We start from the raw sequence: 68,910 nt of genomic DNA on the forward strand, positions 1-68,910 counted from the left end.
GGGTTTTTGGGTTGAAGAAAGAAGAGATCTCAAAAGTAGAAGTTGAAAGACAAATATTCAATCAGTTAAAAACGAGGATAATAACACTACCAATAAAAATGTACACAAACAAAAACAAAATTAAGTTATAAGGAAATTTAGTGGCAGTAAAAAAAGCAGAGATATATGTATTAAATGAATCTAGCTAAAAACAAAAGTTAATTTTGTTATTACAATAAAATCTCTATAAATTAATAATGTCCAGATCCTACAAAATCTATTAATTTAAAGAGGTATCAATTAATTGATAAATTAATAATTTATTAATTTAAAAATTTGATATACAATTCAGTGAATTTTATTCAACTAATAACTTATTGTGTTTTACCAATCTAATCAATTAAACTTGAATTAATTCACTAAATAAAATTTTTGCAATTTCAAATTCAACCCCATAACTTCTAGGAAACATAAGAAAATTAGAGATGTGATCCAATTATATTTAAATTTTAAGAAAAAAATTTAATAATTACCAGAATAATTATATTTTTAATTTTTTAAATTATTAATTTATGATGTGAATGAAACCACAAAGTTGTATAAGGGTTTTCAGAAAAAAAAAATTCTTTTACTAATTTATTGAATTTATTAACTTAGCTCTTTGGCCCAAGTCAGGACAACAAAAAATTATTATATAATGAAGATTATTAATTTATCAAATATTAAATTATAAAGGTTTAATTATATACTAAATGATTAAAAAATTATACATATAAGTGTGGCTAAGTTACAACAAGTGTTGTAACTTACAACAACCTGAAAGTCGTAACAATCAAGTTAAGTGTAGTTTAGTTGTTAAATACTTTCGAGTTATTGGATTCAACTCTTGGTTTATTATAAGTTACAACATTATATAAATTGAGTAAGGTTCATATATACACATACAATTTTTATCTAGTGCATATCCTCATATATTTTATAAAGCAGATACATTGTATATACCATATAGTTTATAAAGTGAACTTATATTTTAAAGAATGTGAGTATCTGCACTTAAGAATGTATGTATGTGTATATATATATATATGAGAACTTAACATTAATATCTTTTTAAAGAAATTTAACATTACTAATTAAATGCAGAATAGTTGAAGTTTGAGACCATTTGCTTACTGGCATCCACTTCTTGTGGGTGAGTGAGAGAGACGAATTTTAAATGCGTCAATTCATATCAATGAGGTTAATGAATGGAGTAACTTATTGCCCACCCAAGCAAGAGAACAATGTCCACCCAAAAATCCACAATTGACCATTCTTTTCGTTCACGGGTCGTCACATCATAGCAACGAAACTCGGACATTTTGATACGTGGCTGAATCTCTGTGGGGCTCCTGCATGCAGTTGACCCCAGCCACCGCCACACTTTATAATTTGTATTGACTTTAACAATTTAATTATCAAATATTATTTGATATGATTTATCTAATAATTATAAATATTTATTTAATAATTTAATTTTTTTTAATTCTTTAGTAAAGCTTTTAAAAGTTAAATAAATTAAGTTGTCTCTACAAATAAAAATTTAAATTTTGAACTTTTAAGAGTCAACGTTAAAAAGTTTATTAAAATATTTAGAATATTTTTTTATTTATTTGATAATTTTATTCTATTTATTTCATGACATCCTTTAAAAAATTTAATTATTAAAATAAATTGATAATTTTTAATAAAAATTTTCATTAACAACTAAATAACTAAAAGACCTAAATATGCTCTATTTAAAAAGTTATATCATATTTTTAAAGACAAACACTTTGACACACTTCTTCAATTTACTTTTAGTGATTTAATTAAAGCATTAATGGTCGGATCAACAGTGATTAAGCGTGGGTTTTGGGCCACTAATCTTGTTTTATTATCTTCATTAATGTTGGATTTAATTAGTGGCCTTGAAATGCTCATATATTTTGATTAAAAAAAAATTCACTTTTTCGTTAGGAATATAATGACATTAAAGATATCACACTTTCAATTTGTTTTGTTTTATTTTGAATCTGTCTTTTGTTGGAATCGGCCTTTGTCAGTAGTCATTTTCCAATTTAAATTATACTCCATCTATTTAATTAATTTGTCGATGTCAAACTTCCTAAAATCGTACTAGCAATCCATTTCTAGGATAGCTACTTGAAGTTCATGAAGCACGTTGCAGCAGCCATTTTACCGAAGCTACAGCAATCAGCTTACTAAAAATTTATTACAACAATTATTTTATTTAAAAATTTTATTTATTTATTGTGTGTCCAGCGGCACAAAGCAGTTGGCAATGGCTGTGACTCAATGGCGGAATCAGAATTTTAATTTGGATGTTAGTGAAATATATCGAAAATTAGAATTTTTGGTTAGGGAATAATTTATTAAGTAAATTTTGAAGTTCACGTTAAAAATGCTGACGATGAAAAATAAGATTTTGCCTACCTTTTCAAAACTAATTATCTTTCTCCTTACTTTTCAAAAAGTAAGTTAGAATTTGCTTGAAAACTTTTTACTTTTCATCTTATTTTTCAAAAACATTCAGAAAATTGGAGATTCAAAAGGCAATCTAGGCACAAATGCATAGAAATGCTCAACGGACAGGGATGACAATAGGGAGGGTAGGAAATGAAATCGATATTTCTATACCCATCCTCAATATTTTGTATATGTCTCTATTCCTATCAGAATTATTTGAGGAAATCTTCAGTCCCTCTTTGAATAATAGTAGGAGATCTCTAAGAGTCCCCTATCCACAAGTAACTGATACATTTTTAGTTTTCGATTTTAATATAATTATATTAAAATAAAATTTTAAATAAAAGTAGAGTTAAGGCAGCTGCTGGCTGCTGTAGAAAGTTTGAAATTAGGTTTTATGATTTTACTTTAACTTTTGTTTTATTAAATAAAAGTTTAAAATATTTAATGAATATTATATTAAAAAATTTTGGGCCAACAAGATCCTATTCGGCTTTTTTAATGTCCTGAATAGATATTTAAGATAGGGATGGCAATGGGGAGGGGAGGGGAGGAGACCGACTTCCTTGTACCTATCCTCGATATTCTGCATATATCCTCGTCCCCTTCCCATCCCCGATAAAATTGCTTTAGGGAATCCTCATCCCCTCCCCGAATAAAAATAGGGGATCCCCGAGGGTCCTCAATTCCCGAATAACCCATATGTTTTTAGTTTTCGATTTTAATTTAATCATATTAAAATAAAAAAATTTTAAAAAATAAAGTTTGACAATATATCTTACATTAACATTAATTCATTACAAAAGTCACATTATAAAGTACAAATCACCATAATAATTATCTTCATAAATCTTCATAATCCTACAATATAAAAAAATAAATTACTTTTTTATCAACAATGAGATAAATGAAATGAATATAGATACTTAATCAATATTTCTAATAAATGTATTTACCTCTTACGTCTCCTGCTCCTCTTGTTCTTCCTCGAGGAATGTGACAAATTGAGAGATAGCCTCATATTTCAAATTTAAAACAATAAAAATAATATAAGTAATGTAACTTCTAAGTGAAAATATTAATAATTATATAATATAATTACAATGTAAAATAAACTCATATTGCCATTGTAAGCTTGTAGCCAACTTTGACAACACATTAAAGCCTCCAATGTGCTTGAATGAAGCGTGTTATGGTACTCTATCACTGGTTTTAAAAGCTAATTCGGAAGCAACAGTTGTAATTGGAATTGCCAAAATATCTCTAACAATTCGTGCCAATATAGGATACCTACAGACATTTGTTTTGCACCAACACAAAATATTAAAATCTTTCATTCGTGGCATAACTTTCTTATCCAAATATTAATGTAGTCAATTAGGCCTAAAAGTTTAATATTATAATTATTTTAATTTTGTTACTTACACTAATATTTAATATTTTATAATTTATTTACAAATAATTTTAAAAAATTAAAATTAAAATCAGGAAATGGGGAAGGGATGGGGATATTCCGCCGCATCCACGTCCCTTCCCCGAATAAGAAACTGGGTAAATAATTGTCCATGTACCCTCCCTGAATGAGGAAAATCCCTGAGGGTCCCCGTTCCCATGAGAATTTCTGTCATCCCTAATTTAAAACTATAACTAGTTAAGTAGGCCCAAAAGTTTAATAATATGAACATTTTGATATTTGTTATCTATACTAATATTTACTATTTTACAATTTAAATTTTATTATTTGTTCACTAATAATTTTAAAAAATAAAATCAAAATGGGGAAATGGGGAGAGGATGGAGATTCCACTCATCCACATCCCTTCCTCGAATAAGAAGCTGAGTAAAAAATTGTCTACTTCTCTTCCTTGAATAAAAAATTGGTTATAAAATTATCCTCATACCCTATCCGAAGAGGAAAAATTTCTAAGGGTCCCCATCCCCGTGGGGATCTGTGCCATCCTTATCAATGGACCACCTAGTACAAGTTGACCTATTGAAGAGAGGTCTAACTATACTCATAGGTTGGCACAACACGGCCCACTAATTTCATGGGTCCTGTTGTGCTACGCACAACAACAACATTTAAAACTTGACCTATGGACATGGTACATGAGAGCCATGGGTCGTGTCGGCCCATCATGCCACATGTTTCGCACATGGCTGACCTGTGGGCCTCACTTTCATCTTATAGGTGTGTGTGTGTATAAATATTATTCTTTATTGTGCTTTTGTTAAATCTTAAACAATGTCACCACATAGGTAAGCTAATTGCACATGTCAATTTGCTAGATAAATTTAATAGTCCGGTGAACATAAAAACAATATATAAAAACTAAACTAAACTGTGCTTTTAATCAATTCTTTAATTTAAAACATATTAATCGCTTTTAATAGAACATATAAAAATAAAAACATACCATAACTTTAATAAGAGTAGAAAAACATAATATAATTCATTAGTAATACAAATTTAATGCTAATTTGATAACAAAATTTATAGTTTTAAAAATATAAAACACTAATTAGTTATACAAATGAAATTTCAATTGTAATTTAACAATTTTTATTAGATTTAAAACTACTAATATTGTTGGTGTAAATTTTGTCCCAACTTATTAGGTGGTAATTCCAACTGTTGTGCAAATTTTATTGAACTCGCAAGTGTACGAATCTATTGTAGAATAGATTAATGGTGACGAGTGTCGATCCCATGAGGAGGTGGACTTTAATTATGTGTAGAATTAATTTTCTAAGTGGGTGATTGGATTTGTGGTGGAAGTGATTTAAATTATCCTAAAATTTAAATTAAAATGACGGGAATAAATTAAAGCGAAATTTATTGAAATGAAGCACTTGGGTATCTAAATTTGCATCAACATGCACCATGTGCTAAATATTCATTATTAATGCCAATTAAATCGTGAGAAGGGTTTTCACTCCTCATGAACTACACTCTAATCAATATGGTGCTAAGGGCTTATTGTGCCAAATAATAATAACCTTGTACTAAGGAGCTGGTTAAACCAGTGCGATATCTAGACAAGATTATTACTATTTATCGACGAAAAGTCAAAACATCCACAATAATTATAGAGGAAGAGAAAGTAAATTTACCAAATAAAGTCCATGGCACATGTTGAGACTTCACCTTCAACCCAAGCTTGAAAGAAAATTAGCTACTCATAATTGAACTAGGGTTAAAATGGAAATTTATTAAAATACGTAGAAAATACAAGATGAAGAAAGAATTACAGAAAATGAAACTCAAAAATGAATTCAGAGGTGCCCAATTAGGTGGGGAAACCCCCTTTTTATAGATACACTGAGTAAATCATGGCCATCAGATTAAAAATATTTTGGACGCTCAGGATTGCGCCACGTCATCGGTCAACAATACGCGATTTAACCACGCGGTTTGAATAGTGATGCGGTATAAACAGTGAGGCGGCTTGAATAGTGATGCGATTTGGTTGTAAATAATTCCGTGTATATAAATGTACCGTACGCATGATTTTTGGTCCACTAACATGCTGCCACGTCACCGATCAACAGCACATAAGAATTTTAGTCCAATAGGATCGAGATGCCTCATCGATCAATGCCACGTCATCGTTCCGTATATGTGAACAGTGTCGTGAACAGTACCGTACATGTGAATATTACCGTACATGTGAACAGTGATATTTTTCCTTTTATGCTCCTCCTAAGGTCTTCGACTATCCTGAGTTCAAAAGTGATGTCCGTTTTGCTGTTTGATCTCTCGTTCATTGTGAAATAATTATGATGGCCCCTAAAATACATAAAATACTTAATTAAAATAAAACACATAATTAAATTACAAGAGACTTAAATACATAAAAGTAAGGGTGTTAGTAAGATTTGAAATGTAAAATGACAATTTTCTCCTTTATACATATACACTTTCTAACACTCAACACCAACTAATGATGATCCTCTTAGGATTGGGCTTTCTTCTTGTTGGATCAGATGATGATGAATTTTTTATTTGGGTTAGTCTTAATAAGCCTTTGAATTTCTCCTAGGAGTTTGCTTCCTTAGGTGATGAGAGCGACTTTATTAAATGATGTTCGATAAATACAAGAAAAAGATAATAGGGCTAGCTGTGCCGACGTAAATTCTCCGATGGTCAAGTTAATTAACATATTTTTGAAAATATGAATTTAGAGTTAGGAAATTTAGAGAGAGAAAATATGAATTTTGTCCCAATTTATTAGGTGGTAATTCCAACTAATGATCAAATGACCCCCTTTTTTGTGAGTTTTACTTTCCTTTAAGTGAGAAAAGAGAGCATGTATATAGGCAAAATTGATTTAACTTGAGTCCTAGTTGCCATAATAATAAGTGTCGTTCTTGTAACACCTAACAAAGTATCTGTTTATGCTCATGCTGAGTGACATATGGACATGCAACCTTGTCTTTAGATCAATGGAGGAAGTGTTTTAATCTTAGGTTGTTTTTTCTAGGATCTTGAGATTAAGAACCTTGGAACCTATGAAGTTTATCCTAGGTTGTTTGTTCTTAGAGTCTAGGGGGTTTGTCCTAAGATTTTGGAACCTTGGAACCATCGGGGATTTTTCCTAAGATTTTAGGATCTTAAGAATCTTATAACCTTGGAACTTAGGAGGTTTATCCTATGTGATTTGTTTTAAGGATCTTGAAACCTTTGGAACCTAAGAGGTTTAACCTAGGTGATTAAACCTTTGAACCTAGGAACCTTCAAGGTCAGGAATCATGGAAACAAAGAGATTTTATCCCAATTGGTTTATCCTAGAAACCTTGGAGGTAGACACCTCAAAACCTAGGAACCTCGGATGCTAGGAACTTTAGAACCTAAGAACCTTGGAATCTTGGTGTAACACTCAACCAAAATATTTATTTTAAAAAATGTTTAAAAACACTGTACTTTTAATATAAATACGAATTCTAAAAGTAGTTATACACAACAAACAAAACATTTTTACAAAAAGTAGAAGTCATACAAAGATTCCTTAGCATATTTCAAAACTTTTATTATTACATAAAACTGATTTACTTATTTTTTATTGAAAAAAACTTAATCCCATCATAAAACCCAAGGTTTGTTATGCCCATATGCACTTTGTCTCGGTTAGGACTTGGCACTAGCATGTCTCATTCATCGTTACCTGCAATGTAAGGACTTTATGAGATAATACCCTGTAAGATAACACTTTGATGCATGTATAAATTATTATGCATATGGATGATCATATTAAATTTATAAAAGAACTTAGAAAATACAAAACAACTTTATTAAGGCCCTAGATATGTTGCACTACAAGGTTGACACTTTTACTCTTTAAACAATATGCGCTTGGGCTTGATTAGTTGATCTTTTGGGCGTTATGTATCGTCGTCCCCAAAAGATTTCTTTTTTCTTAGCTTAGAGGGCTTGCCCTCCTTAGAAACTTTTCTACCTGGTAGTACAACCACCCATTTTTTATAAATTTATTTTCTGAAACATCTCATTCATAAAGTAATCCATTATATGCATGCTTCCAATGCAACTTATGTCATAATATTTGAAGTTCTTAGATGCACAACACAATCAACACACAACACTTTTAAGGACAATAATATTTAATATAGGCAGCAGTGTCGTCTATACAGAGATTAAACAAAATGAAATTATAGTATAGGCGATAGAGCCGACCATAACATAATTAAATATCATAGATTAGGCGGCATAGCCGACCATATAAGGATAAGTAAGAATTTACTATAATATAGGCGGCATAACTGTTGCAATAAATTCAATTGCTATTGGTGTCACTGTACAGGTGCACATAATAAGTAATATAATAATAAGTATTCAAAATCGTCTCCACAAGGATTGATGTTATTAGATTTGCTACAATAATCTCAACAATGCAGTTTTGCTTTAATTAAAAATAAAACAGATAATAAAACTAATAAATTAATTGAAATAAAATGCAATAAATTAAAAATGCAAATAAATAAATTCTCACGTCACACACAAGGATAAAACCAATAGGAATGGAGTAGTTGAGTGATTAAACTTACTTAATGGTTTTGATTATTTTTCTAATATTTGGCTCGGTTGCTACAACATCTACTACAGCACTGGGCAGAATCTAATATTTGGCTCAATCTCCCTTTTGAATTCTTTTTTTTTTACGGTTTGTCTCCTTGGGTGACGGCTCTCTTCCTTTTCTATATGATGCGTGCTCCTTTTATATTTGAAAATTAGGGTAAACGGAAGCCTAGGGCTCGTATCTTACAGATTAGGAAACTGCATATCACAATATTCTGAGTATCTCGCACAAAATTTTCTCTGTCGTTGTTTCAGAATTGCTACAACAACGATTGCTATAGGAACGGTTACAGCAACTGCACTGTTCCAGATTTGTTTCAATTGTTCTGTAACCAAGTTCTTTTCCACTTTTTGCAAGTCTATTACAGCAGCATTTCTTCCTTGAAATTTGAGCTTCCAATCACCTACAATTGTGCACCTAATCTAAGCACAAAAAATTATTCTAAAACAACGCAATTTATTAAAATAAACTAAAATAGATATCCATGCAAAATAAAACTAAAATGAAATAAAAATATGTCATTTACTCTCTAAGTAATAATGATTTAAGTGTAAAAGTGCCATGATATCTCATTTCATAGAGTTATCACACCCCCAAACTTAAACCATTACTTGTTCTCAAGTAATGACAACAATATTCACATGTCAATCACACAATAATGTAACAAATAACTTAGCTCTGTCATCAAATTTACAAGGATTCTTCCACCCTCAGATCACACTCTTAATCACGCATAGTGGCCATAGCAGTTCAGTTCTAGACTAAGACCTTATTATGTCTAAAGTGTGTGTATGCCACTTTGATAAAATTCCAGAGATACTGCAGTATTGCACAGGTGTTACATACATATAGCTTAAAGGTAGAACATAATTTCATTCACATAAGGGGGAGCAGAAGTCACAAATAGACTCAAATTGTGCTACAACCAATTTTTTTTTTTTTTAAGTCACTCAAACCCTTCAATGCAACATTGAGCTTTCATATGAATGCCTATCACTTGTAATGACGACACCCAATTACTCACTCAAAGTACATGTCAGAGTTGTTACAGCAAACACATCCAGGATATTATATCTAGGTCTTACTCTTGGAAGCCTTTGACTTAAGGCTGAACATGGGGCTCATGAATAGACTTGGTTACTCAGTATCCTAGGCAGCGAACTCCTTTATTTTTCATTCCTTCATCACTAATTTTTTTTAATAGTTGTTGTAGCACTGCTTATAGCTCTTATTGCCTTTTGACTCAAGACTGCATATGGGGTGCATACTCAGCCCTAGTTACTCAGCAACTTAAACCATTAGAACATAATTTATTTCATAATAGGCACAGTTCAACAAAAATTTTCCCCCAAACTTGAGATATTTTCTACCCTTTTTGGTTTTCTTGGCTCTGCTACGCATACTCATGAAACTCAACCAAAGTCTAAGTTTTAAGACAGAATTTCAACCTCCATCTATAACTATCCCTACTTGGCATTCCCAGTTACTGGATGACACTCAATTTATCTTCATTACGTTTTTAAATCCATACACAAATAGTAAATAATAGAGATTCACATAACACACAACACAAACACATGCATAATAACACAACCCCCCCCAAACTTGAGAGGTGTTGTGTCCTCACAAGCACACAAATTAAAACCAAAACAAACATGCATGCATTAATAAGCAAGAAATGCAACTTGATCAATCAAAAACAAATAAATAAAAGAAAAGTTTCATATGTTAAAGAAGATTAAAATGGCCTAGCAGGAGATACTCCCCTGGTGTTGGATGTTTTGCTGCTGCAATTGCTGTAAAAGGTTCACTTCTTTTTAGTTGCACTCCTAAGGTGTTCCCTGGGTGAACCTTGTGGTATGACAGCTAGCTACTTCTTTTTCTAGCTCGGAGTTGGACTGATTGGTGGTGTTTTAGCAGGTTCAGTAGCTTTGGGCTGAGTTGATCTTGTTCGCTTGTGCTCTGGCTCTTCTGGTACTGTAGCACCTCCAGAGGTTAGTGTCCCTTTTCATTTGCTGGATACCTTGAGAGTTTCAACAAGAGATTTTGTTGGAGTTTGTTGGGTTTCTGCTGGAGTAGATTTTGCTGCAGCAGGCTCCTCAGTAGTAATAGCAGCAATGATGTCTTGAAAACTGTTTCTCGCCTTTTAAAAGGAAAGGATAATTATCACGGTAATTAAGGGATTTCACAATCCTTCTTTATCTATAACTCTGATATGCTGACGTCGTCTTGACAAAACTCCCAACGGTAAGAAAAATTTCCACGGCTTTGTCACTGTAACGGTAAAAAAAATTGCTACTGCAGCAATCAATTTTGATGTTACAGCAACAACGATAAATTGTCCTGATGTATGAAAACCATTGCCCAACGTTCTTGTTGTATGTAATGTTACAACAACTTATGTTAATTTCTTAGCCCCTTTTTTTTATATGTGCTGTAAGAAAATAAAAAGGAAGAAAAGAAATTAAAGAACAAATTCGAAATGACAAAAACAATGAATGAAAAATATGCAAAATTAGACTTAATGTTGAAAGAAAAATCTAAAACCACTTCCCTACTCATTGGGTTGCCTCCCAATTAGCACTTGATTTTAGGCCATTTAGCATCATTGCTTACTTATGTGGGGTCATTCATCCAACAGCCTTCTTATATCTCCCTAATACATCCATTAAGCTCTTCTCTTGATCTGTTTAAGAAGTCTAAAGATTCAAAATGTTTGTCATTTCTCACGGGTTGCTTCTCCCCTGACCATGTTATGTTAGCTGCTTCATGATCTTTATAATCAAGTTCTTCAAATGTTACAACATTGATTTCTTCCTTACTACAACAACTGTTTAATATTTCTGCTACAACAAAGTCCACAACACTAATAAAATTACAATCTTCAACCTCATCAGGACTCTTCATAGCATCCAATACATTGAATGTAACTTGCTAATCATTGACCCGCATAGTCAACTCTCCTTTTTGCACATTAATTAGAGTCTTTCCTGTGGTTAAGAAAAGTCTTCCTAGAATGATTGGCATTTCCTTGTCTGCCTCAAAATCTAGCCCTAAAAAATCTAGTAGGAAAATAAATTTATCCACCTTCACCAATACATCTTCAATTTTTCCCTTCTAGATAGACATGAGATATGTCAGTAAGTTGTAAAGTCATTGTTGTTGGTCTACATTCAAAAATTCCCAATTGCTTAAACACTGATAAAGGCATGAGGTTGATGCTAGCCCCCAAGATCACAAAGTGCTTTGCCACTATACTTAGTGCTTATGGAGCATGAGATTGTGAAGCTTTTTGGATCCTTCATCTTCCGCGGTATCTAACTCTAAAGCATGTGGCTGCACTCTTATGTTAGAGCAACTGTTTCAAATTCTCCAAGTCTTCTCTTCTTTGTCAAAACGTCCTTCAAAATTTTTGCATAATTTGGCATTTGCTCTAAAGCTTCCACAAAATGGATATTAATATGCAGTTGTTTCAGCAATCCTAAGATTTTACTAAACTGTTTGTCTTGTTGCTGTCTCTGGAACCTTTGAGGAAAGGGTCGTGGATCTCTAAATTGTTGTGTTGCGGCAGGTTGTGCAAACTGCTTCTTTTTTGCTCTACTTGGGTCTATTGTTGTTGGTGCTGCAGCTTGCTTACCACCAGGTGCTGAATCATAATTTTCTGCAGATGTTATAGTAGAATTGTGTTGATTTGCATTCTGAAAAGTGCAAGACTGTGACTCCTCCTCTACTTTAATGTCTTCTTGGCCTTTGTTAAACTCAATTCTTTTTTTTTTTGGGTACACTAATTGGACTATCAACATCCTTTCCATATCTTAAGTTAATCACATTGCAGTGCTCTTTCCCTTCTCTTCTTGGGTCCTTTGTGTTGCTGAGTAAATTGACTTGAGGTCTATTGCTTAATGTTGTAGAAAGCTGTCCAATTTAATTTTTTAGGTTTCTTAAAGATGCAGCATGACTTTGGACAAACGTTTCATTCTTCACAATATAATCCTTAATTAAAGCTTCAAGGGAGCTGAGTTGATAATTGTTGATGCTTCTTTACTCTTAATTTTGTTGATAAAATCTAGATGGTTGATCTGTCCACTGGGTGCTGCAGCAGTATAGTTCTAATAACTCCACAAAAAGTTCGGGTGCTGTCTCCATCCAGGGTTATAAGTTTTTGAATATGAATTATTCTGGATCTGTCTATTGAAGCTACCCATATAGTTGATTGAGATTGGATTTCCATGACAATGATCAAATAAGTGTCCCTCTCCACAATAAACGCAAGAGACCTCGGCAACTTGGTTGACAGTTGTTGGAGCAGTAGTCATAGCCTTTACCACATTTGTTAATAAAGTTACTTAGATTGACAATGTCGTAAGTGCATCCACATTGTGTATTCCTACTGCTCCTCTCGTTGTGGCTTGTCTAGTTGATGGCCACTGATAATTGTTGTTAGCAATTCTCTCCAAAATTCCATAGGCTTCACTGTAAGATTTATACAAGAAAGCCCCATTTGCTGAAGCATCAACCATCAATCCAATGCTTGGCTTGAGACCATTGTAAAACGTTTCCAACTATATGTAATAAGGCATACCATGATGAGAACAACTTCTGAGTAGTTCCCTAAATCTTTCCCATGCATCATACAAGCTCTCATCTTCAAGTTGGTGGAAAAATGTAATCTCGTTCCTCAATTTTGCATTCTTGGTTAGAGGGAAGTATTTCATCAAAAAATTATCAGCCAAGTCATTCCATGTAGTGATAGAATTTGGTGGCAGAGAATTCAACTATGCTCTTGCTCGATCTCTCAAAGTAAATAGGAAAAGTCTGAGCCTTAATGCTTCATGCAATGCTCCAGCAATTTTGAAAGTATCATTCACTTCTAAAAATAGTTTAGATCTAGATGAGGATCTTCTGATGGTAGTCCATTAAATTGTCTCACTATTTGTAGCATCTGAAATATCACTAGTTTGATCTCAAAATTCTCAGCTTAAACATTAGGTCTAACTATTCCCGAATGTATGGCTTGAGGAGTCAACACTGCATAGTCTCGAGTGACTCTATCTCTTTCGTCCGCCATGTGAATAATGTTATTGTTCCCTAGTTGCCTGTGAACATGTTGTCCATTCAGACCTTCATGTACATTGACTGGTTGTATCGCCTCTTTAGGGTTCAAGTTTCTCATGTCTTGCAAATCATCCATTGCTACAGCAACTTGTAATTCCCGATGCTCTCTTTTTAATCGCCTTGCAGTTCTTTCAATTTCTGGATCAAACTAGAATTCAACATATTTATATTTGTGCATGAAAGGGCTGTTAAATCACCCAAGTCAACAAAGTAAACAAATTAAAATTAAATTAAAAATTAGTACTGTTAAAATTAATTTCATAAATCACAATGAACAATCAATCTCCGGCAACGGCACCAAAAACTTGTTGCAATAAATTCAATTGTCATTTGTGTCACTGTGCAAGTGCACACAACAAGTAATATAATGATGAGTATTTAAGATCGTCTCCATAGGGATTGATATTATTAAATTTGCTACAGTAATTTTAATAGTGCAGTTTTGCTTTAATTAAAAATAAAACAGGCAATAAAACTATTAAATTTATTGAAATAAAATGCAATAAATTAAAAATACAAATAAATGAATTTTCACGCCACACACAAGGATAAAACCAATTGTAATAGAGTAGTTGAGTGATTAAACTCACTTAATGGTTTTGACTATTTTTCTAATGTTTTGCTTGGTTGCTACAACATCTGCTACAGCACTAGGTAGAATCCTTATGTATCATCAGCCGTCACATGTTGGATATCTTATATTTATATGCAACCTAACAGTGATCTGTTATACCAACATAAGATATAACATTACACACTTAGGTTCTAATTACCCTACAAGGTGAATCCCTATGTCTAGTTCATCATTAATTTTAGATTAAGCATGACCCTTTTGGAATCAAGTTAAACTCAATCTAGGAAACCTAATATAAAACCAAGTATTGTTCTGATATATTCCACTAAAATAGGTCTTTTGTGGCTCTTTCTTAGCTAGTATCATTAAATGGGTGACCAGCTGAAATAATGAATAAAATAAGTTTTACCAAAACAAAATGCTATAGCAAACATGCAGCAAAGTATAAATTCAGTTAAGGTGCAATTAAGGTTATTTATCACTCAACCACAAGCAAATTTAGTTCATGGTTTGCAAAAGAAAAATAAAGAATAAAGTTTCAACCATCAAACACATCCCCATAAATAAATAGAAAACAAGAAACGAACAAGAATGACTAATTTTCAATGGATCTCTGTGTTTTCTCCTCTTGTGCAGCTCTCAATCTCTCTCTTGAATTCTCTTTTTTTTTTGTTTCTTTATGGTTTTTCTCCTTGGGTGATAGCTCTCTTCCTTTTCCTTATGATGTGTGTTCCTTTTATAGTTGAAAATTAGGGTAAACAGAAGCTTAGGGCGCGTATCTTCTAGATTACGAAATTGCAGATCGCAATATTCTGAGTATCTCGTGCAAAATTTTCTATATCGTTGTTCCAGGATTGCTACAGCAACTGCACTGTTCAAGATTTGTTTCAATTCTTCTGTATCCAAGTTGTTTTCCATATTTTGCAAGCCTATTACAGCAGCATTCATTCCTTGAAATTTGAGCTTCCAATCACCTACAATTATGCACCCAATCTAATCACACAAAATTATTCTAAAACAACGCAATTTATTAAAAATAAACTAAAATAGATATTCATGCAAAATAAAACTAAAATGCAATAAAAGCATGTCATTTACTCTCTAAGTAATAATGATTTAAGTGTAAAAGTGTCATGATAACTCTCATTTCATAGAGTTATCAATAGCCGTCCATGTAAAAATTTAGATCATAATCATTCACATCATAATAGTCATCATAAGATTAAGAATTAATTAAAGTTGAAGTTAAGTATAAAAATAATTTTGTCCTTACATTGCAGTTGAAGTGTTACTTACCTATTAACCTTGACTTTTCTAAATATTTCTAAATTGAGGATTTCTCTACTTTTGATGTTATGACTTAAAATAGAAGAGGATGAAATTTCTAGGTTGGATTGAAATTGAAAGGGGTTAGGGGTATTTATAGGATTTCTTAATTCTAATGGATGGTTAGGGCTTTGTCACTATAACTCTTGATCAATGATTGAAATTATCCTTCATTAATAGCTTACTAAATTCTAGAATTCTTAACTATCTTTATAAACTTCTCTTACATAATCACTTATGGCATTGCTTATGTCATCATTACTTATAATTAAATATTTTATATTATTATTATTATTATTATTATTTTAATACTTAATGGAAATTTATTTAAGTTAGAAAATTGTACCTCACAATTTATTTAAGTTAGAAAATTTCTTCCTCGCGTTCCCATGTTGCTTCTTCTATAGAGCTATTTCGCCATAGTATTTTAACTAAAGGGATCCTCTTGTTCTTTAACTCCTTTATCGTTTTATCAAGAATTTGAATTGGACGTTCTTCATAGGTTAAGTCTTCTTCTAATTGAAGAGGCATATAATCTAGCACATGAGAAGAAATCTCATTGATCCCTTTATTGAGGCAACTTTTAGAAATACTTTGTCACCAACTTGAAATTCTAAAGGCCTTCGTCTCTTATCCGCATAACTTTTCTGTCGACTTTGAGCTGCCTGCATTCTTTGACGTATTTTCTTGATCGCTTCAGATGAGGCAGTAATATAGTCGGGTCCAAGATACCTTTGCTCACCCCTCTTATCCCAATGAATAGGCGATCTACATTTTCTACCATATAGAGCTTCGTATGGTGCCATGCCGATTGTTGCTTGGTAGCTATTGTTGTAGGCAAATTCAACCAATGGTAAATACTTACTCCATGATCCTTGACAATCGATAGCACATGCTCGCAACATATCTTCGAGCGTTTGAATTGTTCTTTCTAACTTACCATCTGTTTGAGGGTGAAATGTTGTACTAAATTTTAATTTTGTCCCTATAGCGCTATATAACTTTTCCCAGATTGTCGAAGTAAACCTTACGTTTCAGTAAGAAATAATAGAAATGGGTACATCATGTAGTCTTACTATCTCTTTTATGTATATTTCTACAAGTTAGTGCACGGTGTACGTGATTCGAATAGGTAAGAAGTGAGCAGACTTTGTGAGTTGATCGACGATCACCTAAATAGCATCATGCAATTTTGTAGTCCTTGGAAGACTAATGACGAAGTCCATTGTGATTTCTTCCCACTTCCATTGAGGAACTTGATTGGATTCCAAAAGTCATGTTGGTCTATGGTACTCCACTTTAATTTGTTGACAAGTAAGACATTTTGCCACGAACTCAACTATATCCTTCTTCATTCTAGGCTACCAATAATGCTTTTTTAAGTCTTTGTACATTTTTGTTGTGCCAAAATGAAGTGAATATGGGGTTGTGTGAGTTTCAAGTAGAATTTCTTTCTTTATATCTTTATTATCTGGTACACATATCCTGTCCTTGAACAATATGATTCATCTCTCTTACTTCTTAAACAACGTTTCCTTTGAGTTGGCCTCTATCTTCAAGTTCTTTAAGTAGGATCGCTTTCCTGCCCTTCCTTAATCTTTTCTAACAAGGTTGAGCGAAGCGTCATATTGGCTAATTTTTCTGTTATCTTAATCTTTTAAGGATCCTTAAAGCTGACATGCTTGACTTTCTGCTTAGTGCATCTGCTACCACATTTGCTTTTCCAAGATGATAGTTTATTTCGCAATCGTAGTCCTTGACAAGTTCTAGCCAACGCCATTGTCATATATTCAACTTCTTTTGTGTAAAGAAGTATTTGAGGCTCTTGTGATAAGTGTAAATCTTACAATACGCCTCTATTAAATAGTGACGCCATATTTTTAATGCATGCACCACTGCTGCCAACTCCAAATCATGTGATGGATAATTTTTCTTGTACTCCTTCAATTGTTTGGAAACGTATGCAATGACTTTTCCATTTTGCATGAGAACGCATCCTATGCCACTTTTGGAAGCATCGATATAGATGACATATTCCTTAGAGTTGTTAGGAATGGCTAAGATTGGAGCAGTAACTAATAGCTGTTTTAGTTCTTTGAAGCTTTCCTCGCATTCTGGTGACCACACAAACTTGACATTTTTCTTTGTCAATTGGGTCAATGGCATTGCGATCTTATAGAACCCTTCTACAAATCTTCGATAATATCTAGCCAAACCCAAGAAGCTTCTGACTTCTCTTGTATTAGTTGGCCAAGACCATTAGCTCACAACTCCCACTTTCGAGGGGTCTACTGAAATTCCATCCTTAGAAACAACGTGTGCAGAGGCCCGCCCAAAAATAGTGCTTGCAGGTTGGGGGGCCACATCCTCGGGGCGCCGTGACGGGTGTGCTATAGCCTTAGTGGGGGGGGGGTCAGTAACTAATCGCCGTTTTAGTTCTTTGAAGTTTTGCTCGCATTCTGGTGACCACACAAACTTGACATTTTTCTTTGTCAATTGGGTTAATGGCATTGCAATCTTGGAGAACCCTTCTACAAATCTTCAATAATATCCAGCTAAACCCAAGAAGCTTTTGACTTCTCTTATATTAGTTGGTCTGGACCATTGGCTCACATCTCCCACCTTCGAGGGGCTATTGAAATTCTATCCTTAGAAACGACGTGTCCTCGGAATATAACTTTTTCGAGCTAAAATTCACATTTCTTGAATTTTGCATAAAGTTGCTTCTCCTTTAAAGTCTGAAGAGTGATCCTTAGATGCTCAACATGCTCTTCCTTTGTTTGTGAGTAGACCAAAATATCATCAATGAACACCACTATGAATTTGTTTAGGTAACCATGTTCATGAGATCCATGAAGGTTGTTGGGGCATTAGTTAGACCAAATAGCATGACGACAAACTCATTGTGTCCATAACGTGTTCTGAATGTCGTTTTAGGAATATCTGCCTCTCTAATTCTTAATTGGTGATATCCTGATCCTATATTAATCTTTGAAAATACTGATGCTCCTTGTAGCTGATCAAACAAGTCATCAATGCGCGGAAGTGGGTACTTGCTTTTTATAATTACTTTATTTAGGTCTCGATAGTCGATGCACATTCGCATTGATCCATACTTTTTTTTTTTTTACGAATAGTACCAATGCTCCCCATGGTGAATGACTTGGGCGTATGTAGCCTTTGTCTAGTAACTTCTGCAATTGACTATTTAACTCCTTTAATTATAATGGGGCCATCCTATAAGGCGCCTTTGAAATTGGGTCAGTTCTTGGTAACAAATCGATTTGTTCACCACTAGAATATCTTTCAACTTTAGTCTTCGCTATTCTATTTTGATGACCACACTTGCTAAATACCCCTTACATCCTTTATTTAATAGTCTGGCTACTTTTAAGGTAAAGATGACAGACATTCTTTTCTCTTTGCATTCTCCTTTGAATGTAAATGATTCCTTTTGTGGTGGTTGAAAAGTTACTTTCTTTTTCTTGCAATCTATCTTAACATAGTGCTTTGATAGCTAAACCATGCCAAGAATTACGTCATAGTCATACATCTCTAGAATTATTAGGTCAACACATAGTTTATGACCACTAATACTGACCTTACATGCCTTAACTAATTGTCCCAAGTTCAATACTTCACCTGATGGTACCATGACACTAAAAGGCTTATTTATTATGTTAAGGACATTTTCGATTTTCCTAATAAATGCTGGTGAGGCAAATGAATGTGTAGCTCTTGAGTTTATTAGAACATGTGCAGGAGTTTTGGAGATATATAGTTCACCTGATATTACTGAAGGGTTTCCTTCCGCATCCATCTTGGTAAGTGTAAATACTCGAGCATTAGCCTTTTCTTGTTGTGTACCATTCTCTGGGTAGTCCTTGATGAAGTGTCATTCCCTTCCACATTTGAAACATGTTCTAGTATTGGCTCGATATTCCCCAGGGTGAGTTCTTTTGCACTGATTGCACCTTGGCTTTTGTAGGACTTCCTTCTGATAATTCTTTGGGCGTTTGCTTTTATTTTGATCTTGGACCACTGGCGTTCCCTTTCTCTTATTATTATTTAAGCGTTGTCTTTCTACAAAGTTCCCCTGGTCCACACTTTCTTTGCTTCTTCGTTTTTCTTCCTTCTTTTCTTCATCTCACCACAACAAAAACGGTGTGTGATAGCATCTGAAAAATGCTACCAAAAGTGAATGGTAGCATTTTGAACAATACTAAGTTAGTCGGTGTAACTAAAAGTGTTACACATTAGTAGCATTTTTTACATGCCACAAATTATGATACATAGCATTGAATTAGTGCAATGCAATCAACTTTTGTCGTTTTAGGTGAATTCTATCATTGTTCAAAGTGATAACATTTAGAAAGCACTATCGAATCGTGTACAGTTCCCTCACAAATGTCTAACATAACTTTTATAAAATGCTACAAAAGCATTTTAAATGCTACAAAAACATTAACATCATGCTATCTGGGCAAAACCGAACCGGAATCGAAAAAAATTCGGTTCGTTTTGGATTTTTTGATTTTTTAACTCTAAAAAATCCAAAATTATAAAGACCGAACCGAATGGTTCGGTTCGATTCGATTTCAGATAAAAAATTTTAAAATCTGAACCGAACTGATAGTAAGGTATTTTTGTAATTTCACTATGATATATATACCCAGACCACAAATTCTACACCAATCTCTCACTTTCAACTACACAAAACCACGACCGCACAAACCACACACCCAAATCTTAACTCCATCTGCCGGTGGCTGATACTGCCGACCTGCCACTACCGTTCCTTCCATTGCTCCCTCGCTAGCCAGCCAGCCAGCCAGCCAGCTAGCCAACTCACTTGCTATGCTTTCTCTCTTTTTCTTTTTTTTTTGAAATGGGTCTTTTTTTTTTTTTGAAATAACTCTTTAATCTTTTGTAATTTCATGGTTGCTTTACTTATTATTACTGTATTAGATTATTAATTGTATTTGATTTTATTAGATTTGTTTGGATCTGTATATGTGACTGGATCTCCAAATGTCACTGTTGCTAGGTGAGAAATAGAAAAAGTCGCAAAGTGGAGAAGATAATGGAGGAATAATATTATTTAGATCCATCTCTTTTATATAATATTAGTGTGGCCCAATACTTAGAAAATGTTTGCATATAAGAATTCTATTGTGGCCCAATTTGTATGCAAATTTTCAAAATGGTCCTTGATCGAAAGTCAAAATTCAAATACCGTTAAAAAACCGAACCGAAACCGACCATCAGTTTCGGTTTGGATTTTATTTTCAAAAAAACCAAACAGTTTTTAAAATTTTTGAATCCGAACCGATCCGAAACCAAAAATTTATTCCGAAACCGAACGAACCGACGCCCACCCCTAATGCTATCATAGCATTTCAATGCTCTTCATTCAATTCATTAATTCAATACATCATTTTAGTCATTCTATTGATGAAAAAGAAATTATACATCATTTGTTGATAAAATAAAAATACTTAAACATCCATAATCATATATTAAACATTCAACTACAGAATTACAAAAAATAAGTATGCAACTGTCATACTTCTATACTTTCTAGTGACCTTTAAAATAGTACTATATATTATCTTCAATTTGTCCTCATTCTTCAATACATTTTTGCACAATATCCTTGATCACCTGCATTATGAATTTAAAAATAAATAAGAATTTTATTTTGTTAATAAAAAAGAAACAAAATAATGCCTCCTTAACAAACTTTTCTCATATAAGTAAATTAGAAAAATTAAAGTGTACTTAACTTCAAGTCACGCTTACATTCATCCAAACCATTCAACTTTGACATGTAATCCATAAATGCTAGGTCATTAAGGATATAATAAGTATATAGCAAGAGGATAAAAATAGCAATAGCTAGTACGAAATGAAAATCAAATGTTGCAATAAATCAACTCAAACATCAATAAAGAAATTCTATAACTATATTTTTTAATTCACATGGGAGCCATTTTATTTTTCTTCACAATCCATCTACCCAATTAATCTTCTATAGGAGTTTGTACCTATGTTAGACATAAGTTTAAGAATATGAACGAACTACACAAATGCAAGGAGCAATTATGATAACTTACTCATGCCTTTGTACCAATTAAATATCGCCTTATGCAACAGTTTTTTTCTTCTTCTTTTTTAATACTAGTGCATTCAATTTAACCTAAAAGAATTATCTATTGATGCTAATCATATAAACAAAACAGGAGGCTATCACGAATTTTGAGAAACTTTTGAGATTTTTCAACATCTAGTCCTTTAAATAACCAAGCAATATGGGCTAATTGATAACCTTGTTTGTGTCTAATGACCAATTTAATAAGTCAAATTCAAGTTTTCTAGCTTAACAAATAAAACTCAAACACTACTAAGAGCAAACAAATTTAGATTAATTTAAATCTTCATTTAAACAAGGCAAAAAGAAAACCACGAGCATGAGACTAAATTCGGCAAGATAAATCTTCACTTATGGATCTCACTTAAGCATCAATTGGTTGGAATAATGCAACAATAACCATTACCCTAACCAGATAGAGGGATTGATATTCACAGGCTTAAGTACATAAGAAATAAAATCAACTCAATAAGAGAAGTGACAAAACAACAGAATCAACAGTACAACCAACAAAAGCTACAAAAGTGAAATTAGTAAAGGAAAGTCCACAAATAATGAGACATCATAAAGATCTACCTCAATTGAAGTCTTCTCTCCTTTAAGATGCCAATGCAACCCATAAATGTCGTAGCTCAGGAGAAAATTCAGGTTGTTAAGGATCAATCCTTTTACGTTGCAGGTTCTAATTAAATCAGTATTGTACAAGAAAACAATATACAGATTTCCCCTTCCAGACATTGGTTTATGGAGTAGATTAAAGAGAATAAATTAAAGATTCTAACAAGACCAAAAGCATGAACGCATATCAAATTCTAATAGATGTCCATATACTCAAATTCATAAGATACAGTTTTCAGATCCACCTTAGTATTTGCTAACTACAAAGAAATAATTAAGATGAAAAAATCTATCATGTGATTGATATACAAAATTTCGAATCGTTAAGGCACAAATAAGAATTTTCAGTCTTTAATATATTACTTCTAAATGTAAGAAAAATAAATTAACCAAACATAAGAAATTGATCCAAATAAAAATGGAATCAACATAAGAAGTCCTATATTGATAATTGAAAACCCTAAATTCGGTAAATTAAATTAAAAAAATAAAGCTTACATGTAAATATTGATGAGAAAGATTTAACAGAAGACCCAACAGCAACAAGTCTTGAGACAATAAAGAATTAACGATTAGAACTTTTTGATTTTGAGAGATCTACTAAAAAAACAAAAGAAATTGACAAATCAGGGGATTTGGACAATAAAGAATTAACGATTACAACTTTTTGCTTTTGAGAGATCTACTAAAAAAACAAAAGAAATTGACAAATCAGGGGATTTGGACAATAAAGAATTAACGATTACAACTTTTTGCTTTTGAGAGATCTACTAAAAAAACAAAAGAAATTGACAAAATCAGGGGATTTGGGGAGGAATCCAGGGAGAGACAGAAAAAGAAGGGGCCTTAGGCTTTAGGTGTCCTATGATAATGGACAAATTTTGGGAAAAGAGAGCGCCCACGTGTTTCTAATCTTGGCGGTATATTTATTTACTTATTTTTTTCCTTTTTTTAGCATTTTTCAAGTGTTACAAAGGTGTGTTTTTTCGTAGCATTTTAAAAGAGCTACGTTAGTTAATATAAATATGACATTTAAAAAAATGCTACTAATGGAATAAAAAATTCTAGACAGCAGAGCATAAAAAATTAATTAATTCAAACACGGAAATTTGATCATACTCCACTAAATTTGATTCCTTTTTCTTGTCCATCTTTCATCTTTTTATTTGGTAGCTAGCTTGCTTCAAAATATACAAGTTTCCTCTGCTGGCGGCATTACTCTAATAAGCTCTATTGCTCCAACGTGCAATTAAATATATATTTTTTAAAATTAATCTTGTAATAACAGTATTTTATTGATTTGGTGAAACAAAGAAAAAAAAAATAGAACATGCTTACCGATTACCATCAACATCAAGTAGAGAGCTGCGAGCCTACGACGCCGAAAATAAACCTTTGGGTGCTGCAACGCCGATGACCGAGGAGATGGAAGCCGTAAAATCCAGCAGCGTTTACTGGTGGGACTTGAGATTAGGCGGTATTTGCTGGTGGGACTTGAGATTAGGCGGTATTTGCTGGTGGGACAAGAAATTGACTGCTACTGGATGGCGGTGGAGTTGACAAATGACTGCTGACGATCGATGGTAGGTTAACGGCATGGCGCAACAAGGGGCTTGCGGCGTGCTCGGCGAGGACTGGGGAGAGTTGTGAGAGTTGAGAGAGGTTAGGGATTTGTAAGCAGTGGGGGAGATTTTGGGCATTTGGGGATTCGTGGGGCAGTTATAAATTTTTTATTTTTTGAATTTTTTTTAATACAAAACCTCTCAGTTTTTTTTAATAAATTTTGAGTTCGGTTCGGTTCAATTCTTATTTCGGATTTTGGTTCGGTTCGGTTTAATCTGACCCAAACGCCCCTAGTTTGTCCTATAAAACTTGGAGGATATAAACCTCAAACCTAGAAAGTTTTATTCTAGGTGGTTTGTTATAGAAAGTTTTATTCTAAACGATTTGTTATAAAAACTTAGGAGGTTAAGAATATCAGAGCCTAAGAACTTATGTGGTTTTATCCTAAGAATTTTTACCAATCTCTTCATGAACAACTTTGTAGGGACCATATTTATTTAGACTTTAGTTAAATCCTTCTATTTTTGGTCCAACAAATATTATTCAAATCATTTAATTAAATTCAAATAATCTCACTTAATACATTTAGCACCCCCATTGTGAGAATATCACTAATTTAAAAGAGATGAATGTGAAGTTAGAAATTTAGTTACTAATTTAAAAGAAATGAATGTGAAGTTAGAAATTTTAATTTTAAATTTGTAGTTGACTTTTCTATATCTAAAAACAGGAATAAAAAATATTTAAAAAATTAGCATGAGCCCGTAGGGCTCATGGGTGCCACAGATGGGCCCTCCATGGGCTTGTGCTTCATGGGCTTGTGCCTGTGCTGTCTAGTGCCTAGACCCAATTCATGGGCTAAAGAGTGCCGAAGAGTTTTGGCCAGCAGGGCCCGTGCCACTCTAGTGTACGGACACAAGCTGGGCAGCTACCTGCTCGTAAGGACTCGGGCCATGCCTGTTGGCCCGTTGACCGTCCTTTGGGCATCTCTACAAACGTGGTTCCTCCTCCACTGCCACTGTGACTAGAAAGTGACTCCACAATAGGTCAGCTCTTTCATAGCTCAGAAACTCTTCAATCTTCATTTTAGTCTCCTTGATGTCTTTGGGTGAAATGACTGAATTTTATGACGCTTATTAAATTCACTTCCATTGTAATCATATTTATCACAAAGACAACTCATAGTATCATTATGGATTTTTCAGTGTTTACCTTGTGCGATGAGCCGCCTAGCTGTAATCATAAGGGTTTGCATGATGATTGTTAATTTGTAGCATGTATGCCTCAGTATAGATTGGCATAAGCTTTGCATGTAATTGGGCTCAGTCCCTATTCCCTACAGCTTCTTGTCAATAAAATTTGCTGTTTAAATAAATAAATAAATAAAAATCAAACTACAAACGCTTTGTACAAATGATTTGACATGATAATATTGGTTGAATGATTACATCACATATCCACATAATTTATTTCTATTATCTTGTGTTTATATTAGTTTTCAGCCGTTAGATTTTTTGGCTAATGATCATAATCTAGTGATTCACATCTCTATAGATGATAACCTCAGATAATATATAATCCTGTGAATTTTTTTTTTTCAACAATGAAATTGAATCTGATTTGAATGTTTTGAAATGCATAAAATATTGTTCAAACGAATCTTAACGAATCATATTAAGAAATTCACAACAAATCTCATGTAATAGATTTCTAAACAATGCACTGCATAAAACATCCTAAAGGTCAGGCAAGAAAGGTAACCTGTCAACAGTGTATCGAGTTCCATTTGAGTTGCTGCTGGAGCCAGGAAACTCATCGAATTCAATGTCTTCATCAAATGTTTCACCACTGTTTCTGGGTTCATCCCGCCTAGTTTGAAATGGAAGAATGCGGAGACGTGCATCTGGCTCTTTACCAACTCGCTGGTAATGTAGTTGGTATTTTCGAATGAGGTCTATCTGAATGGACAAAATATACGATGGCCTTGGCAGGAGCTCCACGAATTCTCCTTTTGGTATCACTACCTGCTCAATAGCTACTCTTGCCTCCTATAAGACAGAAAATAGTTGTGTTAAAGGTCAAACAGTAACAATTCGGGTGAAGTCGCATTAGCCAAACATCAATATGCTACATGACGAGGCGACAATGTATCATAAACTCTTTACTTTAACCAATTAGCGAGAAACTGAAACTCTTTCAATATTGTTTCTGTTTTTCTTTTTTCTGCTTTTATCAAGTGAAAACAGAGACAAGTTATCAGAAAAGCAGAATTCAAGAATTCAAGATTGGCATTTCATGTAAACATATGTACATATTCACGCTTGCAATTTAGGATAATATGTAGTTGTTGACAAAAAGGAGCATAAGGAAACCATTTTGCAAAAATAAAATTTCTTGCAAATTCACCATATTTCAGATACATTTATTATTATTATCAGTATTAGAAGATAATAATTCAATCAAATTTGAATTAGAAGATAATAATTCAATCAAATTTGAACAGATAGTTTACTTCTTGGATCACTGAATTCTATCTGTTTTTTTATGAAAGCAACTATAATTAAATAGAGGGAGTTGTTTGGGTAAATATCATGGGATCCATTAACCAAATTGTGCTTTCAAAAAATAAGTCAGATGGCATTATGATATCACAACTATTTTTATTTTTGTCCAAGAACCAATCACCACTCATATGGACAAATCCATTGTTACCTCCAGGGCATCAATCTTCTCTGACAAATTGATCTTGTCTTCTGATCTTAAATCCTTGAATTCTCCTGTATGATCATCTATTAATGCTCGTAGGGCCTTTGTTATCTGCACCAGTGAGCTTGTCTAAATGGAAAACCAGAAAATACTGTCATGAAGACATTGATGACAATTAACAAAAGGCTGCTAATAAGGCTATGAAAATAGTTTTCACTAACCTTTGTCGCATAAATGGGTATGTCATGAGATTTAGCAGCAGCTTGAATGCCGGAATTCTTCTTGAGCTTAGAATGCAAGGCAAGTAGTGCATCTGCTTCACTGATATTATCGGTTAATTGAACTGCATCATCCATTTGCAACTGTTTAATCACTTGTACTACAGTGGCCTCCAGGATCTACAATAACTGATTATTCTGTTAATTTTATACCCAACAGTATCTCATCATGTAACATGCATTACAACAGTAAGTGCCAAATCTCTGAGTTAATTAAGCTGCAGATGTCAAGTAGAATATAAGATACAATGTCAGTACACAACAAAAAAGGCTTTAGTCAATTACCAACAAATTTATTTAAAAAAAAAAAAATCACCAGAGCAAATAAAATTTCCTCACTTTGTTGCTTTTATATTTTTGGTCACAACTCACAATTTATTTTGACGCATACTTAAGAAATCTAAAGTACTAGATAATATAAATATCCCATCATGTCACACTTGTCCAAAGGAGTTTTCTAGGTCACAGTCTATATATGTCAGCTTCTAATCCGAGAATCCCAGACTTTATTAAAATCTAGGACGAGTTTACAATGTTGTAAGCTCACCGTTTTATAATGTTGTAAAAGTCCGTTTACAACATTGTAAGTAGACTTTTACCACTTTATAAGTTCGTCCTACATTTTAATACAATCCGAGATTCACGGATTAAGAAACTATCGTATATATACATAGAGTTTTTTTAACGAGGACATTCTTATTTTAACAAAGTGAGTATGCCACTAAAATACAAAATAACATATTTCAACACATTGGATATTGTGTTCTTTTGTCGGCTAGTACATTCAAATATATATTTTTTTGTCTGTTAATAGCACCATCACTTTTTTAAAATTATGATGCCCTCGGTAGAGAATTATTACAACATACATATATAGCCATACATACATACGTATATATTATTACTACTATAAAATAACAATTATTATTATTATTATTACTACTACTGCAACGTACGTACATACACACATACGTATATACATACATACATATATAGCCATATATATTTTGCCCAAGTCACAGATATAACTAAAATAACTATATTGTGCATGTCAAAAACACACAAGTACATAACACTTTCCCAGTCATTAACTCCCAACTCATACATATTTCATAACCTATAAACCAAATAAAAGAGTGCAAATATGCTAACTTGTAGCTTCGTACAACAAATAAAATTAACTCCATAAGGAAAATAATCTGTTCAAAACAACAAGGTGAGGATGTCTTACACCATAGACGTACAGGCGAATAAGCAATCCATCTTCCCAGCAATCCTCTCCAATGTTCGGAGGAAACTCAGATATGAACTGAATCTTGCCAGTTCTTTCTTCTGTCACCTCCATAGCATCTTCAACCGTCATTTCATCTTCCTCATCAGAAGAGGTTTCGGCAAAAAATTCCTTTTCCACTGTCTCTTTTGAACCATCATGCTGCATCCTGCGAATTTCAACATTTGGGATACGACCTTTGCCAATACAAGATCAATAACGAGCCAAACAAAAAGAGAAGTTTACCATCACTTTACCAATGGAAATGTAGATGGAACATGAAACATCAAGCATTTGTTTTATCTTCAATAAGATGAAGAAATACCTGAGAGAATAGCATCCACTGTTGCTTCAAGGCTATGATGAACACGCAATTCAGTCTTCGAAACTATCTCCACGGCACAACTAAATGTTGAAGGACCTTTCCTCTCCAACACTGTTTTCTGGACGCCTCTCCGGTGTGCTTCTTCATCGCCAAGTGTTACATTCTGAAAATTTATCGCGGTAAAGTTAAACCAATGTCCATGAACCAAGCATCACTTGAGAAGCAAACCAGAGTGTATTACATTTTGTTTTGAGATTCTCATAGTCGAAACCTCATTTCATTTAAGCACAAAATACCCATCCAAAAGTTCTTTCTGATTACAGTAAATAATAAATTGTAGATCCCTGCAAATGTACTAAACCTGATAAATTAATCATACAGCGGTATTACCATCCCTCACCTGCACTCCTCCAATGAGCATCTCCAATGAAGGATTCATTATCAAATTCTCTATTGTTACTCCATGAGCTGTGGCAACTAGCTGAATTCCACGTTGCGCAATCGTGCTTGCAGCCATTGCTTCAAGTTTTGTGCCAATTTCATCAATCACAATGACTTGCGGCATATGATTTTCAACAGCTTCTATCAAAACCTGACGCATATAAATTTATAAATTTGGAAACCACTGACAAATGTTCACTTAGTTAAAGATAAACTAAAATATACTCTGTCCATTTTTAGGCAACAAAGAATGAGGAAAATGCAAATAAAATTAAATTAAATAACATAACGAGTTACAATTCATGAGACCACCATGCCTCAGACCACGCTAATGTGCCATTTGAACTGTGATATCATCCAGTGGGAAGGAAGAGAAACAGGTAGAGTGTAGTCCTGACCATCCACTTATTCAAATAATGATAATATACAGTACTTTCTAAGTAAGTCCACAAAATAACGGGTATTAGTTACATCACACTCAATAAAGTGATCATTCATTTACGCATTGACTAAGTAAAAAAGCTCACACCACGCATTTGATGAGAAAACCAAATAAAAGAACAATAGATTTTTTTTTTCTTTTTCTATGCACATTCTTCATGAATGTCATTAGAAGAGTTAAGGCCACTTTGACAAAATAATTTTCCTATATTTCACAAATTTTCCCTAATTCTTCATCGTTGAGGATTTTCAACCAATCAAATCTTCAGTAGTCAAAAACTTCATTATCAATGTAGATAAAAATACAAGATGAAACCCAAAGGGACAGCTGAAATGATACACTTCTGGCTCATACCTTATGTTGCATTTCAGAGTTTGGGACTTGCATCCGACGAGCATTACCAATTCCTGGATGAGGTATATCACCATCCCCACCTATCTCACTGGAAGTGTCAACAATCATCACGCGTTTCTTGTAATCATTTGCAAGAACCCGAGCTATTTCCCTGGAAATATAAAATTTCTAAGGTTATCCAGCAACCAGGCTTCATTGAGGTAGCAAACTGCATTCTTCACCGCAATGTGATCTCTGATGGTTTGAAATGATTAGTCAACCGTATTTTATCACTACAGACTTCTCCTTTATTTAGTATCTCACTTTCTTTTCAAAGGGTATGGATTCTCTTTACAACTGTCTTATTCCAGAAGGTTGTTCAGCTTGTGCCAAACTCCCTTTCTGCTACTCCATAAAGAATAATGAGATTGAGAATGCTGAATGGAAACCTAGTTCCATTATAAAAAATGTTGGCACTGAGACTCAAGACACAAATGCAACCTCGAGGTCTAACTCTTGAAGACCTCATTTTGTACACCTAATAAATGGGCCATATCTGAAGGAGCTTTCTCTAATACTCTCACAAAATCACTGGATCCCTGTAGGATCAAAAGCTGTAGAAGATTTTGCATTAGGCTTTCACATTGAAAATTGCAAGAAATGGAAGACAACAAATGCAGTCCTAGCAATGCCAAAGGCGCAAAAAACAAAATTGGAAAACTGGAACTCGTAACTCTCACCAAAAGTGAACGGAAAGCTCAAGAGAGAAACTTTGCAATAAAGGATTAAAACGTATCTGTATGTAAATGTAAACAAAAATTTAGCTTCAAACAGTGAACAGCAACTTCAAGGGAACAAGTTTGTCATAAAGGATTAAAAAGTATATTTAAGCAGATGCAAACAAAAATTGGAAAAGTGGAACTTGTAACTCTGACCAAAAAGTAAACAGCAAGTTCACGAGAGAAACTTTGTCATAAAGGATTAAAAAGTATATTTACCTTCAACTATAAGAAAAGATTTAACACAATTCTAGGTTAAGTAATGCAGTATCCCTTTTTGCAAGCTTCAAAGTTAAAATTCATATTTGCGGGGGCTTACATTTCAAACTTAACAAGGACATACAAATTAAACTTTGCAGGGTTCCATTTCCCACTGTCAGGAAAATATTATATTCTGGTGTTACATTGATAGGTAATCCTCAATTAACTGAGACATCTCAAAAGATGAGCATCCGATATGCTAAACCCCTACTGGGAACTCTCGAGAACATTTAACAATGATACAAGTTAATTTATTTACAAAAGCTCAATCCATACCCATTCGACAAGGATGGGCTGGTAGGTTTTTCAATAAGAACTTTCCATCTCGGAAAAATTGGTCTGTAGGTATTAAAAGCCACTGGACCAGCCACAATCAGCCTATATACATCTCATTTAGTAAACAATGACAAAAGAATTAAGAGGCTGGCATTAGGAGGGAATGTGGTAACCTGATAATCTTTGGGAAATGTTCAAATGTTTTAGTTTAACTAAAATCAGTGAGGAGACAACCAAAAAATCAAATAAATAAATGAATAGAAAGTGCCAATCATGCATCCATAATAAGTACATGAAAGGAATGACCAACCTAATAATTGTAGTTTTTCCCACCCCAGGAGGCCCAATGAACAACAAAGAAGCCCCATCTTGAACCAAATCTTGCAACAAATTAGCACTGCCTGATACTGCTTGACCAACACGACAAGTTAGACCAATAATTGCACCCTTTCGATTCCTGATGGCGCTAATGCGATGTAATGTCCGGCTGATGCCTGCTCGATTGTCAACAGCAAAATCACCCACCTGCAATACACAGTTCTGATAAGTTAAAAGGCATGATTTTATCTATTATGATTCATCAAGTTATAATTATTAAAACTTTTTGAAAAATGAAGCAGTTACAGCTGAACAATAACACTAATTTCACATACAGGCATTTATGAAAGAAACAATGAGCATAATATCCTGACCTCTTTCAAATGTTCAAAAAGCCACAAAAATGGTCAAAGAGGTCCAAACTCATATACATTTGGAACACATTTTGAACCTTAGTTTTTGGAGATTTACTTTAAAAGGCTCAAACCATACCTTCAAATTCTTCACCCTGTACCATAGAAATCCCAGAAAGATGTAGAGATAAACAATTAAAGTCAAAATGAAAGATTTTTCTCTTCGAAAAAATTAAGAGGGGGGGGTGGCGGGCAAAGCTCCCTTTTTTTACTTATGCTTGCGTCCATTCCAAATAAACCATCACTAAAACTTACTATTATTGGAACTGCTTTTTGGATACCATATAACTTATTACGTTAACGATTCCTCAAGTGTGTTTAAAGAGCTCAAAATTTTCATTACAGAAGGAAAATATAAAATTAAATGCGAGAACGAATATTAAGAAATCATTGATCATAACTCGACGACACATGGACAAAACACCAACATCCCAACAAATCGTGTAGTCAACATTATTGTAATCAAAACATAACAAGCAAAAATTACAGAACCAAAATTTTACCTGAGAGGTGGCATGTTCAATATGATGGACTGTGATTTGACAATCCGATAGACTAAAATCTCCAGATGGAAATCTAGCCAACGGCTTTCGACCCAAATCCATAACCACTTCAATCAATTCATAGAGCTCCGGGTGCTCGCTAACTCTTATTCGCATTTCCTCTGGCAGCAGCGCCAAAAGGCGGCCTAATTCGATATCAAAATCATCATTCACTGAATAAGAAACCCTCGAATCAGAAAATAAAACACTTGAAAATTTTGACCGAAACCCAGAAAATTCTTCAATAAAAAAAGTTGAGTTTGGTGAGGAACGAAGATAAGGGAAATGGGTATGTTTGAAAGTTGAAGCTTGGAGCTTGCATTGAGTACAGCGGGGTATAAGGAATGAAGTATGAAACAGAGAAAAACAGAGCATTTGTTTGTGTTGGCGGGAAAATTTGGTCGGGTATTTTATGGTTTCTTCACTCTTGTTCAAGTTCTAGGTAGAGGGCAAAGAACTAAAGATGTGTTCTGAGCCGGATATGGATTATAGACACAAGCTGAATTTTTTATTTTTATGTTTTCTTCATTTGTTTATGAATATGCGAAAAAGAAAAAATAAAAAATATCAGCCACATAATTCACTTGCAGATTGACTTCGAAGTTGTGCGTTGATATGGCATGAAAAAGATTTCAAATAATTATTATTATTCATACTACCAAATATCAAAGCTACTCATGAAATATTGTTATTTTCAATATTAATAGTACTAGTGACTGATATTAATGGTATAAGGTAGATATAATGTATCATATATTTGATATTTGGATTATACCCGCAAAGAATTTCTAACGCAAATTACTTCATAAATTTTTTTGATAAATTAACTAAATATTGCATACTTTGTTTAATATATTTTTGCTACAATATTAAATTATTGCAAGTAACATATTTGATCTTGTGTTATTATTAGTATTCTAGTCAATAACAGTATAACATTCAATTTTATTATAGATATTGTTAAGGGAAAATGAGAATTACCCCTTATTGTTTAGAGAAATTAAGTGACACTCTCCCCCTAAAATTATAATGGTATTAACTTTATATGTTATTTTATTATTCTATCGCTAGTCTTAATATTATCCATAAAATTTAAATATTTTAATAATAGAAATCAAGTAAAATGATTTATATACCCTCAATGATCAAATTATTTTATAATGAATTGTAAATGATGGAGAAAAACGAATTGTATTTATAAGTCAATTTTAATTGCTGAAGTTAGATACATCAAATTTCCAACAATTTAAGGATAAGAGTTGCTAATTTTTTAGTGCGTTTTTAGTTGATGTACTATCTATATAATAGGCTTGATTTATTGAAAAAAAATGTGCAGAGCAATCATATTCCTTCAATTTTACTCTTTACTTTTTCACTTTAACTCTTTTGTTCTTTGCGTTGTTGAAGATTGAAGTATTAAAACAGTGGGAACCGAATCAAAGCTGTGACAGAGAGAGTAAGAAAATTTAAAACTAAAAAGCGAGATACAGAGTCTAGTAGCATTAGCTTTAGTTCTTATTTCACATTTCTTCTTTGTCTTGTAGCAAACAATAGCATATATGGCTATTGAAAACTTTATGCAGGCAGCAATTCCTTGCTTCGATGGTCAATGTGACCATTGGAGCATGCTAATGGAGAATTTCTTAAGGTCTAAGGAGTATTGACAAGTGATTGAAACTGAAGTACCAGAGCGAGCTGGCGTTATCTTAACAAATTGATGCATCAGAAGTTTAATATTATAATATTTCGTTGATTCTTAAAAATACCAAAATAAAAGGAATTGTCTAAGTTTACGTTGATTCGAAATAATACCATGAATCTAAAGGGGTTAAGACTTGTTGATTCCATAAAATGTCAAAAATTAACTAAGTTCAAAAACTCACACAAAGTTTTGAAAATTGAAAATACTATTGAACTCAAATATGTCTTCAAAGACTATAAGAAAAGGCTATGTAGAATTATCCTAAACCATAAAGAAAAAGGAAAACAAAGTCCTACATTAGAAAGAAAAAAAAACAATAAACTTTAGAAAATAAAGAAAATAATTCAAGTATGATAAGGATTCCTAATCTGCATCATTGCCCCCAGGATGGAAAGAATTCAACCTCGAATTGGGATTGTCATTAATAGCATCTTCATTGTGATCACTTGTAAAAAGAATAAGATACTTGACACATAAGGCATTTACGATGCGGATATAACTAGGTTTTAGTTTGTAGGCATTAGGATTTATCTTTTCTATAATCTCCAAAGGTCCAATTTTCTTAGCTAAAGCTTGTTGTACTCTCTAACTAAAAACCTATCATTGGTTAGGATAGCCCAAACAAGATCTCCCACTTGAAATTCTAAAACTTGACCCTTTTATTTGCCTTAATTTTATAACCTTCATTGGTCTTCTTTAGAGAATCCTGTGTAACTGTATAAATTCTTTTGAAGTTGCTCAATAAAGTCTTCTGCCTTGCTACTTTAGGGAATTAAATATGGAACTAAGGCTAAATTGGTGAGTGCTTGTGGATTATATTCATAATTTACCTAAAAATGACTTAAACTAGTGCTACGCTTAACAAAACGATTTGGTATAACTTTTGATCTCATATCTTCAGGTTATAGCCAACTAGACTACATAGATGATTTCTTAAAAAGCTGTTGACAACTTTATTTTGGCCATCCATATGTGAGTGATAAGCACTTTCGAAATTCAGGTGATTATTCGTTATTGATTATTTCTTTAAATAAACTTTTGGTTTGAGTTATATTCTTGTTATTTCTTGGTATAGGTGTCACAGTGTTGTGCAAATTTTATTGAACTCGCAAGTGCACGAATCTATTGTAGAATAGACTAATTGTGACGAGTGTTGATCCCACGAGGAGGTGGATTTTAATTGTGTGTAGAATTAATTTTGTAAATGGGTGGTTGGATTTATGGTGAAAATGATTTGGATTATCCTAAAATTGAAATTTAAATGACGAGAATAAATTGAATAGAAATCTATTAAAATGACGTACTTGGGTATCTGGATCCGTATCAACATGCATCATGGACTAAATATTCCTTATTAATACCAATTAAATCATGAGGGGGAATCCACACCTCATGAACCACACTCTAATCAATATAGTGCTAAGGGCTTATCGTGCTAAATAATAATAACCTTGTACTAGGGAGCCGATGAAACTAGGGCGGTATCTGGACAAGCTTATTATTATTTGTTGACGAGAAGTCAAAACATCCACAAAAACTAGAGGGGAAGAGAAAATAAATTTACCAAATAAAGCCCATGACACATGTTGAGACTTCACCTTCAACCCAAGCTTGAAAGAAAATTAGCTACTCATAATTGAACTAGGGGCAAAATGGAAATTTATTGAAATACGTAGAAAATATAAGATGAAGAAGGAATTACAGAAAATGGAGTCCAAAACTGGATTCAGAGCTCTCAAATTAGGGGAGATAGGCCCATTTTTTATAGATAAATGGAGTAAATCATGGCCATCGGATTAAAAACAGTTTGGACGCTCAGGATTGCGCCACGTCATCAGTCAACAGTACGCGGTTTGACCATGCGGGTGAACAGTAACACGGTTTGACCCGGCTTGAACTGTAACGCGGTTTGGTTGAAAATAATCCTGTGTAATGCATGTACCGTACGCAAGATTTTCTGGTCCACTGATATGCTGCCACGTCATCGATCAACAGTGCATAAGAATTTTAGTCCAATAGGATCGTGACACCTTATCAGTCAATGTCACATCATCAGTCAATGCCACATCATCGATCCATCTATATGAACAGTGTCGTGAACAGTAACGTAGACAGTACCGTACATGTGAATATTACCGTACATGTGAACAATGCCATTTTTCCTTTTATGCTCCTCCTAAGGTTTTCAACCGTCCTGAGTTTAAAATTGATGTCCGTTTTGCCGGCTGATCTCTCGTTCATTGTGAAATGACTATGATGCCCCTAAAATACATAAAATACTTAATTAAAATAAAACACACGGAATTAAATAAAAAAAAGGTTAAATACATAAAAGTAAGGGTGTTAGTAAAACTTGAAGTGTAAAATGACGATTTTCTCCTTTATAAATATACATTTTCTAACACTCAACACACCCCCCAACCAGCTTATTGCTAGTCCCTAGCAAATAAAACGAAAACAAAATTTAAATCCAAAATAATATATATATATATATATATATATATATATATATATATATATATTTTAACACTCATGTTTATTCAATTAGACTAATGATAGTAATCAAATAAAAGTATAAGCATTATCTCCAGTCTAAAGAAACATCACACCCACATCAACCATCCACATGAATCAGACCAGTAGACTTTGTCACAACTACTTTCAAGAATGACATGTCAAACCCCAAAATCTCACTGGATATAGTGACACTCTCACAAAGAAATTATACCCAATAAAAATAGTTACTGCAATGAATGGTAATTGAGAGAAAATAATAAAGAAATGATATCACATGCTCTCACCAAGATGAAAGAAATATGCCCTCAGCTTAGAAATAATACGATCTCAAGTCAAACAAAAATGCTAGTCAACCCACTTTATTTATCTTTTTTTTTCTCTCTTTTTTTTTATTATGCATCACTACATTTTTTTAGCCCATATATCTAGCTTCTACATCATACTATAGTTCCCTAAAATCAAGAAGGACTTTTATTAGGACGTAACGTAAGTTAGGGACATGGCTAACAAAGAAGGGAAATAAAGAAAACAAAGTGTATGTTTGAGAAAAATGCAGAGGAATTTTTTTTTTTTGGAAGTTGCAAGGTGGATTTCACCTATTATTGTTATTTTTTTCTTCTCTTTTTTTTTAAACAACAATTTTTTTTTTTTTTGCTTTTGTTGGCCATAACTTCACTATACAAAATATTTATTTACATTTTTCTCAAACATAAATAGGTGATGGAACTTGTAAGATATTGGGTAATACTCCAAATTGGAGTGGGTCAAGATGATAAGTTTGACAAAGAAAAGTTTTTTTTTTTTAAAGGCTCAAAATGGTTAACTATGGATATTTGATAAAAGGGATTGCTAGAAAGGCTCAAACGGATCAAAGATGACATTTCCATCGTCTTTTAGGGCTCTAAATAATCTTTCATATCTACTAGTTAGATGGGCCTCCATATGTAGCAACACACATTTTTTTTTAATTTTACAATTTTTTTAAGGGTTAACTCAAAAGAAATCTAGAGATCGTGTATACAATAATAAACTGCTAAGCTGTATAAAGAATGGGAAAAATGGTTACTCTCCAAGAAAAATAATAGGCTCAAACACTCACTTGATATTTATTATGACATGTTCATTCCTTCAAGCAACTCATATTTGTCTCCGACATCAACATGTAGAGTAGCAAACATAGTGTAACATCACTTAAGACCAAAGATAATACAAATACTAAAATTTGAAATTAATCATGTCATCCAATATTAAAACAAATCATAAATTTTTTTTAAACAACATTCGACCCCCCAACCTATTCTAAACATGAAAGGAAAATATGCATGCAGAAATGTGAAAATGATGCAGAAAAATTAATTAGAAAAAGAAATGTTCTTTTTTTATTTTTAACTAAGAAGATGCATTTCTAGAGGCACTATACTTCATATTCAGCCATCTTCGACTCAAATATTTGAAAATGTATATTTATAAAGGAGAAATTAAAAAGAAGAAGAAAAATGAATATCAAAACTTAATAAAGAAAAAGAAAATGTCTGAATTTTTTTTTAACGATGATAATGTATTTCTAGAGTCACTACACTCCATATTCAGCCATCTTCAACACAAAAAGTTAGCAACAATTAGTTTCTACAATAAAAAATTAGTAAAAACTTAACCAAAATTCCACAATTGTCGACTATTCCCTCCCCTCAACCAGAACGAAACATTGTCTTCAATGTTTTAAAGGAAAGAAGTAGAGTTTAAAAGACATTACCTGGGTGGTGCAACACAGAAAAAAATATTTACAGGCGGAGAATTAAATCTAATTTGTACTTCTTACTGCGGCTATTGTTACCATAATTATTTGGACGCTCCAACACAAAGGTTCAGGGGTCTGGCTCCGGTCTATAAACTTGTAACATATCAAGTAGCTCATTAGCAGTGTGAGCACAAATAAAAAGCTTTTTCGCATTGGAATGAACGAAATAGTTTTTTATTGCATGGTTAAGAAATGCGATGAAGCCATCATAAAAGTTATTGACATTTAACAAACCGATGGATTTCTGGTGAATGTGCAGATGGGCCCAAGATGCTAGTGTGATAAGTGCCTCTAGTGTTGCAAGATCTCCTGGAAGGAAAATAAAAGCATCAGCATGATTAAGCATTTCAGTTATTCTTTCTTGCATACCTAAGACGACTAACTCTTCTCCAGTCGGTGAGTCAGACAAACTGCCCAAAGGTTTTAGGACTCTTGGGATGATGCCTAACACTTGGCTTCCTTTGACAAAAGCAGCTTCCGAGACCAATTTTGATAACCCTCGGTTACCAAATGTTCTTGAATTGTCTATTGGGAGTAGCTGCCATTGGAATATTTCTCAAAAATAATTTGTGAGTGCTTAACAAAAAATCATATTTAAGAATCTTGGTAACAGTGGGTCACAACTGTGTATGAGGTGGTATGTTAGTGTCAAATAACACGTAAAGCACATGGCTCGCGAGTCAAAAAGGAAACAGTAAAAAGAAAAAGAAACAATGATAAAATTATTAAAGACAATAATGGTAAAGATAAAACAATAGTGAAAGAAAATAACAGTGAAGTAAAAGGATATTTACAGGTAGTTGCAACTGTGGCTCACATCTTCCTCTAGTTTTACGTCCAGAAACGTCTTGAATGCCCTCTATAGGTCGATAATAGGCTTCCTATCCAGTTTTCTTATAAACTGGCAAACAGGGTCGTTTATAGTCAGATTCCCGAGACTATATCGTGTATGCTCTTTCTGGAATAATGGTTATAACTGGAGAATCGCTCCTTGCACATATCCACTGGGATGCGTTTCAAGAGACAGAAGGATATCATCCAATGACTCCTTATTCAAGCTATCCTAATGAATTGAATCTTATCTTCTCTGTTATCAGACATCATTCCTAAAGAACATGGTTTTTTATCGCAACTCATTCTGGCACACTTATGACAAGCAACAGAAATTCTTCGAGCTCGTCGTTTTCTTGCATAATTTCCTTTACCACAACCAGGCATGTATGTAATATATTTTGGAGGTAACTCACCTACCAATCGTACTTTAGCCTCGATTAACCAACGGATGTCAGCAGGTATGTTATTCCTCATGAGCAATCGCATGAGTTCGGATCGGGCTTTATAGATTGTAAGGAGGGCATTCTGAGGAAGTGAAGGGAATCGCTTGTGAAGCTTCGGTAGAATCTCGTTTATGTCCATACCTTCGCCTCAGAATATCAGTTATTATGGGAAAACTGAAGTAACCGACTTGATTGTCACGGAGTACTGTTATCCGCCACTTCACTGGGGTAACAAACTAAAGCACATAAATAGAAAAACAAATTAAAACATACAAAGAAAATTAAAATCGTCCTCTTATTGAATTTACCTCAAGCTCCAACTGGATGTCGTAAACACTTCTCTCAATGTCTCTGAGTTGGCTTTCTAAACCCTCAACATAGGATACTAACTCTGGTGGTTGCAGAGCCCAAATACGATATGTCTTACAAAATCGAATCTGCCTTTTGAGATGAGATTTTACATGTTGAAGTGGTTTAAGAATATTTAGGAGGAACGGTTTAGGTATGGTACTCATAATTAACAATGATAAAAAAAACTTAATGGTTAAACAAACACACTTATGCAAAAATAATTTTAATTAGCAAAAGAATAATAAAAAGAAAAAAAATCAAATCACCGAAAAAAAAAAATCAATTCAAATCCGGTGGGTCACTCAAATTTATTTCAGTGTCCTCTCCATATGGTTGGTACTGTAGATATGGCTTTAATCTTTGACCATTAACTTTAAACGTGACACCATTCTTTGGGTCCTTAATTTCAATTGCCCTATGTGGAAAAACAGTATGAACAATAAAGGGGCCAGACCATCGAGAGCGTAACTTACCTGGGAATATGTGCAAGCGAGAATTGAATAAAAGCACTTTCTGACCTGGAGTGAAAGATTTTCTCATAATTTGCTTGTCATGGAAGACTTTCATTCGTTGCTTGTAAATCTTGTCATTTTTGTATGCATCATTGTGAATTTCTTCAAGTTCTGCCAGCTGTAATCTTCTTTCGGAGCTGGCTTGCTGCATGTCAAAATTGAATTTCTTGATAGCCCAATATGCACGATGCTCGAGTTCCACAGGTAGGTGGCAAGCTTTTCCATACACTAGCCTGTAGGGTGACATCCCAATCGGGGTCTTGAAAGTCGTTCTATATGCCCGTAATGCATCATCAAGTCTTAATGACCAATCTTTTCTGTCTGGCCTCACCGTCTTTTCTAATATGTGCTTTATTTCTCGATTGGAGATTTCAACTTGGCCACTGGTTTGCGGATGATATGGGGTCACCACTTTGTGAGTGGTTGAATACTTTGTCAAAAGAGCCTTGAATGCTTTATTACAAAAGTGGGCACCACCATCACTGATTATTGCTCGAGGGAATTCAAAGCGCGAAATAATTTTGCTTTTCAAAAACCCTATTACCACCTTGTGATCATTGGTTCTGCATGGAATTGCTTCTACCCATTTCGATAAGTAGTCAACAGCAATCAATATGTACTGATGGCCAAAAGAAGGGGGAAAGGGACCCATGAAGTCGATACCCCACACATCAAAAATCTCAACTACTAAAATTGGATTTAATGGCATCATGTTTCTTCGTGTAATGCTCCCCATTCGTTGACACCTATCACATGAAGAACAGAAAGTGTAAGCGTCTCAAAATATAGTTGGCCAATAGAAACCACATTGTAAAACTTTAGTAGCTGTTTTCTTAGCACTGAAATGGCCTCCACAAGCTTGTTCATGGCAGAATGAAAGGATATTCTGAATTTCACTTTCTGGGACACATCGTCTAATAATTTGGTCTGCACAATACTTGAACAAATACGGGTCATCCCAAAAGAAATTCTTTATTTCCGCAAAAAAATTAGCCTTGTCTTGCTTGGTCCAATGCTCTGGAAGTTGACCTGTAACAAGATAATTAACTATATCAGTATACCATAGCAATACTTCTACACTCATCAATTGTTCATCTGGAAATGACTCATTCAATGGTAATGATTCCATAATTGTGTCAAAATGGAGACGAGAGAGATGGTCAGCTACAACATTCTATGTGCCTTTCTTATATTTAAATTCCAAGTCGAATTCCTACAAAAGTAACACCCAACGAATTAGTCTAGCTTTTGCATCTTTCTTTGTGAGAAGATATTTAAGAGCAGCATGATCAGTGAACACAATTATTTTACAATCAATGAGATAAGATCGAAATTTCTCTAATGTAAACACTACTGCTAGCATTTCTTTTTCAGTAGTTAAATAGTTCAACTGTGCATCATTCAATGTCATACTAACATAGTAAATAACATGGGGAATTCGATCAACTCTTTGTCCTAATACTGCTCCTACTGCATAATTAGATGCATCACACATGAGTTCAAATGGTAAGCTCCAATTTGGGGGCTGAATGATGGGTGATGATGTCAACAATTGCTTTAATTTTTCAAAAGCCACAAGACATGAATCATTAAAGATAAAAAGTACATCCTTAGTAAGTAGATTGCATAAGAGTCTAGAAACTTTGCTAAAATTTTTAATGAAACGTCTATAAAAACCAGCATGCCCAAAGAAAGATCTTACTTCTCTGACTGTTTTGGGTGGAGGAAGATTAGAAATGAGATCCATCTTGACTTTGTCAACCTTAATACCTTTACTCGACATGATGTGACCGAGAACAATACCTTGTTTTACCATAAAATGGCTCTTCTCCCAATTTAAGACTAAGTTCTTTTCGATACATCTCTGCAGAACTAGTGTTAGATGATGTAAACATTGATCAAACGAGTCACCAAAGACAGAAAAATCATCCATAAAGACTTCAAGGAATCGTTCAACCATATCAGAAAAAATGCTCAACATGCATCGTTGAAATGTAGCAGGTGCATTACATAATCCAAATGGCATTCTCCTATATGCAAATGTGCCAAAAGGGCAAGTGAAAGTAATTTTCTCTTGATCTTTTGGTGCTATGGGAATTTGATTATATCCTGAGTAGCCATCTAGAAAGTAATAAAATTCATGGCCTGCTAATCTATCAAGCATTTGATTGATAAATGGTAAAGGAAAATGGTCTTTACGTGTGACAGAATTCAACTTTCTATAATCAATGCATACACGCCATCCTGTAGTCACTCTAGTTGGTATTAATTTATTATCGGCATTCGTAACTACTGTGACTCCTGACTTTTTGGGGACAACTTGTACAGGACTAACCCACGAACTATCAGAAATTAAGTAAATGATACCTGCGTCTAATAGCTTAAGGACTTCAGTTCTAACAACTTATTTCATGTTAGGATTTAACCGACGTTGCATTTCCCTAGTAAGTTTAGCATTTTCATCAAGGTGAATGTAATGCATGCAGTCTACTGGGTTTATACCTCTTATGTCCACTATGGTCCATCCTAATGCTCTTTTGTGTTCTTTTAAAACATCCAACAACTTACTTTTTTGTTCGTCATTTAGGGATGATGAGATGATTACCGGCAGAGTACTTTCTTCTCCCAAAAATGCATATTCTAGAGTGTTGGGTAATGGTTTGAGCTCGAATTTCGGTGGTGATTCTGATGATGGGATCAGTTTCTTTTCTGATGGTGCTAGTTATTCAACTCTTGACTTCCATTTATTAGTGTCCATGGATGGTGCTGAGTCAAGTAGGGCGTTGACCTTATCAACCGATCTGTCAATATCAAAATCCAAACCAAAGTGAGTTAAGCATGTTTGCAAATGATCATCACTAAGGTGTGAAAAAAAAGTGTCATCAACTAATGCTTCAATTAAATCCACATCAACAATTCCATCATCTGCATTGTGAGGTTGTTTGGCAATGTTGAAGATGTTCAGCTCCATAGTCATGTTGCTAAAGGATAACTGCATATTTCCAGTTCTGCATTGAATGTGACCATCCACAGTTGCCAATAAAGGTCGGCCTAGAATAATGGGGATGTGCTTTCTTGAATCCTGTATTGGTTGAGTGTCAATTACAATGAAATCAACAAAAAAATAAAACTTGTCTACCTAGATAAGCACATCCTCCACAATACCACGAGGTATTTTTGTGGACCGATCTGCAAGCTGTAACACCACTGGAGTTGGGTGTAATTCTTCTAGTCCAAGTTTCACGAATACAGAGTAAGACAAAAGATTTACACTAGCTCCTAAATCCAATAAAGCATTCTCAATTGTGTGGTTCCCTATACTACATGAGATAGTGGGGGAGCCTGGGTCTTTGCATTTTAGAGGAATTTTATGTTGGAGTATAGAACTAACGTTTTTTGTTAAAAATGCTTTCTTTTGAATGTGAATGTTTCTCTTTTTAGTACAAAGATCTTTAAGAAACTTGGCATAAGATGGAACTTGTTTTATAGCATCAAGTAAAGGATGTTAACACTTACCTGTTTGAAGATTTCAAGAATCTTACCTGTGGATTTTCCCTTCTTTCCTTTAGCTAACCTCTGAGGAAATAGAGCTTTGGGAACATATTCTCGTGGGTTGGCTTCTTCTTTCTCCTCTGGTGGTAAGTCCTCAACATTCACAGGTACAATTTGATTTTCACCAGCATCTCCACTTTGTTGTCGACTTCTTTTCCTTTTTGCAAGGTCATGACTACTTTGACCGCTCCATGCTGTTGTGGTGAACTGGTACTTGCTTCATTTACTCCTTTAGGATTAGGCACTGGTTGACTTGGAAACTTGCCTTTCTCAACAGTCATTGTCAAGGTCTGAATTGAATAAGCAAGTTGTCCCACTATCTTCTCGAGGCTTGAAACTAATTGAGCTTGTGAGTTGAAGCCTGCTCTCAACTAATTTCGTAGTCCATCAATGGTGCGGTTCTGTTGCTCAATCGTGGAGTGAGTAAAATTCTTGAAATTCTGGAATGCATCCTCCCATGGTCTGGGTTAAGAGTAGTTCTGGTTTTGATTGTATGGTCTAAATGGTGGCTGAGAGGCTTGAGGAACTTGAGGAATTTGTTGCATTGGTGGAGCTGGAGCTGCTGATCTATTCTGTTGGAATCCTTGAGACCATAAAAAATTGGGGTGGTCTCTCCATCTAAGGTTATATATGTTGGAGTATGGGTTGTAATTTGATGGCTTTCTCATTACACCTATGGCATTGGCTTGATCTGAGTATGAGTCATGGTCATGTGGTTCTGTTGATTTAGTAGTCGATAACGATGCTATTTGTCGAGCAAGACCTTCAACCATCTCCTTGACTTCTTTGATTCCCGAAGTTGACTCACCAATTTGAACCTCATTTACTCCCTTATTTCTTCTAGTATTCTTGAGTGATCGATTCCGTTGTTGGGAATTATCCGCTTGTTGCTGGAAGAATTCCCAAATCTCTGATGCACTTTTTGACATTAGCTCTCCTCCACTTGTTGCCATTAGCCATTCTTGCACATTTGGTAGTAATTCCTCCAAAAAGTATTGGCATTGATGCCATTTCTCGTACCCATGATGTGGACACTTCAAGAGTAGCCCATTGAATCGCTCCCATGTTTCGAAAAATTGCTCGTCTTATCTCTGTGTAAATTCTGAAATTTCCCTGCGAATAACATTGGCTTTATGCATTGGGAAATATTTATTAAAAAAATTAGTTATCATTTGTTCCCATGATGTAATGCTATTAGCAGGCAAAGTATTTAACCATGAACGAGCTCTATCCTTTAAAGAAAATGGGAATAATCTGAGTTTAACATCATCGTTTGAAAAATTCTCATATTTAAAAGTTTTACAAATAGCATGAAAATCATTCAGATGATTATATGGGTCTTCATTTTCTAGGCCATAGAATGTTGGGAGACAATTTAGCATACTAGGTTTTAGTTCAAAACTCCTAGCAGCTACATTTGGGTATCTTATGCAAGATGTGCTCAAATTAGCTAAGGGACTAAAATAATCCTTAAATGGTCTCTCCTGTGGTGCTTGTAAATCCATTCCAAATTTATTTTTAATGTGCTTGTGTATGCGAAGTGTTTTTTCTAGTTCAAGGTCTATAGGTTCAAGATTAGGTAATAATGACCTACGACCATGCATGCAAAACAAATAAAATAAAAATAAAGATGGGAACAAAACAAATAAAAATAAAGAAGATGGAGAAATTACGATACTAACCTTATTGCGCTATTACAACCTTACTATAAAAACACACTAAAAAAAATACGTGAAAATAAATTAACTAAAAATAAATTAATAAAAAAAATTACAAAGAAAAATAACTTAAAAATTAAATTCCAGAATTATAAAGAATAAAGAAAGAAAAGAAATTATTACCTCTAAATGCAGATTCACTTTTTTTTTAATAAGAAAAAAAATACAAGAAAACAAATAAAAGAAATTATTCACAAAAATTTATTCTATAAATTAAAATAACTTACCTCCCCGGTAACGGCGCCAAAAACTTGTTGTGCAAATTTTATTGAACTCGCAAGCGCACGAATCTATTGTAGAATAGTCTAATGGTGACGAGTGTCGATCTCACGAGGAGATGGATTTTAATTGTGTAGAATTAATTTTGTAAATGGGTGGTTGGATTTGTGGTGAAAATGATTTGGATTATCCTAAAATTGGAATTTAAATGGCGAGAATAAATTGAATAGAAATCTATTAAAATGACGTACTTGGATATCTAGATCCGTATCAACATGCATCACGGGCTAAATATTTCTTATTAATACCAATTAAATCATGAAGGGGGAATCCACACCTCATGAACCACACTCTAATCAATATGATGCTAAGGGCTTATCGTGCCAAATAATAATAACCTTGTACTAGGGAGCCGGTGAAATCAGTGCGGTATCTAGAGAAGCTTATTATTATTTGTCGACGAGAAGTCAAAACATCCACAAAAACTAGAGGGGAAGAGAAAATAAATTTACCAAATAAAGCCTATGACACATGTTGAGACTTCACTTTCAACCCAAGCTTGAAAGAAAATTAGCTACTCATAATTGAACTAAGGGCAAAATAAAAATTTATTAAAATACGTAGAAAATACAAGATGAAAAAGGAATTGCAGAAAATGGAGTCCAAAAATGGATTCAGAACTCTCAAACTAGGGGGAGAGGCCCCATATTTATAGATACATAGAGTAAATCATGGTCATCGGATTAAAAATAGTTTGGACGCTCCTGATTGCGCCACGTCATCAGTCAACAGTACGCGGTTTGACCACGCGGGTGAACAGTAACACGGTTTGACCCGGGTTGAACAATAACGCGGTTTGATTGAAAATAATCCTGTGTAATGCATGTACCGTACGCAAGATTTCTGGTCCACTGATATGCTGCCACGTCATCGATCAACAGTGCATAAGAATTTTATGAATAGTGTACGTGTGAATGCCACATCATCGATTCATCTATATGAATAGTGTGTGAACAGTAACATAGACAGTACCGTACGTGTGAATAGTACCGTACACGTGAACAATGCCATTTTTCCTTTTATACTCCTCCTAAGGTTTTTGACCGTTCTGAGTTCAAAATTGATGTCCGTTTTGCCGTCTGATCTCTCATTCATTGTGAAATGACTATGATGCCCCTAAAATACATAAAATACTTAATTAAAATAAAACACGCGGAATTAAATCAAAAAAAGGTTAAATACATAAAAGTAAGGGTGTTAGTAAAACTTGAAGTGTAAAATGACGATTTTCTCCTTTATAAATATACATTTTCTAACACTCAACACACAACTTTTGGTACCCTTCGAATTACTATTGCTCTCATTTCCCAATATAACAAAGACCGTCTTTATCTTGTTCACAACATTTACAAATTTTTTCTTGTTTAACAAAGAATTGCCTAAGTCATAATTGAAAATGATCTCCTTGTTTTAAAAAGAACAATCTCAATGTTGTTAAACATAAACCTGTAGATATTTCTTTCCACATCATAGGCTATGTTTCAATCATACTACTAACGGCTGCCTAATAATAGATGACAAGCATCCATAGCCACAATGTCACACGAAATTTGTTTTTTATAGATGGATTTAATAGATAAAGAAACTAAGTAATGTTTGTTTACCGTTACTTGATTTCATTTCTTCAGCCATGTGAGTTTGTATATAGATTGATGAGGTTCCATCTTTAAGTTTAAGTTAGTTATAGCTTCCTCTAAAATACATCCTTATAGTTGTTTGAGTCTATGACCACAGGACATACGTTTTCCCTAATTGTTCAAGTAGTCTGAAAAATATTTTGACATAACCACTTGTCTTTGTCTGATCCTTTAGGAGTGAAGAATGTTTGATTTACTATCAACATTGCCCCAATATCACCATGTTCTTCAACAGATTGTGTATTGCAACTAGTATAAAAAATTAGCTATTTAGCAAACTCTTCAATTTCTTCTTCTTGGTGCTCTTCTCTTTTCTTGGTGCCTATAAATAAGCCTTTATTGTACTTTCTTCCTTTTTACACTCTATCATTTAGTATCCATTTTACCTGCAATTGAAATAGTGTAACCCTAAACTCAAGGATTGGGTGTTGCTGCTTTGACCACTTTCACTAGATTAACAAGTTTTATTTAGAAGATTTGGAGGAGTGAAATCTCAAAATTGGACAATTAGGGAATTATTACAAACAACAGTTCGAGATCCCAAAAGTTTGAGTCATTAGTATGCCAACTAAATTACTTCTCCAACTGTAAAGATTGTTGGTGTGCTTCAGAGACAGAGTATGGATAAAGTAAATTCAACTAGTCTTGAGATTGTGATCGTAGGCCCTTCAACATAGTGAGAAACTTGTTGTTTTTCTGTCTATATTAAGTCATTGCATACTACCAGCCAATGAAATTTTGTGGTATATTAATTGATTGATTATTTTATCTCAAATTTTGCAACTGTTGATGAAACAGTTTTGCATAATTGTGAGGTAAGAATGCACCACGCAAGTGTTTCTTCAAATTTTCCTAGGAGCCAATCTTCTTTTTGCCCTGCCTCATCTTTATGAGTTTTGTTTGTTGCCACTAAGCGAGACTAGTTTATTATTGGAAACTTGTATTAAAAAACCTTCTCAATGGCATTAATCAAATCTAATAATTCTTCTAGCTGGCCACTTCCTTAGAATTTAAGAATATCAATTCTCAGCCTAGATACTTATCTTTTATCTTTAGTAAACTCAATTCTATATCGATGCCTGAAGAATGGATTAGCAAAGTTTTCACTTGATTTGCCTTTGCGTTCCAATGTACGATGGTATTTGGTGAGTAATTCTGCTGTTTGGGCGGCTAACGTATCAATCTTAGCTGCCACACAGGCTATGTCTTCATAGAAATATCATCATGATCTTAAGTTGCTGCATGAGGGGCATAATGCCCATAGGCTTTTCTTGGAGGCATGCTATCAAAATGGTACAGTTAATTGAATTTTGTAAAAGGGGTTGGTTGTAAAAGAACTGGGGTTAAACTGAAAAGTGAGTAGAATTTCTAAGTAAAACGGTAATTAGCCAAAAAGTTTTAGTTACTGATGACAATTGTTGTGAAAATTTTATTATACTCGTAAGCACACGAATCTATGCAGTATAAATTTGTAGTGACGAGTGTCGATCCCACGATTAAGTAGATTTAATTATGCGTATGGTTAATTTTCTAAGTGTTTGTGTGAGTTGGTCGGAAGTGATTTTTTTTAATCTTAAGATTTAAAATAAAATGGCGAGAGTGAATTAAAGATCAAAACAATGCAAATGAAATGCTTGAGTCTCTAGATTCACACTTAACGCTTCACCATAGGCTTAATATTTCCTTTTAGTTCCAATTAATTCGGGAGGGGGGTATTTCCACTCCTCATAATCCTCACTCTAATAAATATGATATCAAACGCTCAGTGTGCCAGAGGGTAATGATCTTCCACTAAGTATGGTGTCAAGAACACATTGTGCTAGACAATAATAATCCTTCTGTCGACGACGTAGCAAGACTGTCCACTAAATAACTTAAATGCACTTTCTAACGACACTAAGTCAATACGACCCTCAAAATACTAGAAAGGGATTTCTCTCTGATAAATATGGTGTTAAGTGTTCATTGTGCCAAATAGTAACGATCTTTCACTAAAAAGCTGGTATACCTTGCAAAATCTAGATATGATACACTATCTGTCGACAAAGTCAAAACAACCACATAAATAAAAAAATAAACTTACCTAATTAAGCTCATAGATCATGTTGAAGCTCCACCTTCAACCCAAGCTTGAAACTAAATTATCCACTCATAATTGAACTATGGATAAAATGATAGTTTTACTAAAATACATATAAAATACAAAATGGAGAGTGAATTACAGAAAATAGAACTCAAAAATATATTTATGGGCCTCAAATAAGGGGGGAGCCCTCTAATTATAAATACAATGGATATATCATGGCCATCGAATGAAAACAATTCGGACGCTCAAGATTGCGCCACGTGGCAAGCTTTAATTGGATGAAACACATTATCAGTCAACACTACATTAGCATTTTAGTCCAATAAAATGTTGTCACGTCATCGGTCAATGCTACATTAATGTTTCGGTCCAATAGCATCCTGCCACATCGTTGGTCAATGCCACATCATTGGTCTAATAGAGGATGCTACCACGTTATCAGTTAATGTCATGTCATCGATTAATAACACGTCATCATATCGTATATGTGAACAATGTCATACTTGTGAACAGTACCGTATATGTGAACAGTATCAGATACACCTTTATGCTCCTTTTAAGGTTTCAACCGTTCCGAGTTTAAAAATACCTTCCATTTTACTGTCCGACTTCTCGTTAGTCGTGAAATAGGCAAAATATCCCTAAAATATATAAAATACTTAAATTATAATAAAACACACATAATAAAAGCTTAGAGAATTTAGACATTTAAAAGTGGAAATGTTAGTGAGGCTTGAAGCATAAAATGACAATTTTACTATTTATAAATATGCATTCTCCAGTACTCAACAACGGTGATCAGAAATCAAGCAAGGATTGGTGGATCTAAAAAATTAAGGGTCGGTAACTATAATGATGGTGGCAGTTTATCCAAAAAAGTGGTGTTTTGGCCAAAAATGGAATAACAACAGAGGTTTTGTGTTGGTTTTAATTATCGGTGATCGGTGCGTCGATCAGCAGTGGTGAATAGTGACACAACTCAAAAGTGTATTACTCCTAAGTATATAAGTGTCTAGTTATAATATAACCCGGTGAGTCCAGGATCGAACCACAGGGAATTTTAAAATCTAGTTGAAAATTTGTTAAACAAAGAAAATTAATTGTGGGGAAGATAAATTATTTGAAAACAATTTAAAAATATGCTAAGGTTATGGGATCCACTCCCAGTATTCAAACTATAATTTTAATACTCTCTCATTTATATTTTGCCTTACTTTTATCAGTTAATTATTATATCATTTAATTCTATGTGTGTGGATAAATATGGAATAAAGTACCTAATGTGCCACACTATATTAATGTGTCGACATTATGTCAAAATACCATACAAATCCAAAAAAAATTATAAACTAACATGACATAAAAATAACTAGAAAAGAATAAAATAAACTTAAAAACTCATTTGAGAAAATAATAAATTTAATGGTTTGAAACATTGAGCTTCACTCTTCACATCAGCTTAATAAAATTAGCCACTCATATTGAAAGAAAACACAACATTCATTTTATTTGATAAACTTTTTGAAATATATTAAAAAGAAAATTGATACAGACGAAAAGAAAAGAAACAAAAAGAAAGAAATTCTTCAGCTACACCCTTGGCTATCACTCTCTCTCAGAACTCGGATCCCTCCCTCTTTCGCTTGCATCCCCTTGCCTTTTATAGGCAAGGGAATCATCTTCTTTTCTTTTCTTTTATTAATATTAATATTTTATTTTATTTTTATATTATATATTCATATTGAATTGTGTGATGGTCAGGAGGCATGCACCAACATGCTTGTCAATTCTTTTTTTTTTCTTTTTTCTCTTTTTCTTTTTTCTTTTTTCTTTTTTTTAATAACATTTCCTCGATTGACGAATTCTAAATTGCTCCAGCTGTCCTTCTTTGTTCCTGAAAAATATTTACAAGATAAAAATTAATATATTGCAAACTAATTTAACATAAAATATATTTGGGGAGTATTAAAATAATTTAGAAATAATGAGCGTATTAATCGACACAAAAAGTAAAAAATTAATAATTTTATCCTTATTAAATGTACACTTTTTAGTGTCAATCACACCCCCCAACCAGCTTATTGGTAGGCCCTAGCAATTTAAGCGATAAAAGTTTAGTATAATTTCAAACTCAAATTGAAAATCCTTTTTTTTTAAAAAAAATTGTGTTTACTTCTTTCATTAGATTAATGACAACAATCAAATAAAAGTATAAGCATTATCTTTAACCTAAAGAAAATCACACCCGCACAAAACAGTTAAGTAAAATCATGTAAAATGATCAATTATCAAAGCTACGTTAATCAAGCCACTTTTAAGAATGATACATCAAACCCCAAAATCTCACGATTAAGAGTGACTCTCTCAAAAGAAGATATACCCCAAATTAAATTGTGACTGTAAAAAAATGGTAAATTCGAGAGAATAATAAAACAATATCACAAGCTCTCACCAAGATGAAAAAATAATGCCCACAGCTTAGAAATAAAATGATCTCAAGTCCAAGGAATTACTAGCAACATTTATTTTTATTTTTGTGCATCACCACATCTTTTAGTCCATATTACCAATTTTTACTTCAGACTATAGTTTCTAAAAATCAAGGACTTTTATTAGGACGTAACGTAGACTAGGGTTACGGCTAACAAAAAAGGTAATAGGGAAAACAAAAATCTATGTTTGAAAAATAGAGGACTTTTTGGAGATTACAAGGTGTTTTTTTTTGCTTGGATTTTTTTGCTCTTTTTTTCTTTTTTCTTTTTAATTTAATTTTATTTATTTATATATGCATATCATCTCTTTTTTTTTTCAAGCACCATTATTAGGAATACATAATCATCCCTATTTTCAAACATAATTGGGTGATGAAAAACATAAAACATAAGGTGATACTTCACATTGGAGTAGGAAAAGATGATAGGTTACTAAAGAAAAAGTTTTTTTTTTTTTAAGGTTCAAAGGGGTTAACTATGGATTCTTTATAATAGGGTTGGCTAGAAAGACTCAAACGGATCAAAGATGGCCTTCTGTCATCTTTTAGGGGTTTAAATAATCTTTCATATCCACTAGTTCAATGGACTTTTAGATATGGTTGCATAAATTTTTTTTTTAACTTTAAAGAAAATATAGAGATCTTGTACAATAAATTGTGAAGCTGTATAGGCAAACATGGTTACTCTCCAAGGATAATAGGCTCAAAAACTCGCTTGAACTTTTCATAATATGTACATTCCTCCAAATGGCTTAACCAATTTTACTCATCAAATTTCTCAATTTGCGTTTCAACATACAAAGGGGAAAACATAGTATAACATAACTCAAGGCTAAAGCTAATACAAATACCAAAATTTGAAAATCATCATGTTATCCAACGTTAAAAGATCACACCGAAAACGAAAACTTTTTTTTTAAGAAAACACTAAAAAATTGTGACTGATTGCAGAAACTTAAGGGAGATGATTAAGAGAAAAAAAGAGAAAAAAAGACAGAAAATAAAAAGTTAGAAGACTTTTTTTTTTTTAAAGAAAACACAAAACTTAAGAAAATGCGTTTCTAGAGACACTACATTCTATATTCTGCCATCTTTGACTCAAATTTTTATCCAAAGTTAGTCTTTACAACAAAAATTAGTAAAAACATCATCATGACTGAGACATTTCACAATTATCAACTATTCCCTCCCCTCAATCTGAAGGAGACATTGTCCTCAATGTCTAAAGAAAGAAGTAGAGTTTAGAAGATATCACCTGGCTACTGCTGGAAATATTTACAAATGGAGAGTTAAATCTAATTTACACTTTTTACTAGAGTTACTGCCATCGTCATCAGTTGCCCAATCCAACGCCAAAGTCATGGGATCTGGCTCTGGTTTGTAAGCTTGCAAAAGATCAAGTAACTCATTAGCAGTAGGAGCACAAATGAAGAGTTTTTTCGCCGAGGATGGAATGAAATAATTTTTTATTGCATGATTAAGAAATATTATTAAGTCATCATAAAAGTTATTAACATTTAACAAACCGATGGATTTTTTATGGATATTCAAATGGACCCAAGAAACGAATGTAATTAGCGCCTTTAAAGTTGCAATGTCTCCTGGCAAGAAAATGAAAGCGTCAGCATGATTTAACATTTTGGATATTATTTCTTGCATACCTTAGACAACTAACTCTTCTCTAGTTGGTGGGTCTGGTAGACATCCTAAAGGTTTTAAGGTTTTTGAAATGATGCTTAGCACTTGCCTTCCTCGAACGAAAGCAGCTTCAGAGACAAGCTTTGATAACCCTCGATCACCTCCTCCATATACAAGATGTAGTTTTCTCTCTGCTATAGCACGACCAAGATCTATGGCTGCCTGAACAAACTTCTTATACTTTCCATAGAGAAATCTAGAAAGTACACAAATGTTCTTTAGTTATCTGCTTGAAGTTACTGCTATTAGAAAATTTCTAAAAAGAAACAATTTGTGATTGCTTGAAAAGGAGCTCCTATTTAAGGATTTTGGTGACGGACATAATGATATACATCTGTAAATAGGGTGGTGTGTTTGTCAAATGACGCTTGAAGCTTTTACCTTAATAATTCAAAAGTAAATAGTGAAAAGAAAAAGCAAACAATGATTAGATAAAAAAAAAACACACAATAATAATAATAATGCAAAAGATAAAAGAACAGTAAAATAAAAGGATATTTACTGGTAGTTGTGATTGTCGCTCACATCTTCCTCTGGTTTTACGTCCAGTAACGGCTTGAACGCCCTCTATAAGTCGAGGATAGGCTTCCCATCCAGTTTTCTTATAAACTGGCAAACATGGTCTTTTAGAGTCAGATTCCCAAGACTAAACTGTGCACTTTCCTTTTGGAATAACTTCCACAAATTTTGAATTTCACGTTGAACATATCCGCTCGGATGCGTCTTAAGAGATCGTAAGATATCATCCAACGATTCTTTACTCGTGCCATCCTTAACGAATTTGATTTTAACTTCACGATTTACAGAAACCATTCCTAAAGTTTTACAACGTGGCTTTTTGCAAGTAAGTCTTACACAGTGAGAACATTCAGAGCCAAGTCACTTAGCTATTCTTTTCTTAGCAAATGTATTTTTACCAAAACCAGGCATGTAGGAAATGAATGGATAAAAAAACTCACCTGCAAGTTAGACCTTTGCTTCAATTAACCAGCGAATGTCAGCAGGAATCCCATTGATCATTAAAAAACGCAGTCGTTCACAACGAGCTTTGTAAATCTTCTTAAGAGCATTTTGAGAGAGACAAGGAAAACATTGATGCAATTTTCGTTGTATTTCTTCCATGCTTGATATTGAGGTTTCAGTTATTGTGGAAAACTAAGAATACCGACTTAAAAAGTCACGGAGTACTGTTATCCGCCATTTATAAGGGAGAGTGAATAAAAAAAAATGAATCAAATCTGCAAAATCAAATCAAAAGTGAAAAAGAACAACAAAATAAAACAAAAACACACAAGGAATATAACTCACCTTCGTCCTTTAATTGAATTTACCTCCAGTTCCAATTGCAGATTATAAATACCATCCTCTATTTCTTTGAGTTGTCTTTCGAGATCTTTCACGTGGGATACTAACTCTGGTGGTTGTAAATCCCAAATGGGATGTGATTTACAAAATCGGAGTAATTTTATCAGGTGAAATTTTAGATGTAAAAGCGCTTTAAGATAATTGAAAAGGAAATTTCTCATGGAGGTACTCATGACAAGTATAAAAATTTGGTGAGCTAAATCATAATTGTCAAACAACACACAATTAAAACAATACAATGCACTCCATTTAAGACATAGGGAAAAGGAAAAAGAAGAAAAAAAAATAAAAAAATTCAAACGATAAAGTAACAGTAAATCAAATTCAAAAAAAGTTAAAATGAAAAGGCTTAATTAAAATTTGGTGGGTCACTCAAATTGATTTCGGTACCTGCTTCATGTGGTTGGTATTCCATATATGATTTCAATCTTTGACCATTAACTTTAAATGTGACACCATCCTTTGGATTCTCGATTTCTACGGCCCTATATGGATATACATTTTTTACAACAAATGGACCATTCCACTTTAACTTTAACTTCCCTCGAAATAAATGAAGACGAGAATTATAAAGCAACACTTTTTGACCAATTTCAAATGTTTTCCGAAAATTTCTTTTGTCATGAAAAAATTTGGTTCTTGCCTTAATAATCCTGGAATTCTCATATGCATCATTCCTTAATTCCTCAAGTTCATTTAATTACAAGTTACGTACATTACCAACATCATCAAGATTTGAATTAAAAGCTTTAATGGCCCAAAATGATTTATATTCAAGTTCAACTAGTAAGTGGCAAGACTTTCCATAAACAAGCCGATAGGGTGACATTCCTAAAGATGTTTTAAAAGCAGTACGATATGCCCAAAGTGTATCAGTTAGTCGAAGAGACCAATTTTTACGGTTTGAATTAACTGTCTTTTCTAAAATTTGTTTTATCTCCCTATTTGCTAATTCAACTTGGCCACTTATTTGAGGGTTATAAGGGGTAGCAACTTTATGTGTAATTCCATATTTCTTCGTTAAGGACTCAAATGCCTTATTACAAAAATGCTTACCTCCATCACTGATAATGACTCTCGGTATTCTAAATCTGCTCAAAAGATTTTCTTTTAAAAAGCGGATCACAATCTTGCGATCATTGTGCCGACAAGGAATCGCCTTGATCCATTTTGAAACATAATCAACAGCAACCAAAATGTATACAAATCTAATGATGATGGAAAATGGCCCATAAAATCAATTCCCCAACAATCAAATATTTCAATGACAAGGATAGGGTTTAAAGGCATCATGTTTCGCTTTGAAATAAACTCTACCATTTGACAATTCTTAGACATTTTACAGAATGCATGTGAATCTTTAAATAATGTAGGCCAATAAAATCCACACTGTAATATTTTTGCAGCTGTCTTTTTTAAAGAAAAATGGTCACCGCATGCTTTAGAATGACAAAATTGAATGATCCTACTTACATTGTCGTCTGGTATTCATCTTCAAAAAATTTGATCAGAGCAGTACTTGAACAGGTATGGATCATCCCAGTAAAAGTTTTTCACTTATGTTAAGAATTTTTTCTTATCCTGGGAACTCCATTCACATGGCATTTCACCCGTTACAAGATAATTAACAATATTACCATACCAAGGCATTTTGTTTATAGAAAATAAAAATTCATTAGGGAAAGAATCATTAATGGGTGTTGTTTCAATTGAAGACTCATTCGTAAGTCTTGAAAGATTATCGGCAACAACATTTTCAACGCCTTTTTTGTCCTTGATTGTCAAGTTAAATTCTTGAAGTAGTAAAATCCATAGTATCAACCTTGGTTTGGCATCCTGTTTTAATATTAAATATCTCACAGCAGCATGATCAGAATAAATAATAGTGGATGAACTAATTAAATACGAACGAAATTTATCCAATGCAAATATTACAACAAGTACTTCTTTCTCAATTATAGTGTAATTCATTTGAGCACTATTTAAAGTTCTACTTCCATAATAGATGACAAAGGGCTTACCTTCTTTTCTTTGACCCAGAACAACGCCAACAGCATAATCACTAGCATCACACATTAGCTCAAAAGGTAAAGACCAATCAGAGGGTTACATTATTGGTGCTGATGTCAAAAGAGTAGTTATTCTTTCAAAAGCTTGTTGACAATCTTTAGTCCATTCAAAAGGTGTGTCTTTTATTAGGAGTTTACAAAGTGGTCTAGATATGACACTAAAGTCTTTTATAAACCTCCTATAAAATCCTGCGTATTCTAAAAATGAACATTTCTAATTGTCTTTGGTGAGGGTAATTTTGAAATGACTTCAACTTTGGCTTTGTCAACTTCAATTCCTTTTGAAGATACAACATGACAATTCCAGAAGTAGTCATGAAATGGCATTTTTCCCAATTTAAAACTAATCCTTGTTCTTTGCACCTTTCCAAAACTCTTTCTAGATTATCAAAACATGTATCAAAAGAATTACCAAATACAGTTAAATCATCCATAAAAACCACTAAACGATTTTCAGTCATGTCACTAAAAATGCTTAGCATACACCTTTGAAATATTGCAGGAGCATTACAAAGTTCAAAGCGCATTCTCCTAAATGCAAATGTTCCAAATGGGCATGTGAATGTGGTCTTTTCCTAGTCTTCTAAGGCTATAGGGATTTGATAATAGCCAGAGTAACCATCAAGAAAGCAGTAGTATAGATGTCCAGCTACTCTTTCGAGAATTTAATCTAGAAATGGAAGGGGAAAATGATCTTTTCTAGTGGCATCATTTAATTTTCTGTAATCAATGCACATGCGCCAACTAGATGGAATTCGTGTTGGGATTGGTTCACCTTTTTTATTTTTTACAACGGTTATTCCAGATTTCTTTGGTACTACTTGTGTTGGACTTACCCATTTACTATCAGAGATATGATAGATAATTCCTACATCTAGTAGTTTAAGGATCTCATTCTTTACCACTTCTTTCATATGACGGTTGAGTCTTCTTTGTGGTTGACGGGTTGTTTTGGCATTTTCCTCTAAGTGTATTCGGTGTATGCAAATTAAAGGATTAATGTCTTTTAAAGTTCAACCAAATGCAGTTTTATGCCTTTTTAGTACAGATAAAGACTTACCTTCTTAATCATGCGTGAGCTGGAAAGAAATTACCACTAGATATGTCTGCTGTTATCCAAGATAGGCATACTTCAATTCTTTTGGTAAGGGCTTTAATTCGAGCTCTGGTGCTTCCTCTTCGTTTGGTTTTTTAGGTTGTACCGTATCTTCAAAGTTTGATTGGTCATCGTCACCTGTAAGTACCTGCATAGAATCAAGTGTAGAACATATGTTAGCAGTATCACAATTTAATTCTTTACTTGATTCAAAAGAACCAGCAAAATAAATTTCCACGGAGTTTATAAGATTCTCATCCTGAATGTGTTCCTCAATGATTGGTTCGATGAGATCGATTTCATCATTCTCATTATCATCATCTTCTTGGTGGTGGTGTTGTTTACACATGTTGAACACATTGAGCTCCAATGTCATGTTGCCGAAAGATAAATTCATTACTCCATTCCTACAATTAATCAAACCATTAGCAGTAGCTAAAAATGGTCGACCCAATATAACAGGAATTTGTTTGCATTTATTAGTAATTGGTTTCGTTTCTAAAATAATAAAATCCACAGGGTATATGAATTTATCGACTTGGACTAATATGTCTTCAATTATTCCTCCTGGAATTTTATTCGATCTATCAGCAAGTAAAAAAGTGGTAAAAATTGGTTTTAACTCACCGAGATTGAGTTGTTGGTACACTGAGTAAGGAAGCAAATTAATACTAGCACCAAGATCAAGTAGAGCATGTCCAATTTTATGATCCCCAATAATGCAAGAAATAATTGGACAATCAGGATCCTTGTATTTCAAAACACTATTGGTTGAGAGAATGGAACTTACTTGTTCTGCTAGAAAAACTCTCTTTTGCACCTTATGTTTCTTTTTCACTGTGCACATATCTTTCAGAAATTTAGCATAAGAAGGCATCTGTTTAATGACATCTAGCAGAGGAATGTTGACCTTTGCTTGTTTAAAAACTTCATAAATTTCTGGACTGTGGTTTGATTTCTTTGGCTTGATTAGTGTTTGAGGAAATGAGGGTACAAGAGGAGAGTTGGTTATTTCTTCATGGGTTAAAGGTTCAACAGACTCTTCCCTATTTTCTGTAATTGAATCTTTATTAGTTTCACAAGGGTCCACAATGTGTTTTTTTACCACTTTACTACCACAAAGGGTTATAACCGATTTGACTTGACTCATATTTTGGTTTCCAGAATTTCCCATTTGAGGATGTTGTTGACTCTTGGGGTTTAGTTCAGGCCGAGTAGGAAACTTTCCTTTTTCATGCATGGTCAGAGTATATGTAAGTTTGGAGATAGTTTCTATCAAATTAGTTAAGGTTTGCATCATTTGGTTATTGATTGAAACTCTGGGAGTTTTGGAAATTTTGATGTGGAGAAACTGGTTGTGAAGGTTGTGCATGATTGTCATTTCTCCAACTGAAATTTGGGTGGTTTCTTCAACCAGAGTTGTAAGTTTGGGAGTATGGATTTGGATTTGGCCTTTTGAAATTGTCAACAACATTTACTTGTTTGTGCAAACTTTCTCTCAAAGCTAGTAAGGTTGGACAGTCCTACGTAGAATGGTCAGTAGAATCGCAAACATAACATGAAATATTTTGAACAAGCTTTACATGATCATTCTTTTTCGACTCTAATGTTTCAATTTTTCTAGCTAATGATATAAATTTGGCTTGAAAATCATGGTCTTCCCTAAGGTTATGCATTAGGGTTGGCAATTTAAGGGCCTGGGCCGGGTTTTGCCAAGCCCAGTACCAGGCCCATATAATGTTAAATAAGTCCAGGCCCTCTCAAAGCCCATCCAAATTGGGCGGGCTTGGGCCGGGCCGAGCTTGGGCTTTTATGAATTTTCAATTTTTTTTAAAAAAATAAAACTATAAATTTTCAAAACATAATTATCCAATACATAATACTACAATAGGCTAAAAACTTAAACATAATTCTCTAATACATGATTAGCCAACACAAAATATAAAAATATTAACATCACAAGTACCTTACACAATATACAAATCAACCACTAATATAAAAAAAAAACTAATCCAATATTTCCGGGACATCTTCGTCCTCATCCTTCAATTCCTCGCCAGTAAAAATTTCTTCTTCAGGAACTCCACCTAATAAAAAAAAGTGTTAAAATAAATAATACAGCAAAATAATTAATAATTAATTTTGTAAAAAATGTTTTTATACCTCTGCTGCTAGTAGCCCATAACCAATGCTGAGAGCACATGATAACTTCCAACGTGTCTGGATGTAGTCTACTCCGATGTGGACTCAATGTTCTACCCTCCCGTACTAAAAGTCGACTCCGAGGCAACAGTTGTCACAGGTATGGCTAGCAAATCCTTGGCCATCTCCGCCAAAATAGGATATTTACCTTTGTTCATCTTCCACCATTGTAAAACATTAAAATCTGGAGTTCTTTTGACTAAAGGATCCTCTAAATACCTATCTAAGTCGAACTTCGAACTAATAGGTTGACTATTTTGGGTTGCATATGAATCAAAATCAACCATATCATCTATATCATCAAAATCAATATGAGATTGGTCGGAAGGAACAACAAGTGCGGTAGAAGACTCACCAACAACACTATATCTCGTAGTTGCGGATTTGGCCTCATAATAATTCATCATTTCATCACAAAGCTCTCGTACTCTCTAAATTTGATTTTCAAGGCCGACTACATAAATCTTCGGATAATAATAATTAATCAACATCATCTTGTATCTCGGATCAAGAATAATAGCCATGACCAATACCCTACTAATCTCATCCCAATACTTCAAAAATTTTCCAATCATGTTATCCGCCATATTCTTAACTACAGGAACATCTGATGTTTGCCACCCCTTCAATGCAATCCTCATTTTACAAACCAATGGAAAAAATAGATTAGCAGTGGGGTATGTTGTACTTGAAAACATCTCAGTCAACCTTGAAAAATGCCTCAAATAATCTAGCATTTGCTTAGCCGACTCTCATTCCTCACTATTAGGCAAACACTTGTATTGTGGCTCAAGTGTTTGCAGTCGAGAAAAAACACTTTTGTACTTCACTGCTAGTTCAAGCATCGTAAAAGTCGAATTCCATCTAGTTGGACAATCAAGCCCCAAATTTTTCACATCAATTTGCATTTGACGACATGCCAACTCAAACTTTTCCACCCATTTTGGCGATGAACTCCAATAAGACACACTATCTCTAACACGTGTAATACCACTCTCAATCACCGACAACCCATCCTTCACAATTAAATTCAAAATATGAGCCGCACACCTCATATGAAAAAAATTACCGCTTAATATCATTGACTCAGTTGACAACAATCCCTTCAATCTTTCAACCATCGCATCATTAGTTGAACAATTATCCAAAGTAATTGTGGATAACTTTCTATCTAGATTCCAATCCATCAAACACTTCACCAAAATTTGGGAAATACAATGAGCTGTATGTGGGGCTTGCACATATATAAATCTGTTCATTTAAAAAAATAATAAAAATTATGCCAAGTTACAAAAAAATTAAATAAAAATTTTTAAATTTATTAAAGTGCCTATACTATACAAATTTAAATACAAAATTTTAATATTTAATAAAGTAAAAATACCTTAGAATTTGACTTTGCAAATGCTAAGAGTTGTCAATGAAATGTCCTGTAACAACCATATAACCTTTCTTTTGATTACAAGCCATCCACATATCTGTAGTAATTGTCACCCTACTATTATTAATCTCCAACAAATTCATTGCCTTCCCCTTTTCAACATTATATATCTCAAAGATCTCACTCTTTAAAGTGTTTCTGGACATATGCTTCACCAATGGATTGCAATAATCAACAAAATCTCTAAATGACTCATACTCCACAAATCTAAGAGGAAGCTCATGTTTAAAAACAATTGTTGTAAGTTTTTGACGTGCAACCAATGGATCAAATTTCTGAATTCCAAGCTCACCACTTTCGGTTTTCACCAAGTGTTGCTTATTCTAAAAAACTTCTTCAATTGTCGGTTGATTAAAACCATGAATTTGTCTAGTATGTCTATTCAAATGACTGGTTCCCGATCCACAAGAAAGAACCGTTCTACAATGATTGCATTTTGTCTTTGCTACACTACCAACATTTAGTTTTGTGAAATGGTCCCAACAATTTGAAACAACCCTCTGTTTTCTTTTTTTTATCACTTCGCATTTCTTCTTGCACATTTTCCGACACCACAGATGGATTTGAAGGCAAATTAGAAGATTCAGAAACATTTTCCATTATAAACCTATACAAAATTAAAGGAGATAAAATATTAAATTAATAAATTAATTAAGCTAAGTGTAAATGCAGTAAACGATACTCCATTTACAAGCACAGGAGTGACAGGACAACAAATTTACAATGTCCAGAACTCCATACAATTAAATAATTGAATATGTCAGTATCTATACAATGGAGATATCACCTTAATAGAGGCAGAGAAAAATAATATGAATATGGAAATTAAATAGCATTGAGAAATATAAACACTCTACAATTATAATATAAACACTCTGCAAAAATAATAGCATGATCATGATCATACCCGACAACGCGGCTTATTATATCATGAGAGCTCGATTGGACATGTACATATTGTAATCTTGTAATGATTCGTAATTGTGAATTAAATGATCACCGGAAATCACCAAATGATTGTTTATTAATTAAATTATTACTAATTAACGAAATAATTTATTGAAGAAAAAAAAGAAAGTTGGACGCTTGTTTTAAAAAAAAAAAATCAAGCATGTAAAGATATGTGTTGATCCGTATCATTCCATTTCAGTAACTTAAAACTTTGACAGAACAAATGCAAAGTTGCAAACTCCTATTTTGCTTTCAACGAAAATTGAACTTATCCAAATTTAGATGAACTCTCATTATCTAATCAATTCTGTCATTACAAAATTTAGAACAACAAACAGATAAAAAAGAGTCCACTTTGAAAAGATCAAATGCAGCATTACCCAAATCATTGAAAGGGACAAAGAAAAGATCAAGAAACTGAGGACACAAAAAAATGCTTACCAATGTTGATGGAAATTGCTGGGAGGCGCTACTGCGACACGCGGGAGATGTTGTTGCTGCCTTGCTGGGTGGCTGGACGATGGGTTACGCCTTACGCCGGAGATGCTCGTTGCTGCTGCTGCTGGACGGTGGGTCGCTGATGGCTGATGCTGGCTGGACGCCGCTGGAATCTGGAGATGCTCGCTGCTGTTGGCTGCCGGCGGTGAGAACAGTGAGACGCCGGCACGGTGACACTGTGATAGTGAGTGAGATTTTGTCAGGGTGCTCACTGCTCACGAAATGGTGCTCACGAAACATGAATAGAGGGATTTACCGATTTAGGGATTTTGTGACAAAACCTTTGCCCTTTGCCCTTTGCCCGATTTTTTTATTGTTTTGTTTAAGTTTTTTTTTATTTCAATTTTATAATATATTATACAATATATATATATATATATATATATATATATATATTATTTATTATAAAGCTCGGGCTTAAGCCCTGGCTTTTCATTTAGGCCCTTGATTGAGCCCATATGTTATGGACTTTATTAATTATGAGCCCTTATCCATAATTTCAAGCCGTGGGCCTGGGCTGATCTGGGCTTTTCTGCCAACCCTATTATGCATGCCTCCACCGGATGGAGATGACTGGAGTTTACTTGATGACTAATAAAGAACCAACTGTATCCCAATGTTGTGCATTCTCTGCTATATAGTCAAGATAGTCTAATGCATCTTTAGGACTTTTATCCCTAAACTCACCATTACACATCATTTCAACGACTTATCTACCTTCGGATGTTAATCCCTCGTAGAAATAAGACACTAATCTCCATGTTTCAAAACCATGGTGTAGGCAAATGTTAAGTAGTTCTTTAAACCTATTCCAAAATTGGTAGAGTGTTTCTCCTGGTTTTTGAGTGAAAGTGGTGATTTGTCTTTTGAAAGAATTTGTTTTGTGGGGTGGAAAGAATTTTTTCAAAAATTGTGCTTGCATTTCATCCCAAGTTCTGATGGATCCTGACCTAAGATTTTGTAGCCAAGTTTTAGCTTTATCCTTTAATGAGAAAGAAAAAACCTTAAGCCTGATTATATTCATGCTATAATTTTGATCAGTACATGTGTTACAGACTTCCTCAAATTCCCTTAAATGTAAATATGGATTTTCATACTCAAAACCATGAAAAGTAGGAAGAAGTTGAATGATACTAGGTTTGAAATTAAAACGTGATGCATCAGGAGGGAAAACTATGCAAGATGGTGACCCTGTTCTAGTAGGATGCATGAAGTCTCTAAGAGTCCTAGGTTGTTCATGAAGATTTTGCAAGGCTTGGTCATTTTCGTGCTCCGAAAAATTTTCAGCTCCTATGTCAGCCATATCTAAGGGTGGTGAAGGTACTCTTCTAATTAATCTACCACTATTTGTACGAGACCAACGACGCATGCAATGCTAATGATGTGTGCTAAACCAATGATGAATAAAACGCTAAATGAAAATTGCAGAAAATAAAAATAAACTGGAAATTAAATAAGCAAAAAAGCGAAATAAAAATAAACAAACTGAAAAATAAATAAAATAAATAAATTAGATGGTGAAACCAGCCATAAACAAAGAAATTAAAAGAAACAATTTAGGCGGTATTTTAAAACCAGTCATATAATAAAACATAAAATTAAATAAATTAATGTGCAAGAATAAACAAACTGAAATTAAAATGCTAGGCGGTAGAACCAACCATATAAACAAAAATACATAAATTAATAAAATTTAAATAACAGTTAGGCGGTAGAACCGACTATTTAAAATAAATGCGGAAGGTAAATTACAGAAATTTAAAGAAATAAATTCGATTTGGGGACTGATTTGCAAAGGTTTCTGGGTTAAAATGAAGTTTCTCCCAAATTTTATGGATAATGTTAAAGTTTGAAAAGAAGAGGGATGCTAACAGAAGTTTTGCAAAAAGAGAATAAAATAGAATCACGGAAAGATAGTAACGACAAATAATAATAATAATAATAAAATAAAAATAAAAATAAAGTAAAGACAAACTAACACCAAATTTAGAAAACTCTCCGGCAACGGCGCCAAAAACTTGACACGACTCAAAAGTGTATTACTAAAAAATGTATTACTCCCAAGTATAAGAGGGTCTGGTTATAATATAACCCGGTGAGTCCGGGGTCGAACCACATGAAATTTTAAAATCTAGTTGTCAATTTGTTAAACAAAGAAAATTAATTGTAGGGAAGATAAATTATTTAAAAACAATTTAAAAATATGATGAGGTTATGAGATCCACTCTCAGTATTCAAACTATAATTTTAATACTCTCTCATTTATATTTTGCCTCACTTTTACCAGTTAATTATTATATCATTTAATTCTATGTGTGTGGATAAATATGGAATAAAGTACCTAATGTGCCACACTATATTAATGTGTCGACATTATGTCAAAATACCATACAAATCCAAAGAAATTTATAAATTAACATGACATAAAAATAACTAGAAGAGAATAAAATAAACTTAAAAACCCATTTGAGAAAATAATAAATTTAATAGTTTGAAACATTGAGCTTCACCCTTCACCTCAGCTTAATAAAATTAGCTACTCATATTGAAAGAAAACAAAACACTTTTTTGTATAAACTTTTGAAATATATTACAAAGAAAATTGATACAGACGAAACAAAAAGAAAGAAATTCTTCAGCTACACCCTTGGCTATCACTCTCTCTCAGAACTCGAATCCCTCCCTCTTTCGCTTGCATCCCCTTGCCTTTTATAGGCAAGAGAATCATCTTCTTTTCTTTTATTTTATTAATATTAATATTTTATTTTATTTTTATATTATATATATATATTGAATTGTGTGATGGTCCAGAGGCGTGATGGCCTCCTGACCATCACCAACATACTTGCCAATCCTTTTTTTTTCTTTTTTCTTTTTTTAATAACATCTCCTTGATTGACGAATTCAAAATTGCTCCAGCTATCCTTCTTTGTTCCCACTTTTAATTCCAATTCCATCTTTATTCCTGAAAAATATTTACAAGATAAAAATTAATATATTGCAAATTAATTTAACATAAAATATATTTGGGGAGTATTAAAATAATTTAGAAATAATGAGCGTATTTATCGACACAAAAAGCAAAAAAACTAATAATTTTATCCTTATTAAATGTACTTTTTAGTGTCAATCAAATAGTTAGGAAGGTTGTGTTGGTAGAAAGGAGTTGATTGATGGTGGTGTGCTGGCCAATGGGCAGGGGAAAGTGATGACTAAAAGCAGTAATAATCATGGCTATTTTGGTCGATTTCTGGTAATTGAACTGGCAAAAAGGAGAGTTTAATAAATAAGATATAGTTGGAGATCTAGTTGGTGACTGTTTCTGATTCAGATGGTGGTGGATATGGACAAATTAGCAATGGAAACTCTTTACCGGCTACTGTAAACAACGGCTAGTACGGTGCTATACAACAGTTTGGCTTCTACTTTTTATGACTTAATTTTTGGTTTAGGGAAAAAAATGTAGGTGTTGGGAACAGTTAAGAACCAGGCTCTTATCTTTGGTACTAAACTGCTGTAGTAGAAGCTTAATGTTTTAATATTCCTTTGATTCTTGGGAATATTAGAAAAATGAACTATCTAAATTCACGTTAATTCGAAAGAATATCATGAATCTATTGTGGTTAAGAGTCATTGATTTCACAAAATACCGAGAATAAACTAAGTTTAAAAACTAACACAAAGCATTGAAAGTTGAAAATATTATTGAGCGTAAATCTGCCTTCAAATGCTACAAGGTAGAGCTATTTATACTACTAGAACTTCCCCTAAACCATAAAAAGAAAATGGGAAAAACTAAGTTTTACACTACATTAAACTTTAGACAATAAGGAAACAGATTCATATATGATAAGGATTCTTAATCTGTATCACAAACGTACAAAAGTCATAAATAGAAGGATTAAAGTTAAAGGAGTTGAAGACAAAGAACTATTATTTTCAAGCAATGAATCACTTTATTATTGAGACAAATCTTCGCAAAGAAACATTAAGGCTCGTCAAGAGTGAAGCGTGCACAACTTCAAGCTATAAGAAGGAATTTTGAGACTTTACAGATGAAAGATAGCAAGTTAGTCGCCAATTATTGTAAAAAAGCTAAGGAAATAGCAAATAACAAGTGATTTTACAATAAGGTCAAGGAAGATACTACCATTGTTTTTACTGCTATTATTTTTAAGATTTTGCGTTCTATGGCCTAAAAATATAATTATTTGTCTGTTCAATTGAATAATCTAAAGATATAGATTCTCTTTCATTTAAAGAACTTCAAAGCTCGTTCGTAGTTCATGAGCAGATTATAAATCGTGGCACAATCACACACTACTAGAAAAATGGTCTTTACTGATACTTATCTTGTGATACTTAATTAAAAAGTATCAGTAATTACATGTGTTTGGGGCATTTTCCGTGTTTAACAGATAAGTATCACAAATTTTCAATACTATAGTGTCTGTAAATTAAGTATCACAAATATGTGACATTAAGGTATCAGTAATTAAAAAAATAAAATTTTAATTTTGTATCCATTGGGAGTCAAACCGCAGACTTCTATAACTTAACTTTTTAATTTTAAACATTAAGCCACCAAACCACAAGTTGCATTTTTACTTAATAAACAATAATTATTAAAAATTAAATTAAATTATCTAGAAAGTAGAAACTATGTCGTTTTAATGAGGTGTACATGGAAACCTAAAATCTAAAAATTTTGACGAGCAAAAAATCTATCCCCACCGCCACTTTCTTCTTTGAACCGAAGCTCTCTTCTCTCTCTCTCCCCCCTCTCTCTCTCTACCTCTCTCTCTAACAACGGTCTACCTCACAAGTCGTTGCTGTAAACCTTCAAAATAAACCGCCATCCTTGAGCTAAAATACCCTTGGAAAAAAGCCTAGAAAGTGTTGTGAAGAACTTGGCCAAAGTTAGGGTTCGAAAGTCAGATTCAAAAAATTAGGGCTTTTATTTTTAGGGGTATTTTATTGTTTTTAATGTTGAGTTCAGAGAGGCCATCGACATTGTGGGGGTTTAAGACAAGGGGATTGGGCCCTGCAGAGCCAAGAAGGCAAGTTAGAGGCGATTCCTTGATGAGAATGCTGATGCTTCTGAAATGGATTTTCTTGGAGGAGACCTTGCTGTTTCAGCCTTTGCAGATCTTTCTTTTGATCTTCCATTGAGGTGGTTTAGAGAAAAAGGAATTCATGGACATCTTTTTGCATGTGCTGGGAACGTTGCCAAGTTAATAGAGAATGAATACGAAATTTCTCTTTGCCAAAGTTTTTGGAGTCAACTCGAAGTTCTGCTGGAACTGGGATTGTTTTTCCCACAAACCTATTCCGCCTGGAGGTGAGTTATTTGTTCT

At 33.5% G+C, this 68,910-nt stretch overlaps 1 protein-coding gene, 1 long non-coding RNA gene and 2 other non-coding genes across 4 annotated transcripts; 2 read left to right on the forward strand and 2 right to left on the reverse strand.

The window, feature by feature from the left end:
* The first annotated feature begins 13,160 nt into the window (after positions 1–13,160).
* On the forward strand, positions 13,161–13,267 carry LOC112096017. The gene has a single exon (XR_002904177.1). It is a non-coding gene; the product is annotated as a small nucleolar RNA R71 (small nucleolar RNA).
* A 7,850-nt stretch (positions 13,268–21,117) lies between these two features.
* Positions 21,118–22,914, reverse strand: LOC18053995. The gene is made up of 2 exons (XR_002904023.1): positions 22,325–22,914; positions 21,118–21,261 (listed from the first exon to the last, which is right to left on the reverse strand). It is a non-coding gene; the product is annotated as an uncharacterized LOC18053995 (long non-coding RNA).
* Positions 22,915–25,657: 2,743 nt separating this feature from the next.
* Positions 25,658–32,799, reverse strand: LOC18053996 (uncharacterized protein ycf45). Its single transcript, XM_024178123.1, has 9 exons — positions 32,275–32,799; positions 31,351–31,565; positions 29,746–29,896; positions 28,909–29,100; positions 28,509–28,671; positions 28,145–28,380; positions 26,857–27,033; positions 26,642–26,764; positions 25,658–25,977 (listed from the first exon to the last, which is right to left on the reverse strand). Exons 1-9 carry the CDS (start codon positions 32,686–32,688, stop codon positions 25,666–25,668), a joined length of 1,983 nt encoding a protein of 660 aa, XP_024033891.1. The 5' UTR covers positions 32,689–32,799; the 3' UTR covers positions 25,658–25,665.
* Positions 32,800–45,039: 12,240 nt separating this feature from the next.
* LOC112096048 lies at positions 45,040–45,143 on the forward strand. Its single transcript, XR_002904206.1, has one exon. It is a non-coding gene; the product is annotated as a small nucleolar RNA R71 (small nucleolar RNA).
* The last annotated feature ends 23,767 nt before the right edge of the window (positions 45,144–68,910 follow it).

This window comes from Citrus clementina, unplaced genomic scaffold (assembly GCF_000493195.1).
Source record: "Citrus clementina cultivar Clemenules unplaced genomic scaffold, Citrus_clementina_v1.0 scaffold_1, whole genome shotgun sequence".
Taxonomy (NCBI): domain Eukaryota; kingdom Viridiplantae; phylum Streptophyta; class Magnoliopsida; order Sapindales; family Rutaceae; genus Citrus; species Citrus x clementina.

Coding starts and splice junctions, on each gene's coding strand:
- LOC18053996 (XM_024178123.1), bottom strand. CDS start 32,688: ATGCTCTGTTTTTCTCTGTTTCATACTTCATTCCTTATACCCCGCTGT. Junction 29,897..31,350: donor GGAAAAACTACAATTATTAG/GTTGGTCATTCC, acceptor TTATATTTCCAG/GGAAATAGCTCGGGTTCTTG. Junction 27,034..28,144: donor TTCGCCTGTACGTCTATGGT/GTAAGACATCCT, acceptor CAGTTATTGTAG/ATCCTGGAGGCCACTGTAGT.